This window comes from Euphorbia lathyris, chromosome 5 (assembly GCF_963576675.1).
Source record: "Euphorbia lathyris chromosome 5, ddEupLath1.1, whole genome shotgun sequence".
Taxonomy (NCBI): domain Eukaryota; kingdom Viridiplantae; phylum Streptophyta; class Magnoliopsida; order Malpighiales; family Euphorbiaceae; genus Euphorbia; species Euphorbia lathyris.
The window spans coordinates 50650780-50722868 of record NC_088914.1 but is presented as its reverse complement, the minus strand read 5'-3'; the positions used below and the strand labels follow the sequence as shown (position 1 = coordinate 50722868).

The 72089-nt window shown below is 35.1% G+C and overlaps 2 protein-coding genes and 1 pseudogene across 2 annotated transcripts; 2 read left to right on the top strand and 1 right to left on the bottom strand.

Moving 5' to 3' along the window:
* Window positions 1-16036: 16036 nt before the first annotated feature.
* Window positions 16037-21118, bottom strand: LOC136228686 (chromatin assembly factor 1 subunit FAS2). Its single transcript, XM_066017136.1, has 13 exons — window positions 21017-21118; window positions 20795-20951; window positions 20384-20495; window positions 19513-19539; window positions 19323-19395; window positions 18927-19030; window positions 18623-18837; window positions 18439-18535; window positions 17539-17611; window positions 17241-17329; window positions 17010-17148; window positions 16606-16706; window positions 16037-16522 (listed from the first exon to the last, which is right to left on the bottom strand). Exons 2-13 carry the CDS (start codon window positions 20906-20908, stop codon window positions 16311-16313), a joined length of 1356 nt encoding a protein of 451 aa, XP_065873208.1. The 5' UTR covers window positions 20909-20951; window positions 21017-21118; the 3' UTR covers window positions 16037-16310.
* Window positions 21119-36347: 15229 nt separating this feature from the next.
* On the top strand, window positions 36348-56759 carry LOC136229733 (probable inactive ATP-dependent zinc metalloprotease FTSHI 4, chloroplastic). The gene is made up of 16 exons (XM_066018635.1): window positions 36348-36824; window positions 36918-37173; window positions 37368-37743; window positions 39176-39434; window positions 40697-40828; window positions 43149-43223; window positions 43296-43421; window positions 43515-43624; window positions 43721-43799; window positions 45844-45981; window positions 46080-46191; window positions 53779-53942; window positions 54039-54144; window positions 55201-55277; window positions 55959-56102; window positions 56227-56759. The coding sequence occupies exons 1-16, from the start codon at window positions 36552-36554 to the stop codon at window positions 56368-56370; spliced, it is 2571 nt and encodes an 856-aa protein (XP_065874707.1). The 5' UTR covers window positions 36348-36551; the 3' UTR covers window positions 56371-56759.
* A 10101-nt stretch (window positions 56760-66860) lies between these two features.
* Window positions 66861-69295, top strand: LOC136230360 (uncharacterized; annotated as a pseudogene).
* Window positions 69296-72089: the final 2794 nt, after the last annotated feature.

Below are 72089 nucleotides of genomic sequence, written 5' to 3'. Positions count from 1 at the left end.
CTAATATTGCATGTGTCTTTTAAATCATAACCTCTGAACTGTTCTAAAGCATTTTACACATCCTAACTTAGAATGAAATTGATTAATTGACTCTGATATCACTTCTGTATTCTGATATTAATATTTGCTTATCTCTGTTCCATTCTTTCAATACTACTGCAAATTATTTGTTATTAACTCTCTAAGCTTTTCAATGCCAAACACTTAGCAAAAGATAAGGAGTACTTAACAAAGTTCAGAAGTGCAACCCTTCTGGGAGAGTTTTCAGAAGCAAGAGTAAGTGCAATAAATTTGGGGTAGTAAGTGGCTAACTATTCCTTCTCTGAAATTTTTGTCACCTTCAAAAAAAGGAAGATTGTTGAAACACAATTTTCCAAGAGTTTTATTTTGACAAAAATAATTTAATCAGAACCCCAAAAGTAATTAATCAAGAAAGTCTAAAATTAAATTGCTTTGTTTTTCACTAATCTGGTTGTTGAATGATTTAAGAAAAAAGCTTTATTAGTAAACAAAATGAAATGGGCTTACAAAAGAATTAAAAGGCCCAAAGTCTATCTAGAAGCCCTTCTAATCGGAAGCCCAGAAACAAAACGGAAAGACAGTTGGCGTTGACAAAGGACATCACGCGTGTTCCCAAAGTTTGACGAGAAGTACATGCTACAGAATTAATGTCCTCTCAACAATGCCTCTGTCACAACTACAGTGAAAAAGTTGGCAGAAAACCACGGCTCAAGTTGACAGAATAGCATCTGGGTCTGCAACGAAAAACTTTTCACTAAAAGGACAACAGACGTCAGAGGCTGATGTTGACAGGTTCCATTTTTTCAGAACGGCTAGTTCAAATTCAAACGGATCTCTCACCAGCCTCTTCTATAAATACCATGTCATTAGCTCCTTTTGAAGTTGACGAATTTACAAGCAATCAAAGAGATCAAAACTTCAAAAAGTATCTAGAGCAATATTCAAATACACAAGTCATTGTTCATATTTTTGTTCGTCCAAAAGAAATATTTAGATCTTCATTGTGTTCTTTATAATAACTTCTTTTTATTCATAATAGTACATCAGAAGCTCTGTTTTTTGTTTAGGTTATAAGCAAATAGCAGAAGAATAGATAGTGAGATATTGTAAAGGAAGGTACTTTACAGAGGCTCTGACTATTGTAAAAAGGTGTGTGCTCTATCTACCCGTGAAAGAGTGTTTTAGTGGATTAAAGCTTAGAAGAAGGTATTTTGGGGACTGGATGTAGGCTAGAGGCTGAACCAATGTAAATCTGCTGAATAACGATTTTCTAACTCTAACCTACTGCTTCTGATTATTTATGCTCTGACTCTGATTCTCCATATTTACATATTGCTTCTGCTTGACCTGTTTTGTTAAATGCCATATATATATATATATATATATATATATATATATATATATATATATATATGTTCTTTGTCATCAGAAGCTCTGTCCAAATTAAAAGGCAACCACCAGCGTGGTATCTTAAATCAGAACCACACTCAGTAGACAGCACTTTGTGCTTATCTGAATCTGCTTCTGATATTAAATATTTGGGTTAATACACATATTTGCCCTTGTGTTTTCTCGGAAAAACAGATTTGCCCTTAAATCAAATAAACCCACAAAACTATCCCTGAATTTTCCATAAACCTGCAATTATACCCTAATCTGACGGAGCTGCTAAATGGCGATGACATCAAACCTTCTTATCTACAGAAAAACTTCAGAAAAGAACAACCAATCACAAACAGAAAAAAATATGCACATTCAAGTTCGATTAAAAGCAAGTTAGAAGAACAGATTGGTCAAAATTCATTTTCATAAAAGCTCAATCAACCTAATAAAATGGCGTCTAAACCTCCTAATTAATCCAAAATCAATAGCAATAGAAAACAACAAGAAACCAAATGAATTTTGATTGTCGTCATCCAATTTTTTTGGAGACAAAAAGGTTTGATGTCATCGCCGTTTAGCAGCTCCGTCAGATTAGGGTACAATTGCAGGTTTATGGAAAATTCAGGGATAGTTTTGTGGGTTTATTTGATTTAAGGGTAAATCTGTTTTTCCGCGAAAACACAAGGGCAAATATGTGTATTAACCCTAAATATTTGCCTCTATGTTATATAAATCAAAGCACCCCAAGTGAGTAACTTTTATAAAAGGTTAAATTTAGCCAATAGTTCCATTGGAACTAATATCACCTCGCAAGGGACCAACAGTTCCCACCAAATACCCCAATAAAGATAAAAGCGGTTTGTAAAGGGAAAATCAATGACAATGAAAAATGTCCTTGGCGAGCGTATGCTTCAAAGGTTAACAAAAGGATAAAAACAATCTCACAATACAAATGAAGAGTGGGTTTTTCACACATTACTACTGCAAGGTTCATAAAAAAAATTCCATATGACATATTTTTTCCTAAAAAGTGAACACTAGTAAGTGCACTAGGTGCAAGTAATAAAATGATGAGTAGATTATCGTCTCCATAGAGATTGAGTGAATAATTTTAACACTTAATGGATTGAATAGTCAGTTGAATGGAGCTTTCATTAATATTGAGTTTGATATAGAACATGTTTATCCTTATGAAGGCAGACTATGAAGTACATTTAAGTAAAATAGAACAGCTCGACAAAATATTAAGGGAATAAACAGATATATAAGGAATAGACAGGACATAGCTAAACAAAGCAATTCTCAAACATTTACTTATTCAAATGCATAAATTATAAGAATCTAAAGTATCTACCACTAAATTCACCTGAGTCAAGTCTCTTGTCTTCCCGTGATCCATTAACCACTTAACAATTAAGTCTTTGTGCATTTTCACGTGATTAAGTATAAGAACATGGAAATAGATTCCTAAGAATCACCTTTAGCATTTAGGCCTTTCATGTCTCCAATCTCAGCACAAATGCACTTAATGAGCTTTCCACCTCTTAATCCAAGTCTCTTTACAATTAATTAGTTTTAATATGATTCGACCAGTTTCATACATTTAAGTTCCTCATTAACCAATCTCTTAATAGTTATTATGCATTTAGAATAGGCATAATGACATATTGAACCTCCAGTCCTTGGTTGGTTTTTCCTGAAATTAACTAGTCCTCCATGGTCAAGGTTGAAACTGCTATCACGGAGAAAGAAGCCATATATATCAACTTAAAAGTAAATGAAGAAAGAAGATGAAGAATAAGCAGTTGAGAAAAGTAAAATGATCAAATCAGTAATATGTTTTACAAACTAAAGCAGCCTTTATATAGGTGCTTAAACTATTGAGATCAGATCTAGTGGATCTTCTACTCAAGTGTTGAAGCATGTGCAAGGTCTACACTTCCAAAGCTACTAATGAGAAAAGAGGTGGTAGATGGAAATTAATAAACTATTCTAATTTGGGCTACACCACCTTTCCATTTTGGTTGATTGTCAAGGATCTGGATCAATTCAATGCGCCTCGAGCTGATGCTCAAAGGCTCACTAAGGAATAAGTGTACCCCGTCGTTATCAAGTAATAAATCTGGAAAGTCCATGTATCAAATCCACAAGATTTATACCGCAACTACCAAACTACTCGGTTTCTAATGTTATTTGGGCGGTGGAAAGTTGAATTGGGTTTTTGTATCTAATTTATTCTACTCCTAATATGATCTTAAGCCAAGCAATTAATCAAATAGTAAAGAGGAATGATACGATAATATAGAAATTAACCTAGTTAAGCAATATAATCAATTACTTAATCTGAGTTGCTTAAATTTAAGGCAATTGCACCGACTTATTCTTCTAAGGTCCTTAGCACGTAATTCCTTTGTTACAGGATGTAACTAGCTCCGAGGTTCAGGAATTTGGGTCATATTTACTACGGAGTTGTCAATTTCATAGGCTTTGATTATAGACAATCAAATCAGACTCGCAATATGAACATAGTCTATCTTTGGACTTCTGAATGATTCAATTCGATTAGGTAAAACATAAACAAACAGATAAGAAACTCAATTGAAAAATCAAATTGGAATTTATATTAAAGATAAAGAACAAAGTATATGGATACAACTAGCTCAAAATTCATAGTAAATATCTAAAGTAAAACAGATACTAAGAGGGTAGAAATCCCTTTTTGAAACTTGTCGGCTAAAGTAGTCGTCTTTCTAAGACTGGAGGATGGAGCTTGAGAATTCTTAAAGATGGAGATGGAAGAAACCTTGGTGCTTCAATGGCAGATAAAGGAATTTGGGGATGAATTCTCAAGGTAGGGAAGATTGATTACAATAGCAAAACATGAAGATTACAATTGAAAAGTAGTCTATTTATAGGCTGAAAATAGACCTTAAAGCTTAAAGTTAATATTACATTTGAATTTGGAAAGCAAATATTTAAAATCCTCGTATCTCAAGAGTGATAGACTGATTCTCGGGTCCTGATCATCGAGCTGGGCCCTTTAGAGGAGGCAAAAGCTTCCCCTGACAGCCATCTCACCAAGCTGACCGCCGAGGGCCCGAGACGCAATTTTATGCCATGGCGACTTTGCTTTTCCCGCATTCGACCTGCAAAAACACACTAAAACTCCAAAAACATTAGTCCAATGGCTGAATTGATTCACCAAACTTAGAATTTAAGTACCAAACCATTTTATAGTGATATTTGGTGAATCAATTAGCCAAAATAATTATGGAAAAGCTTTAGGTGCATGTTAACTTGACATTATTTTACCAAAAATGACATAAATGACATGAAAAGTGATAAAAGTGTTAAAATGGAAGTAAAAACTAAATAAATGACATAAGTGAAATAAAGCACAGAAAATTACTATTTATTCACTGAAATTGGTGTAAAATTACCCTAAAAACCATACCAAAATATAGGGGGTTTTAACCCCTATCAAACCTTCTCGCACTTAAAACTTTATTTGTCCCGAAGTAAACTAAAAACCAAACCCGTAATCGAAGACTAGCCAAACTAGAAAAACCTCATGGTTTGGACTAAGTGCCTGACACAAATACAAGCAGTTGTAATTGCATATATTTGGAAACACAAATAGAGACATAATGTCCAAAAGCCGTAGTTCAATTGTCATAGGTCGTACTTTTAAGAAAATGATACATGTTAATTAAACAAGCTTAAGGGATAACCAAATAAACACCTCACCAGTGGTTGTTCACTCAATCACACATAAAAGTTTAGGTGGCTCAAATGTTTACTCTTAGCTTTTGTTCCTGCTCAAAGTTACGGTGAGTTTGCACGTTTATCCTAGTACCTCTACTTTGCTACTTGACTCCAATAATATCAATAATAATCTCAAAATTGGGTTGTAATGAGGTTAAGGTTAAGGGTAGGTTAAGAGTTTAAAGACTGGATTAAGAAACTAGCACTTAAAAATAAGATGGTCTTTTTATTTGAAAATGAAGGTATGATCGTTCGCTTCCTCACGTTTTAACTTGGCTTTTCAAAGAAGGTGCCATGAATAGGAAAAAAGTGCTAAAACAAACTCAATTTAAGTTTACAAACAATTGGGTGAGAAGGAAAAACTGAAAATAGAAAAATAAGGCTCAACTGGGCTTCCTAGAGGAGATGAAAAAGAGAAAATAGATAAAATAAAAATGGTTGATTCTAAGAAGACTGTTTCATCGTTTATCGTTTCAATCAATGCATGTAGACTCAACTCGGTATTTAGTGCAAAATCTATAACTTCTCACAAATCAAAGCATACACACAAACATGTCAAGAAAAATAGCTTTTTGATGTTCACTCTTAGGTTCAAATATAGCTCACAGTTCGTTGGGTTCAATTTTTGTGTTACTGGTTTTCCCAAGCTCAAGTTTAAATTCACATGCCTTCAATTCTTAACTTATCATACCCAAGTAATGATTTTAGCATTTTATCCAAAGTATGGTCTAAGTGCAATTTTAGTTCATGCTTTTACCGATACAAGGGTTGTGTCCTACACTTAAACTAGCTAGCATGTAAGTTTAAGTTCAATTTTCAATTTCTAAGCACAAATAACACAGTTTAACTTCGAAGGAAGTGAGTTTTTAGGATTTATTTAACAAACAGAAAGTGAAAACATGGAAATCATTCACATGAATGGGAAAATCACACACGTGTTATTGATAAACATAGAGTGAAAATAGGAAAATTAAACACATGCTAATAAATAACTAAAGGTGAAAAAAAGAAAATTATTCACATGCATGGAAACCAGACACATGTGATTAAAAATAAAAGTGAAAATAGGGAAATCATACACATGCATGGGAGAGACCGTGCATATGTAATCAACAAAAATAACTCAAAAACAAAACTAGATACGACGCAACAAAATAAAAATTTATGGAGTTTGTCTACCCCTCCTCCTCACATTTAAAATTTGTAATTAGTTCCAACATTGCAATTTTAAAAATCAAAGTGCAAAATGTAAAAGGTTAGGGTGGAGAATTTGTAATTGACCGGGGGCCAGGGCCACTGCAAATTATGACGGTTACAGTAGTCTTTTGCTACGTGCTCGAGTCCTGTCATACGTTGATCCATGCGTTGGACCATCTCATAATTCTGAAAATTAAGATTTCTCATCTCGAGCATCTAGTACTCATGGATTGCAGTTGATCTTGAACCGAAGGTCCTTCCTCTTCCTCCTAGTGCTCTTCAACTTCTTCTTCTCCTTCATCTTCTTCATCTTCGGTTTGTTGTGGTGGATTCCGGGCCCTTTTTCAGGGTTGACTACTTTCTCCGGCCTCTAATCACCTAGCATTCTGCAAAACAGTTCTAAAAGTAGAGTTTCAATTTAGAGGGAATAAATGAAAGTTAGCCCAAAATTTACAAAATATAAATAAAAAAATCACAACCAATTGAGAAAGTAAGGTTTATTAACAAGCATAATTTAACATTAGAGGTTAGATTTACACATACTTACCATAATTTAGCCTAAAAAAGAGAAAAGTATAAATACTCAAAATTAAGGGTTTGCAAAAAAAAATCAAGATTAGAGGGCATAAATTTCAACCAAAACATGTTATAATTACATATTATGAAACAAATAAGCAAGATATTAACAAAAATATGTATAAAAACATAAATTGGAAAAAGAAGGGTAAAAGTTAGGTTTTCTACAAAAACTACATTATTAAAAAAACTAAGGTTAGTTCCTTTCCAAAAAAAAACAGAAGCCTAAGGTTAGAAACATGTATAATCAAAATTAGTAAGAAACTATACCCATTGGTGGAGGATTTATAGTTTTTCATTTTTATCTTTTTTTTTTTAAAAATCATCCATTCCCGCCTTTTTTTTTTCTTTTTCAGTTTCTTTTTTTATTGTTTTAATCATTTTCTTTTCTTTCTCTTTTTTTGTTTTGTTTTTACTCGTTTTCTAGTTTTTCTATTTCCTATTTCTTTGTTTTTTTTATCATTTTCCTCCCTACTCATTTTTTGTTTTATAGTTTTTTCATTTCTCCCTTTAAAAAAAAATCATCCATCTCCCTATTCACCACTTTTTTTTTTCATTTTCTTCTTTTTATTGTTTTAATAATTTTTCTTTTCACTAAACAATGTAATATAATGATATTCGCACTATTAATTTTTTAAATTTATTAACTAAGCATCGTTATCAATTCATTATTTTTTTATTACATTACCACTATAATTCTATTATTTTATTATATTATACTAACCTTGCATCCGTGCGATGCATGGTATTTATAATATTTTTAAATAAATTAATATAATTAAATTAGTATGAAAAAATATATTAGTGTTATGAAAAGTGTAAATAATGAATGCATAATTTGAGATCATCTTAACCTTCGGAAATTAGTAGAAAGCATAGGTTAAGGAACACATTAGCATTAAGAATAACATTCACAAACCTCTTAGATGAAATTATCATTTTAATAGCCTTTTAACTATGATATTATGACAGCGGGGTAAATACAGTAAGAACAAATAATTGCTCATTGCTTCTACAAATTTTATATGCATTTAAATTGTTTTGAATTTCTGAGATAGTTTATGCAATAATTTCACAGTCTCTCCTGCAAGCTGTTAAACCGGGAGTGGCAAATCTAACTACAGATTTAGAAACTCAACCTTCTAAAAATGTTCCAATTATTGAGATGGAGATATTAAAATACACCCAAAATTTATGATTATTATTCAAATTAAATATATAAAAAACAAATTCATCAAATTAGATAAGATTAACATTATTTTTCATGTTCTTAATTATTGATGGAACATTGGAACATTTTCTAAAGACATTATCACAAACTTATATAACCTTGAGAGATCTAGATTCCTACAAACATACAATACACTCTTTAATTAAACTATTATCTTATATTTGTGAGAAGATCATAGCTTGTAATTCCCAACTTTGTAATTATAACGTACCGAATACCATATAAATAACTAAACTTCAAACTTTAAAAGTTAAAATGAAGCAAAATTCACTATGAATCCCCAAACTTGGTCTACGTCCCTTTGATTTTTGCATAAAAGATGGCTAAATATCAATCTTCATTAACTTGATGCAATTTTTATTTCCTCTATCGGATCCATACAAAAGATGGCTAAATATCAATCTTCATTAACTTAATGCAATTTTTATTTCCTCTATTTGGATCCATTCTTTTCATTTTAAACTTATCTCATTTTATAACAGTATGGAACAAAGGAAATAGGTTTATCATTGCAACCATACTCTGCAAAGATGAGCAACTGAACACTACATTTCACATAGCAGGAAGAAGAATACGAATTTTCATTGTTTTAAGGATTTAATTTGTTAGGTTCTTTATATAAAAATATGAGCAATTTAATGTTGTCACATGCTTTATGTTTTTGAGAGAATATATCAAAATAGATCTAAGGTTTTTTGAGATAAGATATCAAAATAGCACTAATGTAGGCTCAGTGTTTACAAAATAGTACCTTATCCCTAATTTTTTTTTACAGGCTTAATGCTTCCCCAGCCCCCTTAACTTGTCCAAATTGGTCATTTTACCCCCTAAACTCATCAAATGTCCTATTTACCCCTTAACTCCATAAAAGTGGTATTTCTAGCCCCCTCAACTTGTCCATTTATCCCCACAACTCATAGAATGTTCTATTTACCCCATTAACTCCATAAAAGTGGTATTTTTCACCTCTTACACTCCGTTATCGAAGTCTAAATTGATAAAAAAAATTAAACATTAAACCTATATTTATGATATTTTGTAAGTGGAACCTAAATTGATACTTCCCCAAAAAACATAGGCCTGTTTTGGTACATTATCCCTACATATAATGCATTTAACTTATTTATATTAATGTTCTTATTATTTGTATTTTTTATTCGTTCTTTCTCTTTTCAATTTTTTGACTACTATAAATGGATAAAAATACCATTTTTTATGGAGTTAAGAAGGTAAATAAGATCATAAGTGGTGAGAAATGCCACTTTTATAGAGTTAAGGGTGTAAATAGGATATTCGATGAGTTGAGAAGGGATAAAATGATAAATTTGGACAAGTTAAGGGAGTCAGAAATACCATTTTTATGGAGTTAAGGGGGTAAATAGGACATTCAATGAGTTGGAGAGGTAAAATGACCAATTTGGACAAGTTAAGGGGACTGGAGAAGCATTAAGCCTTTTTTTATATTTTCCATACTTTTTGCCATGTCGAATGAAGGTAGAAATTAATTCCATTTTAAGCAAGTTGAAGGATGGATGAATGCAAAGTTCAAAGTGTCATTCGGGACTTTTGGACGACTATATAGGTCCAAGATCAGTTTGGCTCCTCAAACATTCAATCTTATAATTATATCTTCAAAATCACAAGTGGGAGCAATTGTATAAAAGAGCACACAGAGAAAGAATTAATTGACATAGGCAGGATGAATATGATTTTAACTATCTAAGATAATACAATAATATTTTAGAAATAAAAAATAAAAAACTTTAGGTAGAGTGATTTAAATCCTACACATTATTCACCTTTGCTTGTTAGATGTATAGTTTGATGTATGGGAATATTATGGAGATAGAGAGAGATAATTGATAAACAATAATGGTTTGAATCACCTTAATGATTATGGCTCAGAGGTCTTGTATTTATAGTGAGCCAATAGTAGTTTGTATATGAATACAATACACAAGTATAATCGTATTAGAACTCTACCTAGCTAGGGTTATAGACAAATTGAAACTCTAACTAGATAAGAATCTATTTACAGAGATAATAGGAACATTATCTCTAACACCCCCCCTCAAGCCGATGGCGGGCACGAACAAAGAGGCGAGAGCGTAGCATCGTGAAGCGAGCCGGAGCTAGCGGCTTGGTGAGTATGTCTGCAACCTGATCATCAGTGGGAATAAATCTTACACTGAGAAAACCTCTGTGAACTTGTTCACGAACAAATGATAATCTAGCTCAATGTGCTTCGTACGGGCATGGAACACCGGATTTGAGGTGAGATAAATTGCTCCAACATTATCACACCATAGCTGAACCGGGGTGGGTAAGGGAAATCCGAGATCCGAGAGAAGAGATTTGAACCATAGGAGTTCTGCTGTGGCATTTGCCACTGCCTTGTATTCACTTTCTGTTGAGGATCTGGCTATTGTGGGTTGCTTGCGGGTCTACCACGATACAATGCTGGATTCAAGGTAAACACAGAAGGCACCCGTGGATCGTCGATCATCAGGACACCCTCCCCAATCACTATCTGAGTAACAATGGATGTGCTGTATTGGTTTGATGGACATGACTATGCCAAAGTCTGATGTGCCCTGAATATAGCGTAAGACCCTCTTAACTCCTTTCCAGTTCTCATCAGTCGGACAGTGCAGAAACTGACATAATTTGTTAACTGCAAATGCAATGTCAGGACGAGTGAATGTTAAGTATTGAAGTGCTCCCACAATGCTTCGATATTCATCTCCAGAGGTTAAGCTGGTGCCTAGCTCCTTTGAAAGTGTTGGTGTGGTGGCCATGGGCGTTAGTGTGAGCTTGGAGTCAATCATCTTCACTCTGTCTAGGATGTCAGCCACATACTTGGCCTGACACATGTGAATGCCATCCTTCTCATATCTGATCTCAATTCCGAGAAAGTATTCTGCCTTGCCAAGATTGCGAATGGGAAACTCATGTTCTATGGCTGCAATAGTGTTGGTGATGTGTGCATGATGGTTACCTGTTATGAGTATATCATCAACATAGCACAGAATGTAAGTCTTTTCAATGTCGGTGCGTCTGATGAACAGAGAGTTGTCAGCCTGTGACATTTTGTACCCAATGGAGAGGAGGAATGTGCGAAGGCGTGTGAACCATTCTCGCGGTGCTTGCTTTAATCCATAAAGACTCTTTTTCAGAAGACAGACATGATCTGGTCGGTCACTGTCCCGAAAACCCTGCGGTTGTTCCATATATATTGTCTTTGATAAGTTTCCATGAAGAAATGCATTAGAGACATCCAGCTGATTGATGAACCAGTTGTTTGCTGCTGCAATGGCAAATACAGACCTAATGGTTGTAGCTTTGATTACTGGACTGAATGTTTCTTTGTAGTCAATCCTAGCTTTTTGAGTGAATCCCCGTGCTACCAAGCGGGCTTTGTGACGATCAATGGTTCCATCAGACTTCTTCTTTGTACGAAAGAGCCACCTGGAGGTGATGACATGCTGATCATGTGGTCTCGGTACAAGTTGCCATGTGCCATTGTCCAGAAGAGCTTGAATCTCTTCAGACATTGCTGTACGCCATTCGGGTTGTTTGTTGGCTTTACTGAAGCATATGGGATCCACTGTGCCATTTGGATGTGTAGCTAAAAGTCCCTCAAACCTTCCTCTTGACTGAAGAGACGACTGTCAAAGTTGCATATAATGTTGTCGTGGACCAATCAGCGGTGCATTGCGAGGCCTGAGCTTTTCAGTTGGAATAGGAGCAGGTGGTGCAGTTTGAGGAGGAGGAGAATCTGTTTGTGGCATGATATTCTCTTCACGAGGTACTACATTCTGTATTTCGGGTGTGATGATGTTCACAGCCTCAACTGGTGTGCTAGGATCATTCTGAGGAACAAGTGTTGATGCAGCAGTGACCACTGGTGACAAACATTGACGTGGAGCTAAAGGAGCGGTGTTTGTGGCTTCAGAGTCAGGGGGAGTAATTGGGGTACCAGGATGAGGTCCAGAGTGGACAGGTGTGATGGGTTGGGAGCATGGAACTAAGTTAGAAGTAGATAATATAGGATTGGAATTAGAGAAATTACCTGGATACGGGCCGAGTAAAGATGGGAGTTGACACGATGTGCTTACCCCCGAGTTGCTAGATGAAGGTGATAATGCAGTGACTGTTGATGCAGGAAATACTTCTTCATTGTGCTGCACAAATTTGCAGATGTATATGCGTCTGGTGGCATACTCAAGACAGATATCCCCAGAATGATTTTCTGATGGACCAAGGTAGACACATAGCTTGGAGCGAAAATCAAATTTGTGCTGATTGTATGGACGAAGAAGAGGATAGATACCACTGCCAAAAATGCGTAAGGCCTTATAGGCAGGCTGTTTCTTGTAGAACAAGAAATAGGGTGAATTGTTGTTCAGGATTTTGGTGGGTAAGTAGTTGATTAGCCTAATGCTGTGTATCATGGCATAGTTCCAGAATTTTAGAGGTAAAAATGCATTTGCTAGCAAAGTAAGGCAGGTGTCAACGACATGTCTAATTTTTCTCTCAGCTATACCGTTTTGTGCATGAGTGTGAAGGCATGCAATTTTGTGTATAATGCCATGTCGTTTGAAAAAAGGTTGTAGTTTTTGAAACTCTCCCCCAAGATCACAGTAAATATTCTTAACCCTTGCACTATACTGATTAGAGATCATGGCATAAAAATCACAGAAGGTTGAGAAAACATCACTCTTATTCTTTAAACAGAAAACCCATCCAAATCTAGTGAATTCATCAATGATTATTAAAAAACAACGGTGGCCAAGACAAGAAACAACTGGAGCTGGCCCCCAAACATCCAGATGTAAGTTTTCAAAAATAAATGTGCTAGAGCGACTAATAGAGGGTAAAGGGCTTCTAGCAAGCTTGCCTAATGGACAAAAAGAACAATTGCTAACTGGTTTTGAAGAGGATAGATTGTTTCCTTTGAGAACTGAGCTGACTGTCTGATTCTGACAATGTCCAAGCCGTGCATGCCACCTTTCAAAAGACACCTTCTCTCCAACTAGCGCCTCCTTCAGGGTGGGTGTAAGCACATAAAGCCCATCTTTACTCGGGCCCCGTAACAGGATTTCCCCAGTTGTTTGGTCCTTCACAAGAAAATGGTTAGGCCAAAATTCAAAGAAACATGAGTTGTCACGGGTAAATTTTTGAACAGATAATAAAGATTTGGTAAGCTTGGGAACAAGTAGGGCATCATTAATTTTCAAATTATTAATATTTGAATTTCCAAAGTGAGAAATTTGCAAACCTTGACCATTGCCAAACTGAACTGTATCATATCCTGGATATGGCTGCATTTGATGAAGTTGAGTCGGATTTGTCGTCATGTGATTGGTTGCTCCTGTGTCTGGATACCACGGCTGATTAGGACCCATGAATGGATTTGGTGGTTGTTGCCATGCCATGTGCGCTTGTGGTCCAGGATTGTAGTGTGCTCTTGAATTGTTCTTTGGTCTTTTGCACTTGTCAGCCCAATGGCTTGGATCACCACAATTGTAGCACTTGCCACTTCTTCTCTTCTTTGGATTCTGCTTCTTTGATTGATTTGTTTCCATGGTGGATACATTTGCCTCCCGATGTGCTGATACACCATCAGGCTGGAGCAGAGTTGTCTTTCTGGTTGATTGAATCATGCCCTCAACTGTCTTCAAGCTGTGCAAAATCTCTTGATAGTTGATGTTTGTACCGCGCTGAGTTACAAGATTCTGGACAGTGGAGCGATACTCTTCTGCTAAACCCTTGTAAAGAACTGACGGTAGTAGATGTCGAGGGTAAGGATTCCCTTAGGCAGCCAGATCATCAAGGATGGACTTCACTTTTTGCATATACGCAGTGACAGACATTCCCCCTTGCTCAAGCTCATGCAGTTCGACTCCCATCTGAAACTGCTTGCTGCCTGTAATAAGCCCGTAGGCATCCTCTAAGGCTAGCCAAATATCATGTGAGTATTTGAGATATGCAATCTCAGAAAACACCTCTTCGGTGATTGAATTTAGGAGTAAAGTCCTAACCACATTTTCTACATCATCCCATTGAATAAAAGATGGATTTATGATTAAATCCACAGCTGATGTCACAAAACCTGTTCGAGGAATAAATTTGGGTGGAGGTGGTGTTGAACTAAGAATGTGAGGAAGAAGATGATAGGTTTGAAGGGTAGATTCCATGGACATTCTCCATGCTTTGTAGTTGTTCGGGATTAATTTGATGTTAATGTTGATATTTGTGGGTGGTTGTCTTGGTTGTTCAACATGAGTGGAGATAGGTTCTGGATGGACAGGATTGTTTGTAGTATGAGGGATGGAGGAGGAAATAAAATTGTGTCTAACATTGTTTGACGGTGCATCAACAGTGTTGTGAAACGAATTTGAGAAGAAGGATGGTGAGGGATCATGGGATAATTGAGTATTGTAACAAAACGGTGAAGTATGAGATTTAGAAATAACCTGATGTGTGTTACTGGCTTCAGCTGCCTGATATGCTGCTAGGGCAGCAAGAACTGATGGAGAAAATAGAGTTGGAGGAGTCGAGGATTGTTGCGGTTGAATAGATGGCTGCTGAACCGGAAGTTGTTGATTCCGTGAAGGCGGAACGGCCGCCTGATATGCCGCAATTGCGGCTAGCACCGCAGCGTCAGCGGCGGACGTTGTCGGTGTTGGTAGCATTGCAGTTTGGACAAACCGCTGATCATGCGCGGATTGGACAGGAGCCGCGGAAGGGAGATGGCTCGCGGGTTGAACAGGAGTCGCGGTTGTCGTTGGGAGCGTAGTCGGCGCGCGGGCGTTGGCTGCTTGAAACGCCAGGAGTGCAGCTTGGATCTCCGGAGAGAGTGAATCCACAGCGGCTGCCGTTGCGGGATTTTGCGCGATCTGCGCAGATGGGGCAGCGGCTGCGGTCGTTGGAGGAACGTTGGTGGGCGCGCGTGCGCTGGCCGTCTGATATGCGAGGAGGGCAGCTTGTACCTCCGGAGGCAATGAGTTCGCAGCGGCAGCCGCAGTTGTGGTTTGCGCATTCTGCGTAGACGATGCAGGAGCCGCTGTCGTTGGGCCAACCGTAGTGGGCGCGCGGGCGCTGGCCGCCAGGTAGGTTTGAAGTGCGTCGCGAACTTCCTGCGGGAAGTAATCGCCCACCGTTTGCTGTGGCAGTGGAACTGACGCGACGGCTTTGGCGGCGGGTGCGGCGAGGAAGTCTGATTCTCCGGTGACAAACGGTGACGTGAACCGCCACCCTGAAGATGCAAACGAGCCTCCGAGGGCGTCGTCCGTGTTCTGAGCGACCGCGGATGTTGTGGCGGCGGTAGGTGCGATGGTTACAACTGCGACACCGGCGGCGGTGGTGGCGGCTACTGCAGTTTTGTATTGAGAATAGGTTGGTGATTGAGGATGATTAGAGGATTCGGAAGATGCGGAAGTTGATACTACTGATACCATGTTAGATGTATAGTTTGATGTATGGGAATATTATGGAGATAGAGAGAGATAATTGATAAACAATAATGGTTTGAATCACCTTAATGATTATGGCTCAGAGGCCTTGTATTTATAGTGAGCCAATAGTAGTTTGTATAGGAATACAATACACAAGTATAATCGTATTAGAACTCTACCTAGCTAGGGTTATAGACAAATTGAAACTCTAACTAGATAAGAATCTATTTATAGAGATAATAATTATCTCTAACATTGCTAGCATGTATGCATGCATCATCATATCACATGAATCCTACAACCTAATATTATTGCCACTTAGTGTTGATAAAATTGAATTAACAAACACCAGTATGCGTACCAGTCAAAAAATATTTACACCAGCCAGGCATACAACCATAACTACGGAATGCTGTTTTTATTGTATGCTAAACCTGGATACTACACAGTTAACAACAAATACATAATAAAAGATCTGGACTCAATATCATCTATCAAGGAGGAACAACTTAAACTGCCACTTTTCTGTCTTGAAAAGTGAATGCCGTACGTATATAATACATTTCGTATTAGGAGGAAAAGAAAAAAAAAAGACTAACACTGGCAGTGGACAGAGATCAATATCCTAATGCTATAAATGGTTTTGCAGTAAGGACTTACCTAAAACACACTCGTGATTATTTAGGATCAATTGCAATTGGAGTAATTCGCTTCTTAGCTGGCTTAGTCGAGATAGGTGTACCAATTGAGCTTGGTAATTTCTGCTTCCCTTCATTATTCTCCACCTCTGCTTTCCTGCTTTCTGGTGCAGGACTAGGATTTTCAACCATTTTTTCATCTGGTATCTTAACAGGGCTTTTATTCTTACATACCATATCATTCTTGTGTTCTGCAACAGATTTCAAGCATCATAAGGTTTCAAAACGAGGAAGCCAATAATAGAGCAGCAATATGAATGACCACACAGCAAACCTGCTAAGGAGACTGGCGAACCAAGTTCATCAATTTCAAATGCTACCAAAGTACAATAACCATCTTGAGAAGACACGGCCAAATACTTCGCGCAGGGAGACCTTTGATGAAATAAATAAAATAAAAAGTAACTCAACGAGAAGAAGATAATTTAATAGCCACAACCACAGGAGAAATAAACATTGAAGGACTAATATAGCACTTCAGAACCAAACATTTCCAGCTAACAACAACAAATAAACCCATTAAATTGAGGGAAAATGGGATTAGTACTGATCTCGTGCAAATTTTTCAAGCCTTAACTAACCCATGAAATCATAGGTAACCCTCAATCCAATGGCTTTAGACGAGTTAAAATTTTGAAATTTAATATCTGGCTGCCTCTAAAACAGGCATAAAATTACCATGCTATGTCAGTTATGGATGCATAATGAAGACCAGCGAATACTGCTATTGGAGAAACACTCTCAGTATCATAGATATATAATGAGTTTAAAGTTGCCACTGCAAAAATTAGGCGATAAGGAAGCTTGAAGAACCCAGCTGCACAAGTCAACAAAGACAGTAATTAGCTTACCAATTACCTTCATACTTTTGTAGCTACGATGCCTTTGACAAAACGGAAGAATAATTACCTGAATGTGATTGCCTAAGGCTAAAAGCTACTGGACAGAATCGAACAACTACAACAGGTTTATTGGCACCAGGGAGCAATAAAGCAGGCCTGAGTATAAGAAAAACAAGAAAAAACTGAATGCAGGATTAAGGAAGCTTTTCCTTTTTCAAGTTTTAGTTCTTTAGTAGAACCATTCTAACTCATCATGGGGTGAAAATTTTAGACTTTAATAGGCAGTAGATGAAAGAAAGCAGAGCTTGACTTTGTGAGATGTTATATACATATATATAAGTTACAAGGTCAACTCCATGTCTTGCCTTGAAAAATCTTTTCTAGAAAATACATAAGCAGTATTCACTGTGTCTGATGCAGGTGATATTTTGTAACAACCTGCAAAGAAAAATTTAATCATCAGCAGTATTTACAGTGTCTTATGCAGCTGTAATTTTCTAAGAACCTGCAGTAGCAAATCCATTCATAACACTCATTCACAGAATGTAAAATAGTAAACTCAGATGTTGACAGCATGCAGATACTATAATTTTGACAATTTTAAACAGGTAATTAACAAGATATTTGTGACTTATCACTCAAGCCCGAAAAACTAGAATAATAGTAATAGCCAGAAAATAAAGTTACACTAGAATATTTCAATGCAGGACAGCTAGTTTAAGCTGCTATCAACTAGCCCTGCCATTAGGCTGTTTTCAAGGTCTCAGCTGCCCTATCTAAGCAACCAGAAACGCACACTCATTCACAGAATGTAAAATAGTAAACTCAGATGTTGACAGCATGCAGATACTATAATTTTGACAATTTTAAACAGGTAATTAACAAGATATTTGTGACTTATCACTCAAGCCCGAAAAACAAGAATAATAGTAATAGCCAGAAAATAAAGTTACACTAGAATATTTTAATGCAGGACAGCTAGTTTAAGCTGCTATCAACTAGCCCTGCCATTAGGCTGTTTTCAAGGTCTCAGCTGCCCTATCTAAGCAACCAGAAACGCACAGGTAAAGAGAACAAATTTCTAAGTCTAAAAGCTAAGATCTGCAACCATCTTCCCAGGAAATGTAGGAACTTAGAAGCCTAAGATGATATTAATAAAAAAAGTACTACAAATGAAGAGATGATTTACGAAAGGGTAAGTAATAAGATAACGTTGAGCATCATTAGTATGGGCGATAAGATCAAAAACAATTTCAGGTCCATACCTGCTGGCACAAGTAAAAATGATCCATCAGGCGACCAGTCTAATCTTCGGAAGAAAGAAGGCAATGTTTCATCATGAAACAAATGGTTCTTTGAAGCCTGCATCTCAAAGCATGCATGAGGTTTATACAATGTAACAAATAAATTTATAGTATGCAATAGGAGATAATCAAGATATTTGCTGACCTTAGAATCATCTGTTAGCTGCTGCTCGGCCTTTGTGATTACATGCTGACAAACATAATTCATCTTTTCAACACCTTTGGATTTTGTCTGAGGCTTATGACCATAAACTCGACAAGTTCTATCTGAACTAATAGATGCAACAAACTTGGCCAATGGATCCCATGTCACTCCTTGCACATAATGGAAATGGCCATCCAATAGCTGATGAACAGACCCTGAAAAATCAGAAACAAGATAAAAAAAAAAAACAACAATAAAGGCAGGCTAACCATTAACTACTATGGGTTTTTCTGGTCTTTCTTACCCTTGTTAACATCCCATATGATGCAAGAATTATCAACTGATCCAGAGATAATAAATGCACAATCAGGAGACCACTGCAGGTCCAGAACGTCTTTACGATGAAATCTGACAGCAAAGGAAAATGCTAACAAATTAGTGATATAATAGGCTTTTTAAAGAATAAAAAGTATGCTTTTGCAATCCTTTTATTGATTGTATATCTATTCTTCTTTTCCAAACTGAACCAATATGATATAATATTTGATTGGACGGGTATGCCAATTTATGTTGAGGGGCTCACTATAAAACATATATTGCAGCATGATCTACATTTGATCCCTCACAACAACAGGCTCAAATCTAAATATTGAATGGCTTGGCTGCAATAAAGCAGCTCAAGATGAAGCACAGCACTTACGATAAAGTCTTGAGAACTTTCCATGTTTGGCCAGTTTCTGTTGTATGTAATTTCCATATGATCATCTCTCCACCTACATATAAGTCGAATTTAAGAACATATTATCTGGCTAAATCCAGATAAAGAACTAGGAAAGCATTTGGTCACATTTTATAATAAACAGCCAACAGTGTTGTGGCTAAACCCATACCATCAGCACCAGAAGCAAGTTGCTCTCCTGCATAACACAAAAATAATATTGTAAATGAGCAAATAGGAAAAATCTAAAAATGATAACAGAAAATTATCCATTGAGAAAGCAATAAGAACAGCCACACTCATGAAGGATATATAATAATGGGTAGGAAATCAAAATTAAGCTTAACAGTAGGTAAAATAGAGGACTAAAATATATGTGAATATAAATATACTTGCAGCTGGAAGCTCATTACAGTTCCACACATGGTTAAAGTTCCATTTTCAATGTTAGAGGAAATTGCCTTGTCAAATTTAAATTATCTTTCATATAGTGGGTATAGTAGAAGGGTAAGATAAGGATAAAAAAAACACTATAACAAAACCTCAATATAATATGCATATTGCCTTTGACCAACTGGAGAATGGACCTGCTATTTCACTATTACATAGTGATGGCTACAAAAGTTTAAATGATAATAAAAATATCCATCAATCAACTCTCTCAAATGACATTTGTCTCTAGATCTTCTTTCAAATTCTTGACTCAACGAACATGGAAGACAAAAGAATAAAACGGGTTCTAGCAAGAATCACCACACCACAAGTTAATCTTCTGTCAAACAAAGGACAATCCAGCTGTACAAAAATTAAAGACGGCAAAAATGTTAAAAATCAATCATACATTAATACATGATAACCAAATGAACAACTTGAAATCGAATGGACATTTAACAGAAAAAAGAAAAAGTAAACGATATACTGTAGGGAGTTATTATCCATATTCAATTTCTAGTCATAACAAAATTGACAAAATAGAAACAAAAATCTTGTTTCAAAAAAAAAGAAAGGAAAATCTAAATGCAAATGAGAATAACTTTTCTTACCAGAGGGAGAGAAACGGAGGGCATTCACCGCAGAACTATGGTAGGATAGGCTACTTTGATAAGTCGCTGCAGGGATTTTCGTTTCGTCTTCACCTGAACCTATTAACCAAAGCTGAAAGTAGAATCCAGAAAAAGAAAAAGACAAAACAAATGGAATTAGTGAAAGATTGTCTTCAATCCATCCAGCAAATTGGCGAATTATTTTTAATTTACAGAAATCTCTACTGACAAAAAAACAGTAATGGAGACCTGTAAGGCGATGTATTTTTTATTTAAAATCCAAATCGCCCTCGGATTGCACCAAAACAGTTAAAAGCAAATGGAATCACATGCGAACAATAATTCAAATACAAAAACGGCGCATGTACGGTAAATAAAGTAAGAATACTAAATTAAAGAGTGATAGAGTACCTTGATGTCAAAATCGGCGCCGCCGGTGGCCAGGAGCCCGGATATCGGGTGAAAATCTAGGGTTAGGACAGGTTTCATTCCATGCCAATTGATCTGGACAGTTCCTCCCTTCATTTTGTTTCCACTAATTTATCAAATTTATTCTCCGTTGTTTGATCTGCAAGAAAGTGGAGGAAGTTTGAAGAGACAGTAGGAGAAGAATAGAAGAAAGGAGAAGTGTACTTGGCTTTGGCGGGCAACAGCTTAGCTTTGGCGGGAAATGACCAAACAAGCTGATGAGTTAATTAGCAAACGGGAAACGACACCAGTATTGCCTTCATGAATTGGGCCTAAACTTTTAGGCCCAAACCTCAACTTGACAATTGGTGCTGAATATCCTATAAATATACACTTTTTTGTTTTAATTTAAGACATTTATTCCTTTCTAAAAAATCTTGACTTCTTCTTTTCAAATAAAATGGGGGATTTTTTTTTGAATAAAAAAAAACAATGCATTAATGAGTCAGATCATGACAAAATGGTAACAATGAATCAGAAACATAACTCGGTAATAAATTAAAAAAATGAGGGATTTTTTATTTACTATAAATCTTATGGTTTTGTTAAAAGTTTGCAAACATGGATTATGTGTTTTGTACAATTTATAAATACAATCATTTTGTAAAAAATTATTGTCGTGACTACTTACTTCAATTTGTAGCAACTAAAAAGAACGAGTGGGAACAGGGTAGAAACAAATTGGATCGGCAATGTCGTTGGTACTGTGGATGAAGGAGCTGGACGAACGGCTAGCGGGTCCACTAAATTTGCTACGACACAGGTTGTAGAGATGGGACTGATCGTATTGTTGATTCTCGGTATGCAGATTCAAGTTTTTCAGTTCGACTTAGTGAGGCGGAAGAATGAGTACCTGCAGATCGTATGAGGATGCGTTTGGTTGTTGGTCGACAGTTAGTTGGAAGATCAAATGCGGCCATCGGTTCTATTATCCAAAGAGTTGAGGCACGGGGAAGAGAGGAGCGGGCTGTAAGTATGAAGTGGATTAAACCAGATGTAGACACAGTAAAATTCAATACAGATGCAGCTATCGTCGAGGCGGAGGAGGGGTTCGGTTCAGGCACAGTTTTACGGGACAGTGTGGGATTATTCTTAGCAGGGTTGAGTATATTTTCCTCTATATTGATAACTGCTAAACTGACGGAGGCACTAGCAATCAAGAATTGTATGGAATGGATAATTCTTATACATTATAGCAGAGTCATTTTTGAGTCTGACGCCAAGGAAGTGGTTGAAGGCATAAAGAAAAGGAAGAAAGATCTTACAGAGTTCGTGTCTGTAATTGAAATAATTCGTAACATCATGAGTAATCATCCAAATTGGGTGGTGAATTTTGTTCCAAGGTTAGCGAATAGTGCAGCTCATAATATGGCGCGAAATGCACGTTCCTATGCTAATTCTTTCATTCATATTGATTGTCCTGTATTTCTTGACAGTATCCTAATTCGAGATGCGTCCGTTCCTTATCAATAAATTGAGTTGATTTTCTTTCAAAAAAAATAACGAGTTTTACGAATTACTCAAAATACAAAATCTGACTTTGCAAATTAGCTAAACTACAAATATTGTTTAACTGAAAAATTGACTTGCATATCCTTTAACTACAAATTTCACAAAATCTTATTTACAAACTTTTAAACCATGGAGATTGTCGTAACAAATTCGTCAAACTAAATTATTTATTGTTGTACTTTTTTCTTTCGTTTTTTGAGTTTAAGGCACGTTTAGGCCCTGTCCTTTTTTTAATGAAATTACATTAAATTAACTGAAATGAACTGAATGTTACTGAAATGAATTTAACTGCACCAAATAATTATAATTATAATAAATTATATATATAATTATATATTTTATATATAAATAATTATAATTATAATAAATAATGATAAATGATATATTATATATAATGATATATGATATATTATACATAAATAATTATAATTATAATAAAAAATAATAAATTATACATATAATAAGTGATAAATTATATATAAGTAATTATAATTATAATAAACAATGATGAGTTGTATATAAATAATACTAAATTATAAATTATATATGAATTATAATAAATTTTATATAAATAATTATAATTATAATAAATAATGATGAATTATATATAAATAATACTAAATTATAAATTGTATATAAATTATAATAAGTAAATTATAAATTATATATAAATTATAATAAATTATATATAAATAGTTATAATTATAATAAATAATACTAAATTATAAATTATATATAAATAATTATAATTATAATAAATAATGATACTTATTAAGTTGAAATTAAATTAACTGAACTTAACTTAACTCAATTTAATTTAACTTAACTGAATGTTGCTGAACTTAACTTAACTTAATTTAATTTAACTTAACTTAACTGAATTTACTAATACTGAAATTAAGTAAAAAAGAGCAAGGCCTTAGTTAGGTAGCGTTTTCAATTCTTTTTAAGAAAAAGTAAAAAAGAAAAAAAAACGTGGTATGCCCAATTTGTAAATTGTAAATATAGTCCTATGTTTTTAACCGTTTTCAAATTTATATTTACACATTGATAAAAAAAAAAAAATTAATTCCTTCTAAAACATAGCCTCCTAAATCGAAGTCATAAATCATATAATGGACATTTTAATTTTTTTACTAATTTGATAGTTTATAAACAAAAATGATGCTTAAATTCATTTTGTACGGTTGCAATTCAATTTGGTGGTCTATATTTTTGTCAATGTGTGAATGTGCTTTTTTTTAGATAAAAAGGTTATTGATTGTCATCAGAAGTTAACGATTTATTTTCAAATATTATTGTGTAGATTGATTACAAACTCTGAAATCCATTAGGATTTATATAAGCGTTGCCTCACCGAAATTGACAAACCGGAAACCGTATGATTAACAAGTCATGACACTTACCGGCCCTATTTTCTGAATCTATTAAAATTAGAATCGCCATAGGAGGGAATCACGATCTAAGTACTTGACGAAGTTGGTTAGCTTATAGATAATCGTCTTTGCAAGAGTAAAATGTTACTTGTGTATAATCTGAAATATTGTTTCTTACTTGTTGTAACTTAACGCAATCTGTATCATCCCATGAGGGCTTGAACGCTAAAAAATTATCTTACAAATAGTTTAGGAGTAGTTCATAGTTGTTACACGAACCAAACCTAAAGTAATCATCGCCTAGATAACGTTGTAAAACCGAGTAGTTTAATACTTGTGGGTATAAATCCTATGGATTCTGTCACACCCGACCCAAAACGGCATCGGGCATGAAAGAAAAAATAGGATAACAAACGCCTAACATCCTGAAAGCCGAACTTATTTTCTGATAGATCAAAATTTATTTGGACTACCTAAAGTTTTATTTAATTATTTGGTTTGGACTCGATAATTCTATCAAGCTTCCTACGTATCCTGAACATCTTTTAATATTTAAACCGGGAATCAAAGCCACGTAGTTCTACCTATTTTAGGTAGTTCTCGTACTTTATTAACTCGTTTTAACTTATTGACACGTTAATGATTTAACTGTATACTTCACTTTATTACTATATAATTTTATATATAAATCATTTTATCAAAACGAATCAAATTAAATAACGTTTTATCAAAACGAATCAAATCGAATAATATTTTATCAAACCAACTCGTAATCAAATAAATGTTTTACCAAACCAATTCGGAATCAAATAAACGTTTTCTCAAACCAACTCGGAATCAAATAAACGTTTTATCAAACCAACTCATAATCAAACAAACGTAAAACATTATCTTTCAAATCCTCAAGCATTATCAAAACATAATACAAAATTCGTGTGTGTCCATCCTTGATTTCCACCCGTGTAGATTCTCATAACATCAACAATATCAATAATCGAGATATCTTATTTATATTTCACCTTGCCTAACGTTAGGACTACCAACCGTGCACTCTGGCCATACCGCCCTTAGGTATGGTCTTACAACTTACAACTCCTACCCCGGGCAATCCTAGATGGACAAAACCATTTTGTCTTTCTTTCAAATATCACAACATACAAATCATATTTGGACTTTCAATCAAAATCACATAAATAATAACAATAATCGAATCAACTTTCTCAATCCAAAAATACTAAATTCATTTTCTAATTTTCAAAATATCGCAATCGTAAATAATTATTCTACAATCAAAATCGCATATATATAAACAATATATTTCAAGCAATTCAATAAAAATATTCAAAATAACTCAAAAATTATATATAAATGATTTAAAACTAAATTTTAAACCAAATACTTTACGAGACTTATTTTTATTATCTGTCTTTAAAAATAGTTACGTATAACATTAAACCGGTATAGCTATTTTAGATTGAATCTACCATTAGACTTGTTATATTGTCATACGTTTATTTGAACTAATTTTATATTCAACTTCTTGTACAAAGTTTATATTCGACTCTTATACCGACTCTACTTAGAAAATATCAGTATTAGTCCTTATATTTTCAACTTATTTTAACTCTAACGGTTAAAGTTCCTTAAAAAATTTTAAGGATCAAAATATTCTTATTGGATTATTTTCGATCACTGAGATAGTAATTTTTAACCGAAGTAATTATTAATAATTTTAACCGAAGTAATTATTTTGAACCGATTATACTTTTAAACTCATTACATGGCTAAAAGTCTTAATACGGAATTTCATTTCGATAAATCTAAAGGACAACTAGTCTAAAATTTATATTCTATTAGTAATTGATAAACGCTAACTCATTAATCGTAAATCTATTAAAATTTGACGAAACTATCGAAACTAGACTTACCCAAAATCATACTTATAACCTTTTAAAAATAATTTAGGTATAAAATACAGTTATCGAAATATCGTCATCGGTCACCGAATATTCGCCGGTGTGATCCGCTGACAGTTACTGGTTCGCGCCGCTGTCAGAAATTCAATGTTGGTGGTTTCGTGTCCTATTTCTTCATAGTTCGATCGAATCGAATATTTAAATCCCCAATATCCATAACTCCAAAATATAAAAATAATCTTAAAAATGTAAGAATGATAAAAATAATCAAAATAGGTAAAAATAAAACACTAATTATTTATCATCTTCTCAAATTCTATTTAAGTAAGAAATAACCATTTCTTGAGGGAAGGAAATCAAAATTTCTTTTAAAATAATACTTAAAAGAAATTCTTTATTTTTAATAACATAATAAAAACGTATACTACATAAATGGTGAGCAAAACAATTTTTTTAATATAATTAATAATAATAATATTACATATCACTCTTTCTTTTATTTTTGTAAAGCACCTAATGTATAAGTATTCCTTGAAAACAAATAAAATAAAAATAACTAAATGCTAAACTTAAATAAATATTTGTATCTCTTATAACAATATCATGAAATCATTTTTCCTTCGTCATATCTCATATGAATTCAAATGAGAGTATATATATATATATGAATTTAATTGAGAGTGACACATGTTATATAAATATTTTATATGATTAAAATATTGACACGTGGATCCAAAATATGTTTAAAGTAGCCAAGTGTACTCTTCTTCTTCTTTTTTTTTTTTTTTTTTGACAATAGCCAAGTGTACTCTAATTTGTTTATATTAGAGCATCCCTAGTGTAAGGTTAGGGACTTTGTAATCTATCCAAGGACACGTGGGAAAAGTAAAAAGGTGTAGTAAAAACCCATTAGATTAGGTTGTGATTTTCTGGGTAACAAAAATAATTAAAGTAAAGCCTAGGGATTGAATGTGTAAAAATCCAGTAAAAAGCAATCAACTTTATTACTGTTTGGGAGGCGCCAGACGCGCCTCACATGGCGCGTGTATGACACGCGCCAGATGCAGTGCATCTGGCGCCTCCCGTGATGCCCACTCTCCCTATTATAACTGTTCTTTGCTAAGTTACGGAAAAGAAAAGGTTTGTTACTTTTATTGGTAACAAACCATAAAAATAACAAAGTCTCTAATGCTAAGTCATAACTCCACATCAATAAGTAACAAAGAGTTTCTATGCACTAGGGATGCTCTTAAGACATGTGTAGTTTGGATGAATTGAAATCTTAACACTTATGTCTAACACATATGTTTTTATATAATTAATTTATAGTCATTTATTATTATTATGATATGTGTCCTAAATATACTACTTCCTCATCCTTAATTATTTTTTTCTTAATTATGATAATAATACGTAGACATAGGTAATTAATTGATAAATATTAATTTTAGTCCTCATTCTTTATAACTTCTCATAAAACTTGCCCAAATCTTTTAATTTACACTTAAAAACATTAAATTGAACCCTATAATATATTTAAATTTATAAATAATTCACACTATCTATTTTAAAAATTAAAATTTTAGACACGGACGTTACAGATTCGATATCTGGACTTAACCGTATTTATTATTTGATAACGATGGGGTACACTTATCTCATAGTTGCAGTCGTAGAGAGCGTGTGCTCGAGTGTATTATAACAATAGTCTGGGTCGATACTCTATGACTCATAATTACCCCATTTAACCATTGCAAAACCCTATAAAAAGTATGACAAAACAATCGAACACAATACAAATCAAGAGAAAAATCAAAGGAGAGGTAAATGAAAATGAAAAAATCAAAAAGAAAGAAATAACCATACAGAAAGAAACATAAAACAATAAGAAAAAAGATGACACGATAAAAAATATAAAATATAAAAACGCTATATTTGAAATATAGAACAAATGAAGGTAGTTACATGCCAGAATTCAATTTCTAAAATTTCATGCAATTTTCCCTAAAATATATAAAAAGAGAGAGTTACATATGCTTTATCAATTGTCTTGCAATTCATTTTGCAAGGGAATGAATAAAAACTTCTATTATATACTGAAAGTAATACACTCCACGAATAAAAATAGGGATGCATACCACTTTATAAGAGATGATTGACATTAAAAAATAAATGTATACATATGACACTATTTGGTTGGTATGATGTATTATACTAGATGCCGTTTGGTTCATGGAATAGAATGGAATGGAATAGAATTATTATTCTAAAGGAATAGAATAATGAGGAATGAAGTAGAAATTTTTTAGGAATAACCATTCTTATGTTTGGTTGGTGGAATAAGATAGGATAGAATAGATAATTTTTTTTATTGAAAAGATAATATTACCCTCAATATAATTTCTTATTTCTTTTAAAATTTTAATTATTATTAAAAATTATTCAAATATTTAATATATATTATTTTAAAAACATATAAAAAACAGAAAAATGCGAAATATGAAATACCGAAAAAAACACGAATAAATTTGAAAATCACGAAAAGTAAAAAAAGGGTAAATTTCAAATAAAACCCATGTGGTTTCACTAATTTTCATATAAAGGACTGTGGTTTATTTTTTGTCAAAACGAGGATTGAGGTTTTCAACTTTAGGAAAATAAGGACTTTTTCGATTGATACTGTTAAAATCACCCTTGACGACTTCAAAAATAACATATTTTAAGAACTACTAATACTCTAAGCAAACTTTAATTCTTCAACTTTTTTATTTTAAGATTATTTAGATGATGTTTGGTAAAGAGAGAGAAAGTTAATGTTTAAAGAGAGAAAGTTCCAAAAAAGATGATTTTCGAAAATCGAAAATGTAGTTCTATACAAAATATGACATTGAACAACTTTAATTCTTGAAAATTTTCATTTTCAGGACGTTAAAGATGGTTTTAATAGCATTAATCCAAGTGTGAAACCTCCATCATCGTTTTGACAAAAAGTAAACCACAGTCCTTTATCTGGAAATTAGTGAAACCACAGGGATTTTATTTGAAATTTACCTTAAAAAATATTAAAAACATGAAAAAGGTGGAAAACCACAAAATTGTGAAAAAATCGAAAAAAAAATAAAAAAAACGAAAAAAACGAAAAACACAAAAACGTGAAAACATGAAAATGTGAAAAATGCGTTTATAACGTTTTTTCATATTTTCATGTTTTTTTGCATTTTTTCATGTTTTTCAAGTTTTTTTTTTGTTTTTCGTGTTTATTCACATTTTCGTATTTTTTCCATTTTGTCACGTTTTCGTGTTTCTTTTTGCATTTTTTCGTTTTAGTTTTTCGTTTTTCCCGTTTTCGCGTTTTCGTTTTTTTTTTTGTATTTCTCGCTTTTTGTTACTTTTTCGTGTTATTCACATTTTTTTATGTTTTTCGTATTTTTCGCGTTTTGTCACGTTTTCATGTTTATTCACGTTATTGTGTTTTTTTTTGCATTTTCACGTTTTAGTTTTTCTTTTTGTCCTTTTTTCGCGTTTTCGTTTTTTTCCGCGTTTTTTGTATTGTTCGCATTTTGTTACTTTTTTGTGTTATTCACGTTTTTTTTTATGTTTTCCTTATTTTTTCACGTTTTCATTTTTTTTATGTTTCGTGTTTTGTTTGCGTTTTCGCATTTTCATGTTTATCATGTTTTTCACGTTTTTGTGTTTTAGCATTTTTCGTGTTTTTCGTATTTTTCACGTTTTTGTATATTTCATACTTTGTCACTTTTTTTCGCGTTATTCATGTTTTGTGTTTTTTCGTGTGTTTATTTTTTTGCTTTTTCTTGTTTTTTTGCACTTGTTCACGTTTTTTCATGTTTTCGCATTTTTTTCATTTTCTCGTGTTGTAACGTTTTCACGTTTTTCGTGTTTCATATTTTTTGTATTTTTATATTTTTTAACGTTTTCCTTAATTTTCCATTTTTCACATTTTTTATGATATAAATTATGGATTCGCCAAAATTTATAGGATTTGAGAAATTGGCTAGAGAGAAGATTGAGGATTTAATGGAGGATAATTTTGTAAATTACAAAATACAATGTTAGGAATAGACTATTCATTGGTTAAATTTAAGAATAGCTATTCCATGAAAACAATGAATAGGGATTCCATGGAATAGCTATTCCATCCAAAAAATTCAACCAAATGTGGGAATAGCTATTCTTTAGGAATAGCTATTCTATTCCCCCTCTATTCTGCGAACCAAACGAGCGCTAGGAGTATTATAGAATTTATCGAGAATAGAATTGGTAAATTCTAAAATACTTTTTGAGTAAAAAGTTTTTATGATCAAGAAAATAAAAACATTATACATTGATTGTCACTAAAGCAGTTTTTGGCCTCATAAGTCAGTGAAGTAGTAAACTTTTATTAATAAAATCACTATGGTCAAATCCAAATATCTAGACCGCAAAAAAAGCTAACGTGGATGCACATTAATGATACTTCACAATATGTATGGTACATGTTACTCTGTAACACAAATGAAATTTCTCAATATTCAAACTCATAATTTATTTTTTTTATTTTTAATTGCCATATAGCAATATGTATTAGGGCTGGGCGCGGATCCCGGAGATACTGGACCGGACCGAATATCCGAGGAAAAAACTCTGGAATTGGACCGGACCGTTGACTTTTTTTGAAGAACCGAACTGGATTGGACCGTTGACTTTTCGTCAAAGAACTGAACCGAACTGGACCGAAATTTATCCAGGACCGGACCGATAACCGAATTGGATTGGATTGGATTGGACCGAACTGAAATAACCGAAAGTTTAGCAATAATAAATTTATATTTCATACATTAACTTTATATAAAGAGAAATATTATATAATATATAGTTATATATTTTGTAAGGTTTGGTAAACTAATTACAATAATATAAATTTATAATTTATTAATAAGGTATAACATTATTACTGTTAATCGCCTTAACCATCTAAACCAATTCTACTTCTTATTAACCATTTAATTAAGTAACAAATATTAGAAGTTTTAAATATTAAAATTTTTAAACATTTTATAAAATAGAATCTCGTGCTTCTTTACCCCATTCTCTCTGCTTCGATTTTTTTCTACGGTTCTATCTTCTCCATTGCACTCCATCGCTGCTACCACCTCACACGCCGCCACCTCCACCTTGCACACCGCCACCTCCACCTTTTACCGATCTAAAGTCTGGTAAGTTTTATAAACTCTGAACTTTTATATTTCAATTTCTAAACTCTGTGTTGCATACATTGTGTAGATTTGAAGTTTTATATGTTCTGTGTTATATTTGAAGTTTTATATGTTAGGGTATTAGATATAGTTCTTAATTAATTCACAGAAGCTTCCTCTCATGGAAAATCAATTAGGAAAATTTTCTTCACCTGGTTTTTCAGTCATGGAAAATTTTCTAGACAGCCACTCCCACCTTTCCCATCTCATCACCTCTTGTTCAATCGGGTATTATGGGGTTTTATAGCTAAGCAATAAACTTCAAACATCACCTACACTTTCTAATATAAACATCAATATAAGGGACCTATAAAGCTACAAAAAATGGAGGAAATCTTCGTGAAATTATGCATATAAGAGAAGGGAGATATCAGTCACTTGAAGAATGTTTGGCTCGTGAATACAGAATCACTCTTCGGACTATTTCTTCACAAATCTCCAATAATTTATAGTGGAAATTCATATGAACAATTGAACATGTTTTGTGTTATTTACTTTTTTTAGTCCATTTCGCAGTATGAACTGTCTTAATTTGGAACGCCTGTTTATTCTCTTGGGAAAAATTTGCATATTATGGTCTCAAATCATGTTAATTGTTTGGTGAATCATGATTGACCTTGAATCGCATTGTAATTTTTGCTAGTGTGTTGATTAATTTTATTGAAGTGAAAGCTAATTAATTTAACATTTGTTGATTCAATTACAAATTTTATATGTTTAGATTGATGTTTGGCTTTTACTGCCTTTGCTTTGGAAAACAAGGAATTTGTTGCGTTAAGAAGATTCAATTACAAATTGGGATGATGATTAGGGAGATTTTGCTAATGAAGTGTTGTCTTTTTTGAATTAAAGGTTGTTTGTTTTTATGGATTTGTTATTTTGTAACTTTGATTTTGTGGGTTTTTTTAGCCTTGTTGTGTACCGTAACTTTTAATACTTTGATTTTATCGGGTTTTTTTAGCCTTGTTGTCTACTGTAACTTTTAATGAATGTTGTTTACTTCCTAAAAAAATATAATTTATTTCAAGTTATGTAAGATAATAAAATTTTATATTTTATTATTTTGTAAATTAAATTTTTAATTTATTTTTTAGGACTTAAACTATTAGATATTTATCCGAATCACCGAAAAATTATATTGGATTGGACCGGAACCGAATCTCCGAATCCCCGAACTGGACTGGACTGAAATTTTGGGGCAATTCAATTCTGGAGATTTATTCTTTCAATCTAATTCTGGAGATTTCATTTTATTTATCTCCGAATTTCAATCCAACACTGGAGATTCATGAATCCCCGACTTGGACCGAACTGTGCCCAGCCCTATTAGATACATTGTGATAAATAGTCTCGATCGTTAGATTCGAACATAGTAAATTTATTGACACAATTTATTATTTTAATGAATTTGTTGCATTAAAAAATAATTTAGAGAGTATCGGTAAGTGGAGTAAGACTCGGTTCTTTGTCATTTAATTTTAGTATCAATATCAGTTCAATTATCATTATTTTTTTGGAAAATTTATCATTATTGATTACAATTACCATTATAATTATTTATATATAATTTATTATTATTGTTTATAATATATATAATTTATAATTCATCATTATTTATTATAATTATAATGATTTATAGATGATTTATAAATAATTTATAAATAATTTATAATGATTTATAAATAATTTATTATTTATTATATATTAATTTATCATTTTTTATTATAATTATAATTATTTGGTACAATTTGTTTATAAATTTTGCAAGAAGTAAATAAATATTATATCAATATGTGTACGTTACAATACCTTAACAAATTAACTGTCTCAACTACATTTTAATTGTTTTTAATCATCTTCGTTAACTTCATCATCATCGTCATCTTCATAAAAAATATTAAAAAATATTTTTTCAATATTGTTCAAAAACTTTTATTGAGAGTCAGGCTTTTATTTGATATTCAATAACAGTTCAAGTATTAATTTAATTTTATCTTTAATAATATATTTATTTATTATTTTTATTATTATTATTACAACCATTATTATTATTATTATTATTATTATTATTATTAGCTTAAAATTATATTAAAGTCTAATTTTATCATTATTTTTTTTTGAATGAAGGTTGGAACGCGAAGGCAGGCCGTACATCCCAACTAGGTTGGCACCCCGGCACAACCAACAACCCGAATATTATTAAAAAAGGAAAAGGTACAGAGGGAGAAGAAAGTTTACGAAAAACGAATATGAGCTACATTACACAAATCGTCAAACACAAACGCTTGACAGAAATAGGGTGCCGAATGCCACCAGCAAATAGAAGTAGCTGATTGTCCATGTCCAGCCAGCCGATCCGCTGCCTGGTTGCCTTCTCTAAATATATGGGTATCCCGCCAATTCATTGCAGAGAGTCGAGCTAAACAGGTTTGCCATTCCTTCTTGATTCTCCATGAAACATCAGTCCGATTATTATTGAGCAAGTGCACAGCATAGGCGGAATCAGATTCAAACCAAATGTTCCTCCAGTTTCTCTCCCATGCAGCCGTGACTGCAAAAGCAATTGCTTTAAGCTCAGCGATATGAGCGGACGAGCACTAAATAGGAAAAGCAAAACAGCCAACCACAAAGCCCCTGGTATTGCGAAATATCCCTCCGGCCCCGGCATTACCTGGGGAACTCGCTGCCCCATCCGTATTTAATTTCAGCTAGTGAACCAGAGGCGGCAGCCACCGAACAATCGCGTAGTCGGGCTCAGGTGGCGGACGGGCAACAATGACAGTAGTAACGGATCCTTATCTGATAAAATGCAGCAGCTTGTGTTTCAGAATTTGGATTGAAGGGAGGTCATTATCAAATATAGCACGATTGCGGATATACCAGACGAACCAAATGCATGTGACAACTGCGAAGATCCCCCCTTTCCTCTTAGTCCGCCTAACTCGCATCACACGGATAATAGAGAAAAAATCAGCAAAGCTTAAATTAGTACAGTAGCTAATTTCATGAATGTTGAAAACCATTTGCCACAGCTCTTTGGCCACTTTACAGGTAACAAACAGATGAGAGGCAGATTCCTCCTCAGATTTACACAACTCACATCTTTGAGCCAAGGAAATACCATGGGATTGCAGCAGAGGTTGAACTGCCAGTTTTCCGTGCAGCAACATCCAGCAGGTAGCGACACGTCTAGGAGGAACGAACGAGTTCCAAAGAAATTTGCTCCAATCCACTGGAGCTCCCGGGAGAAGTTCAAAATAGAACGATTTAGTCATGAGCTTCCCCGATTTGGACGGTTGCCAAATACAAGAATCTGATCCGTCTAGCGCCTCAATTTGATTAACGTTGCTTTGAACTTGATCAGGAAGCGTCTGCAGATTAACCCAATATCCGTTCAATTTGAAATTTTGAATAGGTTCGTACAAATTGGCCTGTGAACTTATTGGAATATCAAGCCGCTCCGCAATAGTTGGCACTATCCACCTGGCTGTCCAGAAGTTCAAATCTGATCCCTCCCCAAACCACCAAACCGAATCAAGCCTAATCATATCAAAGTTAGCTCTCAACGAATACCAGATTGAAGAGTTTGCAATATAACTTCTAGCCTCTAATTTCATCATTATTAATTTCAGTAGCATTCAGTTAAATTCAGTAGCATTCAGGGTTCATTTGTTTTATCTACTATTGCTGTTTGCTTTTATATTTGCTATTGGAAAAAGCTGATTTTCCAAAATATATGGATTCATTGCTTTTGTAAAATGCTATTTTGTGTAAAAGACAGACAGTAGATCACTTACCAAACACCTAAAACTCTCCTTTATGAAGTAAAAAAGTCAAATATGAGCATGAAAAAGAACAACCAAACACCACCTCAATTCATTTCAGTAGTATTTAGTTCAATTCAGTTCACTTAAAACCCATAATTTAGCATTTGTTTGAGAGTTTAGAGGTTAATGGAGGTGAGAGTTAAAAGAGATAATGGAAATGAAATGGAAGTGCTGGAAAAGAAAGTTAAAAATTAATGTTTGAAAGTTTATAGAATGTAAATGAGGTTAAATGTTTAACTTCATTTACGTTACTCCCATTAACTCCCAATTTGGAGGTTAGAGGGAGTAAACAACATTTAACTTCCATTAACCTTGGTTTACTCTAAAAAAAACAAGGGTAAATTACAAAACTAGGTCAAATGGGAGGTCCATTTACATATTTAACCTATTTACTCAACCTACTACATATCTAGCTAGACTCTTTTTATGTGACTTTCCCATAATACCCTCAATATTTACGCGCGTCTGTCTCCCTCCCGTCTGACTTCGCAGATTCGATCTTATGCGAAGCCTGCGAAGCTAATGTTTGGTTTAGTTGATGAATTTAATTAGCATATGCGAAGCCTGGATGTGTTTTGAAGCTAATTCGCGAAGTGGTATATAACAAAAAAATGCCAAACAACAACGGATTCTAACATTAAAATCATAACATTATCAAAATTTACAACAAGATTGCCACAATAACAACATTAAATCATAACATTATCAAAATTTACAACAAGATTGCCACAATAAACTCCTAACAAATCACTTCAAAGTGAACCTGTCTAATCTGGACGAAAATTTCTCTCTCTACAGGAAGTCCATACCTTTTGGGATGAGAAATGGAAGTCCATACCTTTTGGGATGGACGTGTCCCATGGTGCACACCAAGATTGACAATCTTGAGGGAAATTTCTCCCTATACAAGAAGGAAAGTCATCTCCCATGCAGCCCAATATGCCGCCTTCCAGAAAGGAATGTTATGTATTCAACCACCTTCAAGAAAAATTAATCGTGTTAGGCAGGAAAAAAGACGATTTTGGCTTAGCGAAATGAGGATTAGCGAAGCATGTGAATGTAAATGTGCAGGGAAAGAGATGATTTTACTTCGCTAATTGATGTTTTCACGAGGTATGCGAGGTCTGAAACATGACGATCTACATCGCATATCGATGCTTTCGCGAAGTCTGCGAGTGAAATCATGTACTTTTCTACTCGCAGACTTCGTGAAACGTTTCAGACTCTTTTTCTTCTCAGATCTTCGCGAAATCATCGACTACGCGAAGTGTATTCATGGAAAAACGCAGAAAAAACAGCAGATACTTACATTTTTCGCGCCTTTCACCCTTAAAAGCGAGAATAAAAATATGATAAACTGGAAAAAACGATGAAAATAACGTAGAATAACCATTTCTTTGATGGTAACAAGAAGAAAGAAACCAAGTAACGAGCAGGAACATGAAGATGAAGAACCATGGCTTCATTTTCTAAAAAAAAAAAAACAACAACTCACAAGGCTTGATATTTAATCTACCGTTAACCCCTTGTTTGTGAGGATTAAGAGTACACTTTTTTTCCCCCAATATTACCTCTATTTAATCTACCGTTAACCCCTTGTTTGTGAGGATTAAGAGTACACTTTTTTTCCCCCAATATTACCTCCTCGCAATCCTAAAACCCAACACCACAAAACCTCAGTAGAGTGGACGTGCTTTCAGTTTCAGAGGCATAAATAAATCATTGTTGGAGTGATAAGAGGAAATTTCCCCCCTCTCCAAACACACAAATTTTTGATTTTTTTCCATCCCTTCTCATGTGTGATTTATAATTAGAAAATGAAATCCCTCTTTTGTGAACCTCCTCTTATCAATTCCATTCTGCTTCCTAAACCCATAATTATCCATTTTCCTTACTCTTTCTCTCCTCTTACACATCGCAAACATGCTTCTAAATCTCATAAATTCACCTCCCAACTTGTCTCCATTCCCTTCATTAATGCTAAAAGACTTGTAATTACTGCTTTTGCTTCATCCACCTCTATCTCCGGTATGCCGGCTTCGACCTCCGAAGAAGAAGAAGAAGACGCAGAGTCCACTCAGTTATTCGAGGTTTCTTTTCTTCCTGTTTCTTTGAGCAGTTGATAATTTGCTTTCTCTCCGGAATTCACGACTTAAAGGAGATTGTTGTTATTATTATCGCAGAAACTAAAGGAGAAGGAGAGACAAAGAGTAAATGAGTTGGAAGAATTGGATAGGAAGGCCGATGTGCAGTTGGAGAGGCAGCTTGTGATGGCCTCAAATTGGAGTAGAACATTGTTGACTATGCGTGGGAAGTTGAAGGGAACCGAGTGGGATCCTCAGAACTCTCACAGGATTGATTTTAGTCAATTTTGGAGCCTTCTCAACTCAAACAGTGTTCAGTTTATGGAGTATTCCAATTATGGACAGACGATATCAGGTACTATTCGTTTGATCATCATTGTGCTGGTTAGCTAATTACTTTAGTAGCATTAATACCAATCTATTACTAAACCCTGCCTAGTTTTTGGAATAATTAGCATGACCAGGGCTGAACTTTTGATTATCATTGAACTCACGACATTTTAGTTTAACTGACACCTTTTACTGAAAAGTTATTGGTTTTTTCTTCAGTTATTTTGCCATATTACAAGGATGGAAAATTAGAAGGGGCAGAAAGGAATTCTAAGAAAGAAATTATTTTCCGGCGCCATGTGGTTGACCGTATGCCAATTGATTGTTGGAATGATGTTTGGCACAAGTTGCATCAGCAAATAGTAAATGTGGATGTTCTTAATGTGGACACAGTTCATGCTGAAATTTATTCTACCGTTGCAACTGCAGTAATCTGGTCTCTGAGGCTTGCACTAGCTGTTTCATTATATGTATGGATTGATAATATTATGAGACCAATTTATGCAAAGTTAATACCTTGCGATTTGGGAAAGCCTAGCCAAACAATTAGGCAACCACTCAAGCGTCGTGCACTTGGCTCACTTGGAAAGAGTCGGTAAGTAGAAGGGTAGATGTTTAGTGTTTTAGCTACTTCAACTGTAGGTTAAATGGTTGATGTTCTTTTTGCTTGCTGATTAATTAATTCCTTCACAGGATTGGGCGTCAATCCCTAATTAGTTGCAGTTGGCTTTATGAATGCTTTTCTGAATTATTGGATGATTTTGTTTTTTTTTGCTGATTGTTTGTGTGAGTTGTTCCTTAAGAGAATGATTTTTTTGGGCATCAATCACTAATGTAGTTGGGGTTCACTTTATGTATGCTATTTTGTCTCCTACTTAGTAAGTAGCTTTTATTTTTGCATTTGATTCTTATATCATTTAACTATGGTTTTTATGAATTTGCAAGTGGAAAAACGCTTACCTTCTTTTGATTTTTTTGGTGGACTTACAGATCAATTCTTTTGTTTTACAAAAATAAATTAGCAAGTCCAACAAATTTTAATCTCAAAATAAAATTGAGCATTTTGGAGGAAGCAAATGAACATGAGTGTGCTTCAGTTGCTTGCTTTTTCACATATATATATATATATATATATATATATATATATATTTCCTTTATAGGACAGCACAATCTACATTCTGGTGTCAAGATAAATTTGGCTTGTGAAAAAATTTAATTGTTTTGGAAGAAGCAACATCCAACCTTAACTATTTTCCCTTTTCCCTTATTTCTTTTTCTCTTTTTGAAAGTGAAATGAATGCTGTTTTTTCTGTTTGATCACACAAAACCTTTTGCTCTCAGACTTTTACACAGTATCACTAATTAAGCATTGGTTACTAAAAGTAAACTGATGTATGGGAGTTTGCCCCTTGAAATTTAATTGGCAAGTTGTTCACTATTGATTTACACTGATAGAACTCATTACTTATAGCCTTTAGTCACTCTAATACTTGCAAGTTGGTTTACGTCATAACTCTTATGGCTTTGCTGCTGGAATAAGGAAATTAACCTATATACATTTTGAACAATAGAGAAGAGGTCAAACATATAGGTCTTTGGAGTCACCATTTAATTGGACTCTGGGCGCGGACTATTCTAGTTGGACCTTATAATTGCACTAACATCATCAGATTTTTTTTTATTCGACTAATTAAATTCTTTGCTTCTGTCATATCAATGGATCCCATGCATATGTATTGTTCCATTACGTAATACTTGCTTCTAGGAAAGAGTACATTTCTATCCTTGATATATCAAATCCTTAAATTTTGACTCCACTTGCTTAAAATTTCCTTTGAGAATAAATATACCAAGAAGTTGTGAAGTTTTGGACACAAACACATACATGTCATTATCTTTAGTTTATTTCCTTTGTTATTGTTAGAGTTCGAAAACTAAACTGTGACAACTTTGGATTATATTTCCATGACATAACTGGATAATTTTCAATGACAAACTTCATGCCTTTTGAACTGCCTTTCCACCAGAGCAAAGTTCATATCAGCAGAAGAAACTACTGGTGTTACCTTCGATGATTTTGCTGGCCAGGAATATATAAAGAGGGAATTACAGGAGATTGTACGAATATTAAAGAACGAGGAGGAGTTCCAAGACAAGGGTATTTATTGCCCCAAAGGTGTACTTCTCCATGGACCTCCAGGAACAGGTAAAACTCTGTTAGCAAAAGCTATTGCAGGTGAAGCAGGACTGCCTTTCTTTGCAGCGAATGGAACGGATTTTGTAGAGGTGAGAGTTGACTTTTCTTATGAAGCAAACACTGATTGAAAATGACAGTAGAAGATTAGTTGCATCTGAAATTTGTTTTCATTTTACTGGGATGAAGGCCAAGAGATCAGCATTTCAAACATTGCCTTGTGTTAATTTGTGTTGAGTGTAAGTTAGGCCCTGTTTGTTGGCCGGAAAATGTTTTCCTGATTTTCCGGTGTTTGTTTGCTTAGGAAAATAAGAAAATGGAAAATTTTAGGTTAGTCAACAGAAAACTATACGAAGAAAATGAGTAAACATTTTCCTAAGCCTTTTGAAACTCTACTCCATTTCTTCTTACCCTTTTCAAAAGTAGCTACCCACCCCTTCTTCCCGTTTTCCGGTGTTGTAGCCAAACACCGGAAAATATTTTATTTTCCAACAATTTTTTTTTTACCTTACCCAATATTTTCCAAAACACAATAATTTCCGGCAAACAATCGGCGCCTAGTATGCGCTAGATTTTCCCCATAAATTTATACATGGAGGCATATGGAGCAATCTTCTGTGAAAATGACTTGAAAACACTTACATTTAAAGTTCTGATAGAAAACCACTATCTTATCTTGATCTAAAATGTTGGATCTCATCTTATATTTTTGGTAATATAATGCTTTTGTTGAATGCTAATGAATATGCATAAAAGAAATAGAAAATATAAAAAAGCATTAAAAAATAATAATTAATAAACAATACATTTCATATAATTATGAGAACAGGTATGCATAGATTTATATGTTTTATGCATATACATACACATATTATTTGCTTTATTAATGTTACCTGTTATGAAAATTGTATGTCTGAAGCACAAATTACTAATCAATTCTATTTCATTTTCATTGAAATAATATCACTGTATAACAACTTATTTTAAAATATTAATCCCATCTTATGTCTTCTCTTTAATATTGTAATATTCAGGCATTGATATGCATATGTCTATCAAGTGATTTTCTAAGTAGCTGATCTAGGCCAACGCATTGCTCAAATTGAAAAAGTAATAACTTCATGGTTCAAATTTATACAAGCAATACTCCTGGCAGTCTTATTAATTGAGCTGCTGTATTCATTTTCTTTTATCTTCTGTATTGTGCCCATTGTTGCTTTTGGCATCACATGGATCTTTCTGTCATTACTATCACTTTATCATTAAAAGTATTTCATTTTCACTCGTGGGTTTGAATTATTGGAAATCACAGAACTACTGAAATCCTTACTAATTCTAAAACTTGACTTTATAGATGTTTGTAGGTGTGGCAGCATCTCGTGTGAAGGATCTTTTTGCCAGTTCTAGATCATTTGCTCCTTCCATCATCTTTATTGATGAAATTGATGCTATTGGAAGCAAGCGTGGGGGACCTGATATTGGTGGGGTAAGATATAATTTTGCTTCTGTTAAGTTCAAATAAGGAATTAACTGATTGTAAACAATATGGCAATTATAAATTCAAAGGAATGCAAAGGTCCTTGGATGCATCATCTGAAGTTCTAAGAGATTGAGTGGAACTAGAAGTGTACCTTATAGAATATGCTAGTGCAAGTTGATGGAATTTCTCCGCAATTTCTTCATTTTAAGTCATTATATAAAGTGTGAACCTCTTATTTGCATTGCCTGCTGCAGGAAGTATGTTTAGACACATTTAAAAAAGACCATGTAACTAATGCAACTATGGAGTTGTCTTTTACACATAAATAATAAATAAATACAAAAGCATTTGATTATCAAATTTGGTATTCTAACTTTCATGTAGGATATCAATTCCTTTTACTTAAAATAAAAAAATAAATTGGAATTTTTGCAATCTTGTTTTATGTGTTAGTGACTCCTGAAAATAGGATAATTCATTTTGTAGATTAGGTTCCTGAAAGATTATGAGAGGAGGCAGTGATACATCTAAGCAAAATTTTTTTTATAGAGACCGTGAAAGGAGGATTTTATATTCTTAGTAGGCTTGGAGTATTGCACGACAAGTGTCGAGAAGTAGGATGGCCAAGCAAACATAGATCTACTCACATTAGAGAATTAAGTAGTATTGAGTTTGATGTTTCAATGAGCAATCCAACTGCTAAATTAGAGTATTACAAACTTTTATATGGCAAGAGAATGACAAACTACCTCATAAATATATGCAATAGAACCAAGTGAAACTTAGGGGCTATTTGATAACCAAATTAAGCACTTAAAATTAATATAAGTGCTTATTGGATTTAAGCTTGTTTGATGCTACTGTTTAAAAATTTCAGTTAAGTAAAAAAATTACTTATATCTTTTTTTTTTGAATGAAAAATTACTTATATCTAGTAAGTCAAATATTTGACTTAAAATTTTAAGTTGAATATTATTTGCTAACACTTAAACTGAGTACTTATGTTTAGCATTTATCAAACAGTTATATCATTTTGTACTTTCAACATTTATAATATTCCAACACTTAAAATTCAGTATTTATTTTTTCAGCACTTAATTTTCAATTTTTTCAAACATCGCCTTAGATGGGGATACATTGAGCTTGAGCCTACATGCAAATATTTAAACTTTCTGTATGAGATTTACATAACAACGCCACATGAAGTCTATGGGTCAGTGTTAACGAGCCGAACAGAAACCGAGCATGGGTAGGCTCGGTATTGGCTCGCTAATGTCTATAGTCGAGCCCTCTCGAGCCGAGCTTTGACCGAGCTGGGCTTTTGACCAGATTCATCATACAACATACTTCACACGAGTTTAAAAAATTTATGAAGAAAAAAGAAAAATACAATCACATGTCATGAACAAGCTCCAAGAATAGTAGCTGCTCATAGATCCCATATTGCCTTGTTGCCAGTGTGGTTGCGTATGTACCGTAGCTGCTAGTGCTACCGGTGTGGATGACAAAGTAGAGAGAGAACTTGGGAGGGAGAAGCAGATTAGTCTTTCGGGCTTGTATTTTGATCTTTGAATTCCTAATTTTCGGACTAGCCAAAACCCAAAGAAGCCCTTAAGTGTTTTTTTGGATGGACCCTTGTGAGTTGTGACTAGTTGTAAATTAGAGTCGAGGACTAATTACTAATTTTCTTTCTTTGCCCATGGCTGTTAATTATTTTATTTTGAATTAAAAGTTAACGAAATATATATAGTAATTAAAAAGGATTCGAGCCTATTCGTGAGCTTTTGAGCCTAACAAGGAAGCTCAGGTTCGGCTCGGCTCGTTAATTTCTCGAGTCGATCCGGAGCTCGAATCAAACCCTATCGAGCCAAATTTTGACCGAACCGAACTCGAATCGTTTGCGAGCTACCCTGGCTCATTAACATCTCCACGGTCAACTTTCATGAACATTCTTCCCATGTAAAATTAGTTTTTGGTTACTAACATTGGTAAGAGGATTCATATACTCAATGCTAGTAATTTATTTTTATCTGGAGTTCTAATTGATTGCTACATATTGTTTCTCATAAGTTATCAATTGAGCTATGCACACATTGTTTGATATATTTGTAGTAGCAACAATAAAGATTATGTAAGTTTAATTGATGGCCCATGATTATTAAAATGATGCATAAAAATGTTTCCTTATTATGACAATTAACCAAATAATATATCTTGAACATTTATTTATTTATTTGAAATTGTGTCCTAAGAATTATTGTCTTTCATCAAATTTCAGTATAGAAGTATGAGCTTGCATTTTTTTTTTTTGATTTTTTGTGTGTAGGGTGGTGCTGAGAGGGAACAAGGTCTACTTCAGATACTTACAGAGATGGATGGATTTAAAGAATTTACATCTCAGGTGTGCTTTGTTGAATATTATACACTGAAAATATTATATTCTTTGATCTGCTGCTAAAGTTGAACGTGTCAGGTGCTAGTTATAGGTGCAACAAATAGACTTGACATTTTAGATCCTGCACTCTTGAGAAAGGGTCGTTTTGACAAGATTATAAGAGTTGGGTTGCCATCAAAAGATGGTAGATTGGCAATATTAAAGGTAATATTCTTTTTCCCCAAAAAGTTTAGATGACATCTTGGAATTGTGTTCTGAAATAAAATCTTGATGACTACTGAGCATTTACTTGTCCAGGTGCATGCAAGAAATAAATTTTTCCGCTCGGAGGAGGAGAAGCTGGCTTTACTTCAGGAAATTGCAGAATCGACAGAAGATTTTACAGGAGCAGAGCTGCAGAATATATTGTATTTAGTGCCTGATGTATCTTACTTTCATCTTTGTTTTTTTTTTTTTGGTAGCGGAAAGGAGCTAATGTTTTTTGATTATTAAACTAATTGCAGGAATGAAGCTGGAATTTTAACGGCCAGAAAGGATTTAGACTATATTGGACGAGAAGAACTTTTAGAGGCTTTGAAGAGGGTTTGTGCCGCCTTTCCTTCCTTTATTCCCCCCTAATGTAGAACTCACGAAATGAACAAATACAAAGCCGTAAAGCTAAATGAAGCACAATGCTTTCTTAATTCGGTTGAAATCTAAATAGATCAAATAACAATTCTTTTCTAACAGCTAACAATACTATATAATTAGGAGTCTCCGTACTAAGAAAATTCTAAACCAATACTAAATACGATAGAAAGAACATAACATTTTCAAAAGTCCTAATGACGATAAAAATTCCTATGTAAGTAGCACATTAATCTTTCAAAGTAGAAAGTGTACACAAAACTTTGAATCAAAATATTACTTGCAAAAGAAAATATTTAATCAGAACAATTTCGTTCTTCAATTTTGATGGGCTGTATCATTCTTTACTGTTCGGAGAAAACTTGACATTAAGCTTTTTATGCCAAAGAATTAATTAATAACGGGATATGGAGAAACTTGCATAGTGTCTTACATATTTATTAGTTGTTTCTCTTTAGCTCATAAAAAAGTTTGATTGTTCACAACTGAATAAATCAATGAGAACATCTTTGCACCATCATATGCGCCCGTTAGATGATGGAACTTATCAATTTGTATCCTACAATCATTAATGTCAATTTGACATTTTTGAATTTCAACCAACTGGGTGCCTTCCATCAAATTTAGATATTGGAAACTTGTAGAGTGATGCAAAATTGTTCGCTATACTAATAATGAGGATATCTTCCTGAACCACCATTTGCATCCCTGCTATAATAACACCCATCTATTTGTATCATATAATCATCAAAAGAGCTTGGTATTTTCGAATTTCCACCAACTTGGAACCTGCAATCAGATTTAGATATTGGTGACTTTTAGGGTGAGTGAAGTGTTCCTTAAACTAATTATGTTCAAGCTTTGGAAGAAAAATCATGACTATAATACCAGAATAGCTAATAAAACATTCTATAGTAGTTACTTGTGATCAGAATATTCTGTTGTCTTCTTTGACTTCGCACAGGAATTTGTTTTCTTTTCAGAGCAGATAATTTTGGTACTCTTTTTATTCTTCTTTCTGGATAGAGGAAATTAAACAAAAATCTCAAAGAAAATAGTGAAAGTTTTATGGCAGAAGGTGAGCAATTGCATAGTTAAGCAAGAGGTTAGGAAATCTTGGTTATATCTGAATGGTAAACAGAAACATGAGGCTCAGGAAGAGATGTAAGATATTTTGGTTGAAGCTGAATGGGGGACGGGAAGATGTGGCCGAGGAAGAGATTAAAAAGTCTTGGCCAATCCCTCTAAATATGTAGAAGAAATAAATAAACTAAGCTCTTAAACTTTAGAAGAATCTCAACAATTCAATATCCTTTCCTTTCTTCTCCAGAGAATTACAGAGCAATGTTGTTATTATAGAGTAATAACTAAATTTAGAACTCCTAGGATTATGATCACAAATAGGGAAAATAACTTCTTTAAAATAGTCTTAATGATTGATAATAACAAAGCCATATATTCCTGATTAAATAGGAAAGGCAGATTTTCTTGGCATAAAAAACATACACAAAAATCTGACCAGTTTTTTTTTCTTCAGTATATAAATAAAAACTAGAGAGGGCGAGCCTTGGCGCAACGGTAAAACGTTGTTGTCGTGTGACCAGAGGTCACGGGTTCGAGTCTTAGGAGCGGCCTCTTGCCAATTAAATTGGCAAGGGAAGGCTTGCCCCCAATACACCCTTGTGGTGGGACCCCTCCCCGGACCCTCGCTCAGCGGGGACGCGTAATGCGACCGGGCCGCCCTTTATATAAATAAAAACTAGAACATAAAAATTTATAGATTTGATTCCTTGGAGGTGTAATGCAAAAAGCTCAAAAAATATTTTTGAACCTCTTCTATGTAGACATAGAAAGCAATATAACTACTTACATACTGGCTCTAAGCATCTTTGTTTACTGCATAATCCCTTCTTCTTTATGTATAGTTTTTCATTTATCTATGAAATTCATTTTTTATTTCAACTTATTTGTGTAATGCACTTGTTACTTATTTCTGCAGCAAAAAGGTACTTTTGAAACAGGCCAGGAAGATAGTACAGAAATTCCAGAGGAACTAAAATTGAGAATGGCCTATAGGGAAGCTGCTGTTGCTGTTCTTGCATGCTATTTTCCTGATCCATACCGCCCTTTCACAGAGGTCATTGAAGTGTACACACACACACATATATATATGATGCTCTATTTGTTAATTGAGTGTTGAAATTCATGCCAACTTGTTCAATATATCTCTTGCAGACAGATATAAATTCTCTCAATAGCCAGCCAAATATGCGCTACACAGAAACTGCAGGCAAGGTTTTTGCAAGGAAATCAGATTATGTGAATGCTATAGTTCGTGCATGTGCTCGTAAGTTAAAGAAAAATCCTTTTTCTTTCTTTTATTTCTTTTGCAACATTATCTTCAGTTATATATAGGATCAATGTTTGTCTTACGCTTAATACATAATTACACACCTAAACTTGCAAATTTTTGTTGTTTGACACCCTGATATTTGGACCTATCACACACTTAAACTTGTAACTTTTTACCATTTGACATCCTAAACTTGTCAATTTTCGGACCTATGACACCATTATTTGCTATTTGGCACACTTCAAATTTGATAGTACGTACAACATGGATTTTATTTGAAGTTTGCCAAATCAGCAAATAAATGTCTCCAAGGCCCCAAATTGACAAGTTCAGGTGCCAAACGACACAAAGTTACAAGTTCGGGTGTGTGATATGTCTAAATATAAGTACATGGTGCCAAACTGTAAAATGTCACAAGTTTAGGTGTGTAATTATGCATTAAGCCTTTGTCTTATTCTCCTTGGTTTTTGTCTTAGACATATTTTACCACTGAAAAGATAGATTTTTAAGTTAGGTGTTTGGTTTTCAAGTTTTACTATGATTATTCATTTAATCTTCAAATTCTTCTTTCGTGATTTGGAGATCTTACATTTCACGATGACTTTCATTTGTGATGGATCTGGTGTATAGCATGTCGAGAAACCTGTACATATGTATGCATGCACATGTGGAATTATAGAGGCTTTGAGCAAGGAATGTGAATTGAATTTTCCTTGACCCTTGAAAGCTGAAAAGTACCACCATTTCCTTGAGAAATAACTCGTGTTTTCAGCACTGTTGTTGGAAACTTACAATTCGCGATTCGAATCTTACGATTCGATTCAGCTTTATTTCGAGCCGAATCTATAGGCCGAATCTAAATTATAATAGAATCTTACAATTCCCGATTCGAATCATACGATTCAATTCAGCTCTATTTCGAGCCAGATCTTCATCACCGTTCATCAAAAACTTCAACAACACTAGTTACTAACTCACTCTCCTTTGGTCCGATTGTTATTTATCAAGTTATCAACTCAAACTAGCTCCACCCCATTATTATCAAGTTGACAACAAGGCAAAAAAAACAGAGCCAGAAATTCAAACTCTTCATCTGTACTAAGTTATTAAGCAGAATCGGATTTGTGAATTAGTTTTATTAGGATTGCATTTGCATTGGATTTGAATTTTAGTACTTGGTTGATATGATTTCTTTTTTGACATTAAAATTGCATTTCTAGACTAATATTTGATAATATTTTGAGTTCAAAATGGTAAATATTTTATTTTTTATAATATTATGAATTTGAACTGAATCTGACTGTTCGATTTGATTCACGAGTCATGATTCACAAAATGAGGATTTCGATTCACTAGTCGAATCTCAATTTGACAAGTATGGTTTTCAGTTCTGATTTTTTAGAGTTTGTAATTAATATAGTCCATACCTATGACTGCTTAAGGTGCTATTTGTCAATGTAAATGTAATTAATACAGAGTGGCTCAAGGCTGCTGTAGGCTAGAAATATTTAGGCTGCTTGTGGGGTAAGGATAGTTGACTGTCTAGCTAAGTTGTGTATATAAATATGTGTAATGTGATACAGAAAACATTGAGATATAAGATTACAGAAGTTTAAATGGTATCAGAGCTTTAGGTTCTCTGTATTCTTGGATTTGTGTGTTCTGGGTAGTATTTCCCAGGTTTGTGTGTTCTGGTAGAATTTCCAGAGTTATCAATGAAGGGCTTGAGTCCCTTGTGTATATTTCCAGACTTCAGTTTATCTCACCACCCATCTCAGTCCTCCTTTCCGCCTCCGACCGGCCTGTCTCCGAAATCCGACCAGCTACCGACCTGCGCGTGAGTCCCACGCGCCTCCGTCAGAGAATCTCCCCGCCTCCACGCGCCGGCGCGTGCCGCCTCCTTTCAACCTCCGTCTTACCATCCTGTGTACTCGCCGCCGCCAGGCGAGTCCCTCCTCAGAATCAGACCTTCTGGTACTCTTTCTTTTACGCCGTGTTTTTTTTCTCTCCTGACGGTTCTGTTCCTTTTAGAGTTTTCCTTTTTAAGTGTACTTCCTTTAATTTCAAGTGTATTATTTTTATTTAAAAAAAAAAAGAGAAAAAAAAAAAAACAGAAGACAGTAAAGAAAAGAGAGAAAAGAATTTTCTTACCAAAAAAAAAAAAAATATATATATATATATTTCCATCTAGTTTCATGGCGGAAGGAATTGAAAAGAAAATTGTGACGGAATTTACGTTAGGGTCCTCCAAAATTACGGATAGGAAATTAATTGGGAGTCAAAACTATACTCAGTGGCAACGCATTATCCGTAGATTTGTCAACAGTGTTGATTTAGAAGACCATTTAACTGGTAATCCTCCGCCTAAAACAAATGCTGATGCTCGTAAGAAATGGTTAATGGAGGATTATAAACTGTTTAATCAAATTCAAAACACTCTCGATCCCACTGTTGATGATGTTGTGACTCACTGTGAGACTGTCAAGGAGTTACGGGAATATCTGGAGTTTCTGTATGCTAACAAAAAGGATATGTCTCATCTTCATATGTTACTGTTAAAGATTTATCGTGCAGAACAAAAAAATCGACCTCTTCTGCAATATTACACTGAAGTGAAACAGGCATACGAAGAAGAGAACAGTATGTTTCCTATTGTGCCCGTACACAGCTGTTGACTAGTGGGACACTCCCATCTTTCGCGGAAGTCTACTCTCGTTTACTTAATGTATGTAAGGATGGCGTAATGGCTTCTGGTACGTTGTCTTCTGACACAGTAGCCTTGGTAAGTAATGCTAATCCAGGTCGGCGTGGTGGAGACAATACTCTTCCTAGTGGCCACCGTAGCTCCCCTCGTACTTGTTATCATTGTGGGGGAGAAGGGCATGTTAAGAAGCATTGTTGGAAACTGCATGGTAAACCACCCCAACACTCGGGACAGCACCCTCTCCGAAGATCTGCAAATATGGCAACTCAAGGTGGCATCATTCCAACTTCGTCCTCTGTCACCATTTCTGCCGATGAGTATGCTCGGTTTCAGCAACTTTCTGCGACTTATGATGCAGAACAACCATCAACTTCAACCTCCGCTTTGGCTGATACAGGTAATCATGTGGCATGTCTCTCCACCTCCTCTTGTAGTTGAGTGATTGACTCTGGTGCTACAGACCATATGACTGGCAACACAGGTATTCTTTCTTCTTTTCAACATCTGGCCAATTTTCCATCTGTTATGTTAGCCAATGGCTCAACTGCTTCTGTAATTGGACAAGGGACAGCTCACCCAACATCTAATATTCCTTTATCCTCTGTTTTATGTTTACCCAATTTTCCTCTTAACTTATTATCTGTCAGCCAACTTACTAAGACTCTTAACTGCTCTGTTGTTTTTTATCCTACCCATTGTCTTTTTCAGGATATTGGGACGAAGAAAATTATTGGTAGAGGGAACCTGGTAAATGGATTGTACGTACTTGATTCAACTTATCGACAAGTGTCAAAATCCATTATCTGCACAAGCGCGTCCCTTTTGCAACTTCACTGTCAATTTGGCCATCCGTCCTTTCCAGTTTTACTAAAGTTATGTCCTAGTCTTCCGCGTGATTCTACTCTGGAATGTGAAGCTTGTCAATTTGCTAAGCATCACAGGGTTTCGTATCCACCGCGAATCAATAAACGTGTCGAGTCTTCCTTTTATTTGGTGCACACTGATGTATGGGGTCCGTGTCCTGTTGTGTCCAAACTTGGTTTTCGTTATTTTGTAACCTTTGTTGATGATTATTCTCGTGTTACTTGGCTTTATCCTATGAAAAATCGTTCAGAATTATTTACTATCTTCTGTGCCTTTCATGCTGAGATTCGCACACAATTTAACAAATCTATTTGTATTTTGCGTAGTGACAATGCTAAAGAATATGTATCTTGCACTTTCCAATCATATCTTTCCCAGCATGGTATTATTCATCAGACTTCTTGCATTGTTACCCCTCAGCAAAACGGTGTCGCCGAACGTAAGAATCGTCACTTATTAGAAGTCGCTCGAGCACTGTTGTTTCATATGCAGGTTCCTAAAACTTTTTGGGCAGATGCGGTCTCCACTGCCTGTTTTCTTATTAACCGTATGCCCTCTTTAGTCCTTAATGGTCAGATTCCATACTCCCTTCTTTTTCCCTTGTCTTCTTTATTTCCTCTTGCACCACGTGTTTTTGGATGTACTTGTTTTGTTCAAGACATGCGACCACAAGTCTCCAAACTTGATCCCAAATCCATCAAGTGTATCTTTGTGGGTTATTCTCGGACTCAAAAAGGGTATCGTTGCTATTCTCCTTCTTTGGGTCGTTATTTGGTGTCCGCTGATGTCACCTTTTTTGAAAACACTCCTTTTTATGGTCTTGAATCAACTCTTTCTGTTGATCCGGCAAGTCCGTCTGACGATAATTATCTTGTTTATACTGTAAGTGAGTAGGCGGTTTCTGATCCTTCTCGGCCAGTTGTCCGTCACATTTATTCTCGGCGTGTACGTCCTTCAAGTGCTGCACCTTCTAGTGCTCCAGTTGCCAGTGTTCCCCCTCCTGTTTCGTCTCCAGATCCTTCCCCACCTTCAGATCCTAGCATTGACCTTCCTATCGCCCTCCGAAAAGGTACCTGCCAATGCACTTACCCGATTTCTTCATTTGTATGTTATGATGCGTTATCACCTTCCCCGAAGTCTTTTGTAGCTTCTTTAGATTCAATTGTTGTTCCTTCCTCCCTCTCTGAAGCACTGAATCATCCTGGTTGGCTCCAAGCAATGAAAGAGGAAATGCATGCCCTTGAACAAAATCATACTTGGGATCTAGTGTCTCTTCCATCTCAAAAGCGTGCTATTGGTTGCAAATGGGTGTTCAATGTCAAGTTCAATCCAGATGGTTCTGTTGCTCGGTTGAAAGCTCGTTTGGTTGCCAAAGGTTATGCTCGGACTTATGGCATCGACTATTTAGAGACATTTTCCCCTATTGCCAAACTTTCCTCTGTTCGATTGTTCGTGTCTTTGGCTGCTACTTACAATTGGCCGCTTTATCAACTTGATGTCAAGAATGCCTTTTTGAATGGTGATCTCCGCGAGGAAGTTTACATGGAGCAACCTCCTGGTTTTGTTGCTCAGGGGGAGTCTGGGAAAGTTTGCAGGTTACGCAGGTCCTTGTATGGGTTGAAGCAATCTCCTCGTGCCTGGTTTGGACGATTCAGTGCTGCTGTCATTGAATTTGGTCTTCGTCGAAGTGCATATGATCATTCTGTGTTCTACTCATCATCTAGTTCTGGGTGCATTTTACTAGTCGTATATGTTGATGACATTGTAATTACTGGAAATAATGAAACTGGCATTATAAAATTGAAAGAATTCCTCGGTACTTGTTTTCAGACAAAGGATCTAGGACAATTGAAATATTTTTTGGGGATTGAAGTTTGCCGAAGCCGTAAAGGGATTTACCTCACTCAGAGAAAATACTGTCTAGATGTGTTGAGTGACGCTGGTTTGATTGAGGCAAAGACTTGTGATGCACCTATGATACCAAATGGGAAGCTGAAGACCGATGATGGAGATTTACTTCCGGATCCTGAAAGATATAGACGAATCGTTGGAAAATTGAACTATCTTACAATCACTCGTCCTGATATTTCCTTTGCAGTAAGTGTTGTAAGCCAGTTCATGTCATCTCCAAGAACTTCACACTGGGATGCTGTTAGTCATATTCTGAAATACTTAAAGGGGACTCCGGGGCGTGGTATACTATATCAAAATCATGGTCATCACACTGTTGAAGGTTTTACAGATGCGGATTACGCAGGAGATCTTACAGATAGGCGTTCTACTACGGGTTATTGTGTATTTGTCGGAGGCAACCTAGTATCTTGGAAAAGTAAAAAGCAGAGTGTCGTATCTAGATCCAGTGCAGAATCTGAGTACAAGGCTATGGCACAAACTACGTGTGAACTTGTATGGCTACGGAACCTTCTTGGTGAGATTGGATTTGCTCAGACGAAACCCATGAAGTTATGGTGTGATAATGAAGCAGCTATCTATATCGCCAATAACCCTGTATTCAATGAAAGAACAAAGCACATAGAAGTTGACTGCCACTTTACTCGAGAAAAGATAGAAGATGGCACAATTACAACTCCACACATCAGAACAGGAGAACAATTGGCAGACGTGTTTACAAAAGCATTACCGGGAAATCGGGTTAACTATATATGTACCAAGCTGGGCATGATTAACATCTATGCTCCAGCTTGAGGGGGAGTGTAATTAATATAGTCCATACCTATGACTGCTTAAGGTGCTATTTGTCAATGTAAATGTAATTAATACAGAGTGGCTCAAGGCTGCTGTAGGGTAGAAATATTTAGGCTGCTTGTGGGGTAAGGATAGTTGACTGTCTAGCTAAGTTTTACTCTACTAGCAAAAAGATGCCTACCCCTGCCAGCTCAACAGTAGGTTATAACTAATTTCCTACATACCCCTACTCTTAACCAACTGATGGAGAATCCCCACTCCATATTTATTAAAGGCGTGCCTAAGGCGCATGGCGCACCAGGCGCCATCCTTAGCGCCTCATATCTGTAATATTTATTGAATGTCAAATTCTTGGAAGTTTGTGTTTGGTAAAATCGTATATCATATCCATGAATTAAGTAGGTAGCTAAAACTAAGCAAACTATCTCTATTATGTTGTGTTTTTGATGACTGAAGATCTGTGTTGCATGGAAACTCTTCTTCATTAACGTGTCCGCATTTCGTATCCGTATCTGTTTCCATTTCATTTTCTTTTCTGTTTCCATTACCGTGTCCTAGCTATAAAATTTTAAAGAAACGTTTCCTAGTGTCCATTTCAGTTTCAGTTCCATTTCCGTGCAACATAGCCGAATATTTGTTGTATTGTGCCATTCTTTAATTTTAAAATATTGGTGCTTTTTTTCTGTTCCCCAAGTTACATTTTTGAAAGAGATATTTGGACACTGATACACAGTGATTTTAATACTTTGAATTAATGGAAAAACTAACATTTCAAAAAGAAAAAGATTGGTGTGCTAACTCATGACACCAAGTAGGTAGCTAAAACTAAGCCAGCTATCACTATTATGTTATGTTTTTGATGACCCAAGATTTGTAGTATTGTGACATTCTTTGATTTTAAAAATTTGGTGCTTTTTATTTTATTTTACTCTATGTCACCTAAGTTACCTTTTGACCGATACACAGTAATTTTAATACTTTGGATTAACAGAAATACCAATATTTCGAAAAGAAAAAGATTGGTGTGCTAACTCATGACACCAAGGTGTTGTAATACTGGTTAAAATGACACACGTCAAAACTGTGGGCCTTGCAGTTAAAAAGGGAAGTTTGAAATTCGGCAATTAAACATCCATAAATTAACTTATAACTTCGTTTCTGTGCTTAGAAAATTGATGAGACTGATCCTCCAACAATTGTAATTGATACTTGTAGATGTAAAATTAGCTCAATCAAAATCATGCTACATTGCCTTTTTCTTTCTCTCTTTTTTTCATAGCTATTGATAAAATTTATGTGGTGTTTAGCCAGAGTAATTGAAGAGGAGATGTTTGGGCTAAACAATTTGTGCTGGATCTCTGCAAAATCAACATTAGAAGCTTCAAGGCTTGCGGAACGTTTGATCCTGCAGACTGGGATGACAGCATTAGGGAAAGCATTTTACAGGAACCATAGTGATCTTGTTCCCAGCGTACAATTCTAGAACCTGAGTTCTAAATGTTGCAATCTCTGTATACATTTTGAAAGGTTTTAACTAATTTGTTGCATACATAATTATATATTACAGCTTGCAGCGAAACTTGAGGCATTACGAGATGAATATATGCGTTATGCTGTTGAAAAATGTTCATCTGTACTCAAAGAATATCATTCAGCTGTGGAGATGATTACAGGCACTGACATTTTACTTTCTGCTTTTTAGTTTTGTTTCATGTCTGCAAGTTGAGTTATTCGTTGGTTGATATATTTAGGGCGTCCCAGTGCACTATGCGTCCCCGCTGAGCGAGGGTCCGGGGAGGGGTCCCACCACAAGGGTATACTGGGGGCAAGCCTTCCCCTGCCAATTTATTTGGCAAGAGGCCGCTCCTAAGACTCGAACCCGTGACCTCTTGGTCACACGACAACAACGTTTACCGTTGGTTGATATATATGTTGGATATTTATAAATGAGATTCTTGTTAGATCAAATTGACAAGTGAAGCTTGCCCATTTAACTTTTATTCAGTTTATGTTAGCCGTAGTTGTTCCATGTTAGGTACAGGTTCAGCTATTTGCAAAAGCAATCAGGTTTCAGCTCTTTGCGAAAAAAATTAAAATTTAGTCCTATACTTGGCACAGTTCATCACTTTGGCTCCCTGTACTTCAATTTTGGTACATTTTCCTTTACATTTTAAGTTTTTGAAATTTTTGCGGTTGATAGACAACTCCACTCACAGTTTATTACATGCCCATCACACAATTGAAGAATATAATTTGACCACGTGCTGGAAATTAAATCATAGAGGTCAAATGTGCCAAATTGAGGGGGTTAAATTTCTGAATTGTGGCAAGTACAGGGGTTAAATTTATCTTTTTCCAATAAGTTGTCATTTGCATCCATGTACACTATACAGTGGTCCATTCATTACCACTGGATTGCGCTTATATCATTAGTTCATGGCTGTTAAGCCATTGAGCTCTAAGATCATTAAGAAATTGAAAGCGTGGACCCTTTGGGAGTTTGATCCATCAACATCAGCAATTGGGTTTAGAATTGGGCCTTCATGTTGGTTCAACAGCTATCCATCGAGACGGGACAAGCCATGTTGAATTTGGTGCTCATTTTAATTGTAGTCATTTCATGATAGCCCTAGTTTTTCCCTTTGGGATTTGATCCAACAAATTTTGACAGAGCTGAGCCATTTATATGTATAAACTATAAAATGCTTATTATTTCTTGCCTGATGCAGATATTTTGCTTGATAAGGGAGAAATAAAAGCTGCAGAAATTTGGGGTATATACAAAAGCGCTCCACGAATACCTCCAGTAAGTAGTTATCTAAGCAGCATTTATCTGTTTACTTACCTGTTGGTCTGGCATCAATATATTTTTCATTCATAACATACAAGTTTTCCAACAGAAATCTTAATTATGCTACTTTCGGGGATAAAGTTGTATCATTTGTAACATTATTTTCTGTGACAAAGGCCACTTTCGTTTCATTTTTCCTGAAAGCGTAGTTTGTGGGAGGTCTCTCTCCCTCCTTGGCCTTTTCTCTTTGATTCTATTCTTTTGTAATACAACTTGTAGGACAAAAGTAAAATATGGCTTATGTACTTAGCACAATGTGTCAATTGAGCTCCTATATTTCAATTTTGGCATAATTGACCCTTGTGCTGTAATTATTCTCAGAATTTGACCCATTGACAGATGGTTTCATTAGTAGCATATGTATCACATGCATGGTCCAATTGTTTGACAATGCGTGTATTTTAGAACTGTCAATCAATGGCCAAACTTTGGAAAGAAAAATAAAGTACAAGGGAGTAAATATTTCAAAATTGAAATGAATGGCCCAAGTGAAAAACTGTGCCAAGTGAATGTGCCGAAATTGAAAGACGCGACTGTTTCCCAGTTTCTAGATTGCATAATACTAATGGGTTGAATTAATTTATGTTGAAGGTTGTGACAAGAGAAATGTAATTGATATTGTTTTGTGTTGTTCAGCCTGATGTGAACCCTGTTGATGAATTTGGAGCTCTAATGTATGCTGGAAGATGGGGGATCCATGGGCTTTCTCTTCCTGGCAGGGTTACTTTTGTGCCCGGAAATGTTGGCTTTTCAACCTTTGGTGCTCCTCGACCCATGGAGGTAAAAATTCATACTCTTCAGGTTTTTATTATGCTGTTTTATGCTTTCCTTTATTATTATACTATTATTTAAATCCAAGTTTTTTTTTTAATCTATCAAATTGTTGTACTATCTTTGTTTGCAGACCCAAGTGATCAACGATGAAACTTGGAAACTTATAGATGGGATTTGGGATAAAAGGGTTGAGGAAATAAAAACTGAAGCTTCTATGGAGATTGAGGAAGACACTGAGAAGCCACAACTTTTGATGGCCAACCATTTCCTTTGAGACAGAGTCATTATCGCATTTAGTGGTCTTACTCTTTCTTATAAAAACCAAACACAACTCAGTTTTGGAAACAGTCCCTTAAACACCCAAATGCAAATTACAATAGAAAAGAAAGAAAGATGAGCACTTGAGATAACTACTGGGATGACATTGGGTATAGGTTTTGCGAGAGTGCTTGAGACAACCTGAATCCTATATAAAAGGTCGGACATGGTGGGTCAGGTTTCTTTTATCGGAATTTGGTTATGTATAATGTACATGTGATTAAATTATATATTATGTTTATTTCAAATTTAGAAGTGTTTGAACTTTGGGTTTGTTTGTTAAATTTATGTATGGCTTGTTAAATTTGCAGAGTATTAAATTTATGATTGATTTATTTTTTTGTATGTTTATAATTTTATTTGTATATTTAAAAATATAATTATGATAGGTATCGCTATTAGGTATTCTAATCATATGGGATAAGATTAGGGTTGAGATTTAAGATGTGTTTTTAAACAAGATGAATAATGCTTATACTAATCATATGAGATAAGATTAGGGTTGAGATTTCAGAAACAATCTAAGCCACTGATCTCTCATATACTATAAAACATCATTTCAAACCTTGGCAACATTTGGCAGTCTCCTTTCTCACTTCCGTGCCTCCTTTTGGCCTCTCTCAACTCAAGAATAAAGCTTTGGATATTCCTTTTTTTTTATCTCGTGAGCTGCTATATACCGCAATTTTTTTTTCATCCATCGCACTCTTTTGACATTTATGCCCTTCTCATTTTTTTTTTTTTAAAAACTCAATTTTTTTTTCTCTCTTTCTCTCCCAAGCCTAAAAACCCGAATTTGACGAAAATGGATCCGAGTATTCCCGAAGACCATGATTTCGAACACAAAGTAATCTTACGATATAAATTTAAATTAAAAATTTGTTTTTTAAATTTTGAATTTTTTTTTTAAGGAATAAGCCTAAACGGATGCGCCACCCAGTTCCACCATACGGTGGAACGAGCGCGGAACCCAGTTCCACCTTACGGTGGAACGGGTGCGCCGTACTTTCCACCTTACGGTGGAAAGTATGGCCGACGCCGTTGCCACCACGGGTGGAACGTTCGTTCCGCCCGTGGTAGCAACGACGTCGGAGTTCCGTTTAGGCAAAAAAAAAAAACGGGTTCCGCCTCCGATTTCGGAGGCGGAACCCGTGATTTCGGACATATTTTTTTTAAAAAAACTTATCGGAAGATTCATTAAGCCTTTTCCCCTTCCTTCCTTTGGCGGTATGTCGTTTTAGGTCGGGTTTTATGAAAAGTTTCAAAAGCTAGAGAGGATTTGAGAGTTTTTGGTTATTGGTTTGAAATTGTGAGGAGGGCATAAATGTCAAAAGAGTGCGGTGGAAAGTATAACTTTTGCGGTATATAGCAACCTAAAGCTCTACTTTGTCTCCGTAGGTTCTTTGAACTCGTGAAATCACGCTTGAATTTCAAGATATTTCTCACTAAACAACTAACAAAAATACTTCAAACTTCCTTGATCTTAGCTTTCCTGGACAATCTAAGCATCAAAGATAAGGTTCTAGAGTCATTTGTTGGGCTTTGTTTATTTTAGGGTTAATACACATATTTGTCTTTATATTTTCTCGGAAAAACAAATATGCCGTTATATAAAAAAAACTCACAAAACTCTCCCTGAACTTTCCACAAACTTGTATGATTTGGCACAAACGGCGCCACGTCCAACTCCTTGTGCCAGAAGTTGGTATTGAGGATCAAGCTGAGCCTGACGCTCTGCTTCCTGATTGACTTCTTCCTCTTGATTCCGATGAATCTCTGATTGAACTCGACTGGATGCAACCATCTTTGAATAATCTGATTTACCGTTCACATAGATTCAGTATGGACTGGTTGTGAGATAATAGTTAACATACCGTCTCTTGTGTCTTTACCTGTTTATAGAGGAATTTTAGGATAAGTCCTTTACAATTAGGAGTCCTTATGATCTGAAGAGGTCCGTGTCCCACAAGGAATCTATGTCCTGTGAGGATCTCTTTGTCATATAGGATTCTTGAAGGTTCCTTCGTTGGAAGAAGCCGAAGCCTTTAACGACGCCCTTGGGTAGGCTGCTTTGCATGTGGTCTTTTAGCTAAAAATAGGTGGTGCTAACGTTATCCGTGTGACATCATTTTGCATATATATATATATAGGATACCAAAATGTTCAACGCTATGGAGTTTAAAAATTGGTTTTGTGATGTTTGACTTAGCTTGTAATTCATTGAAATCATATCATATCCAGTAATCCGTTGGATAATAATGTTTGAGTTGGATTGAATTAGAAGAACTCAGTAAAGTTATCTCATGGTGGATATAAGTTGCTTGATACAATTTAATTGTTAATATTCTTCTATAAACAGTTTTGGTAGTTCTGTACGACTTTGACAATTGCTGTCCTTATTTTTATTTTTATGAATTTATAATCCCAAAAAAAATAAAAAACACATTGAGGTTTGAAATATTTTTAAACATAAATGAACAGGTACTTCAAGGTTCACGCTGTTAGAAAAACAGTCCAAAAATCTAATGCGGTTAAAAATTGATAATGTGACATTTTTAGTTAATATTGATGATATTCTAAACAATTTTAATTTTGTAATCATTTATGTGTTTTTTTAGGGTGTTGTTATATGCAGTCTCAAATTCCCACCCCCAGTCCCATGAAAGGACGAAAATGCCCTTTCATGGGTTTTGGGTGCGAAAAGGCTATTTTTTTTGCCTTTTCGACACGCGGGCATGTGGCTATCACGCCTCACCGTGTGGTCGGGCGTGATAGCCATATGCCCCACCATGTGGTCGGACGTGACAGCCACACGCCCGACCACAAGGTGAGGCGTATGGCTATCACGCCCGACCACACGGTGAGGCGTGATAGCCACACGCCCGACCGCACGGTGAGGCGTGATAGCCACACGCCCACGTGTCGAGAAGGCAAAAAAATTAGTCCGTTATCTGATTAAATCCGTAAATATCTCTTACTTGCTCAAACTACACAATTGTACTTAAAACCTATAAATACCATACAAATTTAACTATAATCAGTAACAATAATATAAGATTATGAATAAATATTATTAATTAAAACACATAAACTAATATACATCAGTCAATGTAATCTAGTCCAAGTCGCTCTCCTTTCAGCGTATATATTATCCAAGTGACGGACACTCGGATCACAAAATGTATGCCATTGGGTGGTAATGGGAGGCACTGGAAATCCAGGTCTTAAATAAAGACATATGTAGTGTTCATAACTCCCCAAATGACAAATCACAATCTCTCGCTCCGTGGTCTTCCATCGTCCGAACGCATCGGCAGTATAGTGCAACATCCTAACTGTGGCGTAGTAAAAAGGAATATCACTGCATTCAATACAGATGCAACAACATATAAGTCATCCAGACTCACCATCTAGTGGGACTGACCACACCCCGCTCCTGCTCATTTAATACGCGTGAGGGCAACATCTACTCCGTTCCAGAACACTGGCGCATACAGATCATGGTGTGCCCGCATCTCATTCTCTATAAGGACTCTCACTACTAGAAATATCTTGATTTCTGATGGAAAATTCCGTCAGAAATTATCCAATTCCCGTCACAGAACATGTTTAGTGACGGAATGACTGACAGAACAGAAACGTGGGAGAAACAGCCGACGCTAAGCTTGCTAACGTTTGTCTGACGAAAACTCCTGACGGTTCGCTAACGGAAAACCGTCAATACTATAGACGGAAATTCTGACGGAAATATACATCACAAAGTCCAGATGTTTTTCAGTGACGTTTTTTCCGTCAAACTCCCTGACGCAAATTGATTGACGTATGGAAAACGTCAGAAGCTTTTATTCCGTCAAAAGACCCAATTTCTGACGAAAATTCGTCAAAAAGCAACAAATACAAATAAGCTGATTTTCCGTCAGGAAGTTTCATTTAAGATGGAATACCATCTGAATCTGAATGTCTTTTTTCTTTTATTTCATAATGCATTCGAACCCTAGATAGACTCGGTATTGGCTCGTTAATATCTCGAGTCGAGCCCTCTCGAATCGATCTTTAACGAGCTTTGATCGAGCCGAGCTTTGATCGAATTTCGCCGAGCTTTGACCGAACCGAGCTTTTAACGAGTTTTAACCAAATTCATCATACATTTCGCAGACTTCGCGTAATCCGTTTTCGCGAAATAGATCGTCACGTTTCAGACCTTACAGACTTTGTAAAATCATCGATTCGCGAAGTAAAATCATCATCTATATAAATAAAGAAATCATTAGTATGAATTTAAATTTATAAGTATAAGAACGGTTTAAAAATGTTGAACTAATTGTTTTTATATATTTATATTCAAATATAAAAATTGAAAGAGCAAATTTGTAGAGGGAAAATTACAAAATTTGGTCAAATAGGAGACTCATTTATATTTTTAACCTATTTACCCAAACTACTACATATCTAGACTAGGGGTGCAACCGAGCCGAACCCTAGGTAGGCTCGGTATTGACTCGTTAATATCTCAAGCTAGCCGAGCCCTCTCGAATCAATCTTCAACGAGCTTTGATCGAATCTCGTCAAAAGGTTTGGACTTCCATTTATCATCCCAAAAGGTCTGGACCTGTCACACCCGACCCTAAACGACCTCAATCGGCATCGGGCGTGAAATAGAAAGATCATAATCAATACTTAGGAGTCTCCAATTTATCCAAATATCATTATATTACAATTGCAATACCAAAGTTCTAACCATAATTCTAACAATAAGCAACAACTTTCGATCCTTGCCTAATCGGTCGGTAACCTTCTCTCTATCATGTACTTTCTCACCTAAAAACATTAAAACATTTAAAAAGGTGAGACAAAAATCTCAGTAAGAAACTATCAGTTATAAAAACCAACTTTACTTAACATAGCTATATATATACATTTATAAAGGGATTTAATCAAAACCTTATAAAATATACTCAAAACTTAAGTTTATAAGATAGTCATCAAAACCTTATAAAATATTCTCAAAACTTAAGTTCATAAAATAAAATTTGTGTATGTGTATCCATCCTCGAATTCCATCCGTGTAGATCATAACATTAATCATAACAATATCGAGATATCTTATTTATATCTCGTTCCTGGCCTAACAGTTAGGACTACCAGCCGTGCACTCTGGCCATACCGCCATTAGATATGGTCTTACAACTTACAACTCCTACCCCGGACAATCCTAGATGGACAAAACCATTTTATCTTTCAAAATATCACAACTCATAAAAATCATATTTGGACTTCAATCCAAAATAATAACAACAATAACCGCAACAGATTTCTCAATCCAAAAACAATTCGTAAGAAATCATCAAATTCATTTTATTCAATATAGATATATATTGAAACCAAAAACATAGTTGATAGTTACTTACCGTGGCTATTAATTGAAGAAAACACACCCGTTCAATTCGCCTCTAAACTCCGTCTAAGACGTTTCCTCTCCAAATACTGCCGAAACTCAAAAACTCTTCGATTAGGACTTAGATCTATGCATAAAGATGTTATAGTTTCAATTTCGAGTGATTCGGACGGTCGAATCTCCATAAATCAAAGAAACGATGAAAAAACGGTTCAGAGAAAACTGATGATAAATATAAAAGAAAAAGAAAAAGAAAAGGAAGAAGACGATGATCATACCGCCTGAGATTTGAGATATATATCTCAAATTTGACAAACATTACGTTTGATCCTCCATCTTTCTATAATCTTTTAAAAATTATCCTAACTTTTAATTTACACATAAAACCATCGAATTACCTCCAAACTTTTTCTATAACACCAAATTAATATCACACACCTAATAATTATAATATATACTACTATCAAGGTATAAATTCTAGAAATTTGGACACGGTCGTGACAGGACCAGTTGCCAATCGGTTAGATCTATTTTTTAAAAAAATATTTTTTGTGATTTAATAATAGAATTGGAGATTAACATTTTCAAATTTGGTGAAATATTTGAATTTTTTTATCCAGCTCGTACAAAATACATTATGTTTTTTTATCATGTCTAATCATATATTTGTAATATGTCGCTAATTAGTAATAAAATGACGCACATGTGAAGTATAGATGATAAATTTCATGACCGAGAAAATATTTTGCTGAATTATTTCTCAAATTGACCTAATTTCGTATTAATATTATCATTATTAATACATTTAAAATATCACACACATCGTACATTGCACAACTATACTTGATATAAAAGCAATAATAATAATCTTACTAGATATACTTTTAATTTTAATTGAATTAAAATTATGAAAAATTAAAAAAATCATATATATTAAGATCATATAATAAAAAATAATAACAAAAAGTTATAATAAAAAATTTGAAACTCAAATAATCAAGTTGAATAAAATCTAAACTAAAACGTTTTTTTTTATATATTTTCTTTGTATTTAATATAAATTTGATGAATAAACATTAATTAAAGATTTATTTTCATATACCAAAAAATTATTTAAATCAAAATAATATGATTTTGATTAAAAATGTGAAAATATAAGGAAAATTTATTCTGACGGAATTGCGTCAGTATTTCCATTGCAATTGCTTGACGGAATAATATCCGCCTAATATTCCGTCAGTGTATCTGACGGGAAAAACAGCCATCAGAAATTTCATCAATGATTTGGCGGGAATATTCCCGCCATAAGTTTCTGACGGAAAATTTATTCCGTAACATATTTCCGTCAGACCCTCTGACGGATTGTATTTGTGACGTAATTCGTTTGAAATTGCTGACGGAAATATTTTCGTCAGAATATTCCGTCAGAATTCAAGGATTTTCTAGTAGTGTCTCATCAGCTTCCACTCCTCCTGATTATTTGTGATGGCGTCGGCTAAAGTACGAAATCCACAGTTACCGCTGATACAACATCATGGTATCCAGTAATAAATGGTACGATGAGTCCCTGAACCCTATGTAAATGGTGGTATCCGGTGATATCCGCATCAAATCCGGCTGAAAATATGAATATATGAAGTTCGTGAAAGATAATATATTTACTTTAACATTAACTTATATATTATGAAAATAAAATATACCCGGCATCTCGTTGTTATGTACAGATGAGGATGAGGTCCGGCCTCGACTACGACTACTCCTCGAAGTAGAAGACCGTGCACGATCTCGTGGTCCCTAACTGTACTCCCATGCACTCGGATTCCGCTTCGTTGATGAATTTCCCTTTGGTCTACCCCTAACCGTGTCTTTGACATCAGGTTCTTTGTAGCTACTTTGATCCGGGTTAATTTGATCATGAATGTAGATCGATATGCTACGCACCATTGCATGATCTAATTTTTCAACCTTTTCCACAAGTGAGTGAAAAAACCGGTGATCCTCAGACCTGTCAGCATATATGGGAGCAGTAACTGGTATGTCACTCAAACCATTAAATGCAAGAGATCTCCAAAAAGGATGGATGCGCTCCACACTAACTGATGTACCCGTATCAATATAGTTTTTAAGTTTACATGCACAAGGAATGCCATGAGTCATGGGCAACACACATCCGCATTCACTTAACACATTCAGTAATATGAAACCTGTAAGTCGAGGTAAGCGAAAGGAGCTTTATTGTGAGTCACCGCAGATCTTCTTCTCGAGTCCTCAAGTGAGTATCTTGTTATATACAGTAAAGGATTACAAAACTAATGTATTACAATTTAAAAGATTATATTAAATAACAGAATAATTGTCTTACTTGATCGCATCGATTTGAGCCTCAATGTCCTTGTGCACCTTCGCCTACATTGTATCGAGTGCACTAGTAGATGAATTCAACCATTGATTCAACTGTGCATGTGAACTCTCCACTCGACAGGTTGTGGTGTTTCCTAAGTGCAACACTTTGTTCGTCCACGCTCGATAGAACTTTTCTTTATGCACTAGCCATGTGGTCTCCACGTACTCTATCACACGAGGCCATTTGGCAGAAGTATTCTTCATGCTTATCACTGCCTCCTCATATTCGGCTACTGTCGGGGCTTCAATTATATTTTTTCATTTGGAATTCTTAAAAATTTCACCAAAAACCTTCAATCCACACAACTTGCCTACTCTATCCTCCGCATCTTTATTAATATGTCATGTGCACAACAAATGATGAGTATCAGGAAATACCTCACGAACCGGTCTCATCAACCCTAACTCCTGGTCCATAGCAATGGCTGTCGGATGCACACCAACTCCAAGCAAAAGCTTCAATTTTTATAACACCCACATATAACTTCCTTCAGTTTCATCCTTCATGATTGCATAGGCAATCAAGAGGTTCTTGTTTGAAGGCGTCATTCCAATGATCTCAAAGAATGACATTTTATACTTGTTTGTTTTATATGTTGAATCTATACCAACAAACAAGTAATATGATCGGAACAGTGTGATCGATGTAGGATGTGCCATAAATAGGTGAGTCACAACATTGCTGTCCGGCGCCGCTTGCGTCCAATGTATGTATTCCTTATCTATAGCAAGCCGATAAAAATGACTGATTACATCCCGACCCTCAAAGTTCTCAGTCCTAATTTTTTTCCCTGTAGTTATAAACATGTCTTTGTGTCGGGCAATCCTCCGGATGTTTTTCTGTAATGGCAGCAAAAATAGCACAAAGGCTTAGCTTGAGCTGCACTCATTTGACGAACAATTTTTTTTTGAACCGGGACTTAGTCCGCTCATCTGTCTGTAGCCCTGACGATATACAACCAAGGCATGATTGTGCTGTCCTTTATCTCCAGCAATCCCATTCACCACCCAACCCCCTAATTCAGCGATTTCCAGAACCTTTATCTAGAATTTGCAACCACGGTATTTTATTTTTGTATTCCTTCGTATTACGTCCTCCATATCCATATCCTTTTTCCTTCGAGTATTCTTAATACCACAGACACATTTAACCAATATCCATTTTAACTTGCCAAAAAAACTCCCCGTTCATCTATTAATCAAAACAACATGTGAGAGAGAGAGAGAGAGAGAGAGAAAGAGATGAAAATATAGGGAAAACAAGAAAAGAGTGAAAAATGCCAAAAAATGAAGAATACGACACAAACATAGAATATATAGAAATCGTGAAAAATAGAGAAAATGCAGAATACGAAAAACGTAAAAAAGTATGAAAAACAAGAAAAATGCAGAAAATGGGATAATGTAGAAAAATGCGAGAAACATAGAAAACAGGATAAACTCAGAAAATGGAAAAAATGAGAAATAGAAGAAAACATGGAAATATGGAAAAAGGGAAAAACAGATAATATGGGGAAAACACGAAAAATAGAGAAAATTGGAAAAACACAAAATACATGAAAAACGTGAAAAACGAAAAAATACAGAATACTACCATTTGTTGCATATTCTTCATTTTTCTCGCATTACTATTTTTTCGTTTTCCACGTTTTTTCGTATTCTGTATTTTTTCCATTTTCATGTGTTTTATGGTTTTTGTATTTTTTCTGTACTTTTCTTGTTTGTCGCGTTTTCTCTATTTTTGTTGTTTGCTGCATTTTGTTCTACATATTCTTCGGGTTTCCTTTATTCTTTATTTTTCTCGTTTTTTTTGTATCTTTTATGTTTTTTTTTGTATTCTGTGTTTTTTTTGTGGTTGTCATGGTTTTCACATAGTCTGCGTGTTTCCTATATTTTTGCATTTCTCATGTTTTTCATGTTTTAATATATATATTAAATATTTGAATAATTGATCATAATAATTTAAGTTGTAAAAATAAAAAGAAATTACACTTAATAATGTTATCATTTAAATTGCAAACCAAGCAATGCCTAAACAATGAAGTTGAAATTCTATCGTTAGCAAAAATGTGAGGAAATGAAAATGAATGTAACCGGGACCGTTTTAAACTTTTTGGGTCCTTGTGCTAATTTTTTTTATCAAATGTTTAATATTTAATAGAATTTTGTATTAAGAAAATATAAAGAGAAATAAATAAATGATAAGGTTGTGAATTTCAATTATCTAAATCACATTTGCGCTCAACGTAATAAAAATGTATAAATTGATTTTATTACATTATATTATTATTATTTTTTTTCAATTTAAGCTAATACCTATATTTGATTAAATATGTCTTAAATTTTGGACTTATAATTTTGAGACCTTGTGCGGAATGACTCTTTGCACACCGTCGTCTACCCCCCTAAATGTAACCCACGGGAAAAGGACAACAGTATAATGTAAAGAAACTAATGGCGTGTAATATATAATGTAAAGAAATGTTAAAATGAAAAGTCGTTAGTTTAGCAGCCAAAGTATATGTATAGAAACATGGGAAACGACTTTTTGTTGAAAAGCAAAACAAGGCAAGAGCAGAGCAGCTGAAAATGAAAACAGTGATCTACCACTTTCCTTTTTCCGAAACTACAACTTAATTTCTTATACTCCTCAACTCAATTTGCCCACTACTTTATTTAACTCATAGAATAGAATGGTCAATCCATTGGAAATTTAATTAATTAATAAAACTCTGCTAATCCACATTCTTATCTTAGTTGTATATATTCTTGACCTTCAAGTTCACCATTGAGTTATATAATGGAGCTAGAACATCTCAATACCCCAACACAAACAAAGAAAATGACAATAAAAACACATCTCTGCCACCGGTCTGAATCGGAGAAAAGAGTTGGTTGGGTGCGATCTCAGATAGTGGGTAAAGACGTGGAATTTGATTCTCCTTTTGGAAGACGAAGGTTAACCTATGCTGATCATACCCGCTCCCTTCACTATATTGAGAATTTTATCATCAACAATCTTCTTCCCTTTTATGGTTTGCTTTTCCTTTTCCCTTTCCCTAACCTTTTTTTTTTTTTTTTTAATTTTTTAATATTAGTTTTCAACCACATGCTGCAACATTCTCCTTAGTAGCATTTGTATGCAAATCAATAATTTAATGGAACTTTATATTTCAATTAATACCATTGTTAGGAAGCGCGCATAGTTTATCAAATTTAAATTAACTTTTGTGAACAGATAATATTTAAAGTATTTGAATTGAAGAATGTGGTGATACAGGAAACACACATACATGTGACAGTTACGTGGGGCACAGAACAACCAAAATGGTAAAGGAAGCAAGTGATTACATTAAAAATAGTTTAGGAGGAAAGCAAGAAGATGCCATCATCTTCTGTGGATCTGGAACTACTGCTGCTATTAAACGTTTACAGGAGGTCATGGGTATTTCTGTACCTTCCATAATGAGAGATAGGGTTATTACATGTTTGAGTAATCAAGACAGATGGGTTGTTTTTGTGGGACCTTATGAGCACCATTCTAACCTACTTTCCTGGCGACAATCCTTAGCTCAAGTCATTCAGATTGGCTTCGATCATAATAGGATTAATTGATATGCCTTCTCTTGAGGCACTGCTCAAGTCCTACACCACCCAAAATAGACCCATTTTAGCCTCTTTTTCAGCTTGCAGCAATGTTACTGGCATTCATGCTTATGGTGGTTTTGTCTGCTTTGATTTCGCTGCAAGTGCCCCATACGTGGATATTCAAATGAGATCAGGAGAATTTGAGGGATATGATGCTATTTTTCTTAGCCCACATAAATTTGTTGGAGGCCCAGGATCAGCTGGAATTCTGTTAATGACTAAAGCTCTTTATCAACTCAAATGTTCACCTCCTTCCACGTGTGGAGGTGGAACTGTTTCTTATGTCAATGGCTTCAACGAAGATGATACATTGTACGTTGATGATATAGAAGAGAGAGAGAATGGTGGGACTCCTCCAATAATACAGACAATAAGAGCCGCATTAGCGTTCTGGATTAAAGATTACGTAAGCTGCCAAGTGATCGAGAAACAAGAAACCATTTACATTGAAAATGCAATAAAGAGGCTCAAATCCAACAGCAATATATCCATATTAGGAAACACAGAAGTCAAAAGGCAAGCTATTTTGTCATTCCTCGTATATTCTACTACTAAAGAAGAAGGAGAAACAAGTCTCAACATGTGGGGAGAGACGAGAGATAAACCTCTTCATGGTGCTTTTGTTGCTTCTTTGCTTAACGACTTGTTTGGTATTCAGTCAAGAGGAGGATGTGCTTGTGCTGGTCCTTATGGCCATCATTTGCTCAATATTGACTACAATGTCTCACTTGCCATCAGATCTGCCATACACAAGGTATATAATTCATTTGTATACTTTAGTAACTAAAAATTGAAGTTAACTTTAACATATATGCATTGCAGGGATACAATGGAGTAAAGCCTGGATGGACAAGGATAAGCTTTCCATACTATATGTCTAATGAAGAATTTGAATTCATCATTGCGGCTGTGGAATTCATTGCAATTTATGGCCAAATATTCCTTCCATTATATAGATTCAATTTCAAAACTGGCACTTGGTCTTTCAAAAAAAAGTTATTCAAGGATTTACTTGTAACAAAAGGTAATACTAACAATCGCAATGTGTTTGATGATGGTGATTTTAGTGGATTAATCATGAACAAGTACAAGTCATATTTGGAAACTGCTAAACACATTGCCAATTTGCTTCCCAAATTCCCTTCAAAGCATAAACTTCCTCAGGATGTGGATCCTAATATCCTCTACTTTAGAGTCTAAGTAACCTTCCTTTTAATTCTTACTCATAATAAATGTTTACACAGTTATATATATACTCAGGATCTTTGTATTGTATACTACTTTTAAAATATTATTGACAACTCTGTCAGTAGTAAGCTAATATAGTTAGTTTTGATGATGCGTCATTTAGTAAGCTTCTATAAATAGTAAATACTCTCATTGTATTCATTTTTTTTATTTTTTTTTATTTTTATTGGAAAGAGATAGTAGATTAATCTTCAGAAAAGTTTACATCAGAATGAGCCAAGTGCCAAATAGGGGCAGGGACATCCTCAATAAAAAATAGAGGTTGGGTTAATGGTGTCGCCCACTCAGCCATTGCGCGAGCTACACGATTACCCTCTCTAGGAACAAAAGAAAATGTCACTTCGCGGAAGATCGAGCACCATTCTAGAACATCTTGATAAATAAACAGTATACGCGATTTCGGGGGAGATCTCGATTTTAGCGCATCCACTACTATCTTTGCATCTGATTCAATAATAATCTTGTTGAAGCTGCAATCTCTCGCTAGGTAAATACCCTCAAGAATAGCTTGCAACTCAGCTTCTTCAACTGAAGCACAACTTTGTATCGGGATACCAGCGGACGCCATTATTTGCCCCAACGAGTCTCGGGCCACCAAACCAACCCTACACGCTTGGCCTTGGCCCCCATATTTGGTGTCACTATTTATTTTAATCACGCCATTTGGGGGAAACGACCAAACTCTCGTAAGTTCGTGGTCTGGCAGCATCGATGTGACAGGGGCCGTCTGATCAGGCGTTAATCTCCGGTAATCCACCAGCAAATCTTGCGCTTGCTGTTGTAAGACCATGTCAGTTAGCCATTTCCCTTCGTGGATGAACTTATTACGTCTGAACCACAGTTTCCAGCATAACACCGCCCAGAATCGTTGCTCTTCTGCTTTTGCTTCCTCAAAGCAACGGATCAGCCATGTTTGGATGTCAGGAGCTGTCAATTTATCCACACGAGTAGATAACCCGACCGATTTCCAGAACATGCGTGACCACCTGCATTTCATAAAGACATGGCAAACATTTTCATCATCCGCATAGCATAATGAGCACGTTTTTGATACCTGAATACCGTGGGAAGCCAAGTTTGTGAAGCATGACAGAATGTTTTTTGATAGTTTCCACATGAAATGGATTATTTTTGTTGGCACCTTTAATTTCCAGATATTTTTCTGCAGCTGAGCATTGTTCGTTGACTGTTCTGGGATGTCCAACTGTGTTCTACGCTTTTCTTCAATGATATGGTACACGCTTTTGACCGTGAAATCTCCATGTTTTGTCGCACCCCAGTATCTTTCATCTGCTGGTTGACGGAAACTTAGCCAGATTTTACAAATGTCCCTCACATCATCATCAGTGAAGCACCTTTTCAGAGCTACTATATCCCATTGCTTAGTTTCCGGATCAATAAGCTCACTAACAAGAGTCGGCCGTGGACTTGCCATACAGACCAGTGGCCGTCTTGCGTTATTCATGGGGAGCCAGTAGTCGGTCCAAATTTTCACAGAATTCCCATTTCCGATTCGCCACATCAGTCCCTCCTTCACAAATTCTTTAGCTTTCAGTATCCCCCTCCAAAAGTAGCTTGGCTTAGGACATGCAACATCAGACAGGAAGTCCGAGTTTGTCAGATATTTCGCTTTTAATACCCTTGAACATAATGATTCAGGCTGATTTAATACTCTCCAGCATTGTTTGGCAATTAACGCGATGTTGAAAGATCGGATCCACCGGAATCCCAATCCCCCTTTCTCCTTCGCTTGACACACCGCTTCCCATGAGAGCCAATGCATAGATCGCTTACCCTCTTTTCCACCCCACCAGTACTTACTAATGAGTTGTTGGATTTCAGCACACATGGTTTCCGGTAACAAGAAGCATGACATGATGTATTGTGGTATAGCCTGTATAATTGCCTTAATAAGGACCTCTTTACCTCCCGTCGAGAGCAATTTCTCTTTCCATCCCTAGATTCTTCTGATTATACGATCCCGTACATTTGCAAAGATTTCTTTTTTTGACCGCCCAATAATTGTAGGAAAACCAAGGTACTTTGGGAACGCCCCCGTCTCGCGAACTCTGAGGAGATTACAGATTGTGTCCTTTTTCACACTTGGGACGCCAGCGCTGAAAAAAACTTCAGATTTGTCATAGTTCACCATTTGTCCGGAGGCTGCTTCATAGCGCTGAAGTACCATTCTAATTTTCCCAACTTCAGATTCATTTGCCCGGCCAAAGATCAATGAGTCATCTGCAAAAAAGAGGTGAGATATGCACGGACCATTTCTGCTGGCTTTAATCCCATGTATAGACCCTGATTCGACCTCTTTTCTGATACTGGCAGACAGTGCCTCAACACAAATAAGGAACAAATATGGGGAGATAGGGTCTCCCTGTTTTAGTCCCCTATTTGGTTTCAGAAAACCCTAGGGCTGGCCATTTATTAGAAAAGACATTGAAACCGTTGAAATACACATCATAATCAGCTTTATAAACTGTGCCGGGAATTTCATTTTTATCAACACTATCCTCAAGAAATCCCATTCTATCCGGTCGTATGCTTTACTCATATCAATTTTAAGAGCAAAATTGCCCTTAACACCCTTCATTCTTGATTTCATACTGTGGAAGACCTCAAATGCAATGATGGCATTATCGGTGATTAATCTTCCAGGGACAAAAGCAGATTGAGTATCATGTATGATTTCAGGAAGGACCACTTTCATTCTGTTAGCCAGGACTTTCGATATCACTTTATACAACACATTGCACAACATAATTGGTCGGAGATCCTTAGTTTCTACAGGGTTCTTAATTTTAGTGATCAAGGCAATGAAAGTGTGGTTCAGATTTTCAGGCATGATTCCAAAGTTAAGAATATTCAGTATATATTGCACAATATCAGTACCAACACTATTCCAATATTTCTGATAGATGAGAGAAGTCATACCATCTGGCCCCGGGGCCTTGGTTGGATTAATTTGCATAAGG

Bases quoted from the DNA above. Each gene is read 5' to 3' on its own strand.
- LOC136228686 (XM_066017136.1), bottom strand. From the start codon at position 20,908: ATGAAGGGAGGAACTGTCCAGATCAATTGGCATGGAATGAAACCTGTC. The intron at 17,149-17,240 runs GTAATTATTCTT...TGACTTGTGCAG, and splicing joins CCTTAGGCAATCACATTCAG to CTGGGTTCTTCAAGCTTCCT. The intron at 16,707-17,009 runs GTAATTTTATGC...ATTTCATCAAAG, and splicing joins TCCATAACTGACATAGCATG to GTCTCCCTGCGCGAAGTATT.
- LOC136229733 (XM_066018635.1), top strand. From the start codon at position 36,552: ATGAAATCCCTCTTTTGTGAACCTCCTCTTATCAATTCCATTCTGCTT. The intron at 37,744-39,175 runs GTAAGTAGAAGG...CCTTTCCACCAG, and splicing joins GGCTCACTTGGAAAGAGTCG to AGCAAAGTTCATATCAGCAG. The intron at 54,145-55,200 runs GCACTGACATTT...TGCCTGATGCAG, and splicing joins AGCTGTGGAGATGATTACAG to ATATTTTGCTTGATAAGGGA.